Consider the following 72,089-nt stretch of genomic DNA (forward strand, 5'->3'; position numbering starts at 1 on the left):
AGCCATCACCGAAGCCTCTCATCCCGAGGCCTTGGGAACTTAGTGTCGAGGAAAATGCGGCGGCCGTGGCTGCTCAGACATGAGAAATGGAAGGAGGAGTGCAAGAAGAAAAGAGAGGGCGAGCCCAAGCCGAGTATATTCCGACAAGCAAAAGCAATGGGCTAAGTCATTTTTGAACACACCGTCCCAAGCCGCGAAGAATCTGCCGGACGACTATTTACGTGAAATTCGTAGGCAAGCACTCGCGTTCAAGAACAGGAAAGAGTTGGCGGAGAAGAAAGCCTTGGAGGACGAGGCCGAGTCAAAATTAGAAAGGGGGAAAGAAGTTGCCCAGCTCGGGGAACAAAGTAAACAATCGATCGCCCCGCTCATAGTGCAAGCCGCCGATCCGGATGCCCCCGATATCATAGCAGCTGCGGCAGCACATGGATTGACTGTAACGAGTGCCAGAGAACAAGCGGCCGAGTTAGGTATCACTCTTCGTGCACTGCTAGGCCTTGATGAGGCGCCAATGAAGGACGTAGTATTTACATATGTGAAGAATGGCCCTCTCGTCGAGCCTCGCGCAGAAGAGGATCTACCTCGACAAATGCTAGGTCTGCTAAATTGGTACAAGGGTTACATAAAACATAAAAACGCCAAAGAGTATATCTATGCGGAAGTTAGATATGAGCATCACTTCAAACATTACTCGGGTACAAATTCCTCTGAGTGAATTGTTCCAGCTGTTCAATCTGCGCGACCTCGACAAATCTATCATCAGTTGCTACGTTCTGTAAGTGATTTATTAATTTCTACCCCATCTCGTTCATTGCCGGCCTGCACTATATATATATATATATATTGTCCTAACTATCTTGTTGTGTACGCTATATATTATGCAGAATGAAGAAGCGGGAAATGCGAATAAGGAACATCCATGATGTTGGGTTCATTGACCCACACATCGTTAATTCATATGTGTTAGAACACCACCCCGCCGACATGGAGGATGACTCGTGGCGGTTTATTAGAAAACAGCAACGAGAAAAGTGATATTCTATTTCCTTACCATTTTGGGTGAGTGTTTCTGTCTTGAGCACATTCTCTTTTGTTTGCATGGTATGTGGCTAATCGATGAGTTATGCATGATCGTGCATGTATCGTGTCCGCAGGTTCCACTCGGATTCTTATGGTAATTAAAGTTCGGACCTCCTCGGCTCTCGTCCACGACTCTCTGAATATGGATCCGGCGCTTTGGGGCGACATGAGAAAAATGATGCAAAAGTAATTATTTTCATTCATTTGCGCTCTATATCGATCGGCCTATTTCGTTCATCATTTCCTAATATCAAGTAACTAATTAATAACTCTCTTGTTTATTTAATTTTCTTTGCCTCGTAGGGTTTGGAGACGGTTCGTAGATACCAAGGTCGGTGAATTCAAAAAAGAGCTACATTTTAAAATGGCAGTGCGGACGATCGGGGATATTCAGCCACCGGGGACCAATCTATGTGGATACTATGTTTGTGAGAGGATCCGAAGATACCGCAATGAGCGGGACCAGACGTGTGAGAACAACATCCCGAGGAATAACCTCCGGAAGACGCTTAGTCCGAAGCTCGCTTCCGACCACTTCAAGAGGAACTAGCTGGATGGTTGGCGAGGGAAGTCATCGATCCTAGAGGAGAACACTATTACGATGACGTAGAACTTCATATGCACCAGAATTTGTAACTAACTTGTTCAAAATTGTATATGGTCATCCGATATTGAATATATATTGTATATGGTCATCCGATATTGAATATATATTGTATATTCCTCTTGAATTCTTTTTGGTTCTAATTTCAAATTTGTTTGAAATTGTACATTCATATGCATGTATGTATACAAGTACCGTAGAATATGTGAAACTCCTTCAAAATTAAAACCCAAAAGAAATAAAACAATACAAATTAAAAAGAAACCAGATTTAGGGGGAGGGGGGCTAAAACCCTAAACCCTCGCGGAGGCCCTTAGTCGCGGTTGGCCGGAAGAACCGCGACTAAAGGTCCTCCGCCCTGGCGCTCGCCCTGCGGCCCACGTGGACGGGCCTTTAGTCGCGGTTCGTAAGGAACCGCGACTAAAGGGGGGGGCCTTTAGTCGCGCTGCTTTGGTCGCGGTTGCGCCACCGCGACTAATGGCAGTTGCCAACCGCGACCAAAGCCTGTTTTTCCACCAGTGAAACCTTTCTTGGACTATCTGATTGATCAAAAGTTGCCGGATGATGAAGTCCATGCGCGACAAATCGTTAGAAGATCAAAGTCCTACACTGTCATCGATGGAAAGCTATATAAAAGGAGCATATCTGGTGTGTTCCAGAAATGCGTCTCGTGCAAGATGGCATTGAAATTCTGCGAGAAATTCACCAAGGTGATTGCGGGCATCACGCCGCTCCCAGGTCACTCGTAGCAAAAGCATTTCGCGCAGGTTTCTATTGGTTAACCGCAAAAGAAGATGCGGATAAAATAGTCACCAATTGCCACGGATGTCAGTTTTATGCCACACAACCAAATGCTCCGGCTCAGGAGCCCCGAACCATCCCAATAACTTGGCCATTTGCGGTCTGGGGGCTAGATATGGTCGGAAAATTGAAAAAATCATCTCCTGGCGGTTTTGAGTATCTCCTGGTCGCAGTTGACAAGTTCAGCAAATGGATCGAGGCTAAGCCTGTGAGAAAAGCCGACGGTGCTATGGCACTAAAATTTATCGCAAGCCTCGTGTCGAGATACGGCGTCCCGCACAGCATAATCACCGATAATGGCACAAATTTCGCACACTGAGATTTGAAGGAATATTGCCTTGAGCTTGGGATCCGGCTAGACCTTGCTTCTGTGGCGCACCCACAATCAAATGGGCAGGTCGAAAGAGCCAATGGACTCATCATGGCCGGAGTAAAACCACGCTTAGAGGCACCGCTGCGAAGAGCAGCTGGAGCTTGGGCGGACGAGTCAGACTCTGTTTTATGGAGTTTACGTACAACCCCTAACAGATCAACTGGATACACTCCGTTTTTCCTGGTTTATGGAGCAGAAGCAAAGCAGTATTGCCCTCCGATATCATTAATGATTCTCCGCGCGTAGCCAATTACAAGGATAAAAATGCAGATGAGGCACGACAGCTATCAGTGGACTTGCTAGAGGAGGAACGAAATTTAGCTGACCAAAGATCCGCCATATATCAGCAGAAACTCCGACGTTATCATAGCCGGAGAGTTCGCAGTCGCTCTTTCAAAGAGGGCGATCTGGTCCTTCGTCTCCGGCAAGTAAAGGAACACAAGCTATAATCCCCATGGGAAGGACCTTTTGTCATTAGAAAAGCATTGCATAACGGATCTTATTACCTCGTTGACATCCGTGAAACAAAGGATAGAAACAGAAACTTCTGGAGGAAACGAAAGAGGGAAGATTCGGATGACATTTACGACGAAATGAGTCGCCCATGGAACATCGAACATCTACGACCTTTCCACACTTAGCATTATTAGCAAGTCATACATCTTGTAAACACTATTATATATGATCAATGAAATAAAGCATGTGGTTCACTCTATGAGTATTTTACCTCCTTTAGTTTTTCATTTTTAGATCATGTATGCAATTTTTTCCGACTAAAACCACAGAGCTGGATTTTTCCGCCTATGTGTGTATAAAGTTGTGATTTTCAAAAATCGTCCATTAGGACGTGAACTTAAGTTTTCTGGCTTATGCAGTTTTCGTTGTTGATTTGTGGATTCTTAGTAGGGATTTTTCGACACTTAGAAGCTGGGGGCTGGTTACGCGGTTTTTGATGGATGCCATTAGGCTTCATCACTGCGGCAAGCATTTCCGGCTGAAAGTTTTCCGACCCGTGAAAAGTCAAGCAAAGAAACCGGAGAACGCAGACGCTGGCACTTGTTCCAAAATATGAACTTGCTCACAAAACAGTGTTAGCAGGATAAGTTTCCGCCACATTTAAAGTTTCCGCATAGTTCCCTAGCTACTTCGAATAAATTGTCTTATTACAAACCCAATCAGTGGGCCAAAATGATGCATACTGTTTTCTCAAACTGATGCAGGGCATAAGGCTTGGCTTCAAGCTTCCGGAGAAGAAACAGATTTCTCCGATTCAGAAGGCTTCTGGGAACAGCCAGCTTCACCGTCGTCCTTGGCAGGCTGATAATCAGCCGGATAAATAGTGCGTCCTGAGCCTGATCTGGTGTCCTCCTCCGGGTCGCTAGCTATCCTGACTTCATCGTAGAAGCAGCTGTGATCTACACAGCGCTCTAACCTGCGGTCGTAGCCCATGCACTGGACAAGGATTCCATGATCATCAAGGTGCTCTGGCATTCCCCGGGTGACATCGTCAAGATCCATGTCCGAGTACTGCGCCAGGCACATGCCCAGAGCTAAGCGAGCTGCACCACGCGAAGAAGAGGCTTGCTTTTCCTTGATAAGGCCCGGCACCTTCGCCATCTTCTGCGCAAGTCTGGTCGCGCTGCAGTGCTTATAGTGTGGCACCCCTAGGAACTTGCAAGTTTTCCGGCACCCGACCACCAGGCCTTCCACCACTTCTCCGGCTAGAACGAGGACATCGTCGCAAGGAAATTTTTCCCGCTGGATGCGATCGTAGCCAAGATGATCTGCAGGAAAAAATTTCAAGTGTTAGAAGCTAAGTCTGGTGTAGCCGGAAATCGAAGAAATCGGAGGATGTGGAAAATTACCAAGGATCTCTGAATCAACCAGTCCTTCATTTGTGCGCAACTCAGCTAGTTCAGCTTCGAGTGCTTCGAGTTTGCTGGCAGCTGATTCAGACTCCTTCAACTTCTCGTCTTTTCCGGCTAAAGCAGCTTGTGCTTGAGAAAATTTCTCTTTTAGTTCTTCTAACTCCTTGCGGAGCTGCTCGTTGGTGGAAGATAGCTCAGACACAGTTCTGGTCTGCTCCTCCATGTCATTTTGTTTTTGAGTCTCTGCATCTGCACAGTTGAAACAAGTTAAGGATTAAGCAAAACAGGAATAAGGTTAGCCGGAGAAATAAAATTCTTACTCTCAGTTTGCTGGATCTTCTCTTGAAGTTCCACAATGAAGAGGTCCTTCTCCTTATCTGCCTCAAGCAGTTGCTTGATCCTAGCAGTTTGCGCTTTCTGATTCTTGTACAAACTGAGGTGCAAAGCCTCTCTTTCCTGCAAGGAAAAAAGTTTCCGCCTTAAGTGTGAGTCGGAGAAAAGATTTCCGCCACACTTGGGGGCTTGCAATTGCTAAGTAGTTTGGTGCAAAGTTTCGAACTGAAAATAGAAATTCTATTTCCGGCTAGATACTTGGGGGCTACTGGGCAGAGTATTTTACCTTCATCTGTTGGAGTTGCTCATGGAGGAAATCCTCGGTTGCTTGCTTCATTTGATCATATTTGTCATTTGGCTCGTCCCAGATTCTGTTGACGAGCACATTGGCAGCTGCATCCGCGAATTCCCATTTTTCCGCCTCCGACAGGCTCCTGTAAGATTTGAATCTATAGGAGGGAGGTAAAACTACCTCTTTAGACGGATCATTCACGGCATCATTGACCTCAGGATCAACTGAGGGCTCAGCCGTGGGGTTAGATCACCTTCGCCTTCGACTCCGCCACCCCCTCCAGATGGATCTTGAGTTGGACTATGGGGTCCTTCTCCTCCAAGTGGCGCGCCTTCCTGAACGTCAGGTTCAACCGGAGAATTCCGGGAACGCTCGTTCGGAGAGGGACCGCCCGCCGATCTAGTCGGAGAAGCAGGTTCCTCTTGAATGGATGCACTGGCGCCGGGAGTGGGGATCACCGGAGTTTTCGGGGGCACAGCTGGCGAAGCTTTGGGGATCCGGATGGCGCTGACCTTCTTCCTGCTGAAAGAGAAAGAAAGTGAGCACGGAGGATAAAAGGAGTTTAGTAGTGGAAGGAGGAAAAAAGCACTTACGCTTTGGGAACCATGGGTTGCGTACCCAAGCCTTCGTTCCGGAAGCGCTTCGCCACACGCTCAGCGGAGCGTGAGTCAGTTTGGCGGGTGATGCGGACAGTTTTTGGTTTCTTAGCCAGAGAAACTCCGGCATCGCCTCCAGCTTCGCGCTGGCGCTTGGTGCTCCGGGTGACGTAAACTTCCGGCTCTTCTTCTTCTTCTTCTTCTTCTTCTTCTTCTTCTTCTTCTTCGGTGGACTTCTTCGCTTTCCTCTTGGAGGAAGTGTTGCTTGATGCTGTCTTAATCTCCTCCAGAGAACCAAGATCGTCTCCAGCTAAGCTATGAATCTGTGAAAAAAGGAACAAAGTTAGTAACTGATATGAAGCAAGAACTTTGAGCCGAAAAAAAGCTATAAGCTTACCAGTGGCACATTCCCTTGGACACAAATGTCCACGGTGATTTCCGGCATAGATTGTTTCTTGGTGATCTTGAAGAGATTCCCGGCTCTGCTTTCAAGGGCGTCGGAGGGAAGCGGATTCCGGTTCACGCACAAGATATCTCCCATGTCGGAGAATTTGCAGATAAGCTTGGGGCTGAAGCGAAGAGGTTGAATCCTCCGCTTGAACCAGCTCAGGGTAAGTGCGGCTCCGGTTAGCTTTAGCTCACAGAGCTTTCCGATCCGCCTAGCCATCAGCAGCAGATCTTGGTGGCTCTGGATATCAATGCATTCGCTCCAGAAAGGAATTTCCGTAGGAGCACCGTCCCGGAAATCTGGCAGCCCTCTTGGTTGAGCCTCAGTGGTCAAGTTCTTGTGGTAGAACCAGTTCCGGTTCCAGTACCTTACAGACTCGTTGGCTGCCACCGTTGGGTAGTGGCGGCGAGTCCGTAGTACAAATGCGACGCTCCCACAGTTCAGCAGATTCTTCTTCGAGTCCTTCTGCAGTTTAAGCCGGAAATACCATTGAAAGAGTCTCACGTCTGGCTTCACTCCCAGGTGGCCCTCCATCAGCGTCTGGAAGTTTCACAGGATGGTGAAGTTGTTGGGGCAAATGTTGTGGGGTTGGAGCTTGTAGTTCTCCAGGACGTCGAGGAAGAATTCCGACGCCGGGAGAGAAAGTCCTCCCTCCACCCATGCTCTGCACATCACCACGTAGCCTGTAGGAGGAGCCGGAGAAATCTCGCCCTCTGTGAACTCTGAAAGTTGTCCTGGTTGAGAAATCCCTCTTCCACCAGGGTCCTCATATCCTTAGGATCCGGAGAACAGGGGAACCATTGCCCTTTGACGCCATCGCGTTCGACAGCTTTGGAGGCTCTAGCTTTCTTCAGCTCAGCTTCCTTGACTTTTTCCGCCATCCTTCTTATGCCCTCTTGTTCCGCTTCGTATTCCTCTTGAATGCTGGAAAATTGGCGAGGGTAAGAGCCGGAAAAGTACGGGGGGCACATGGCAGCTAGCGGAGCAACTATCAGTGGAACAGTATCCGTTGGGGGCTCATTCTCCGACATCCCCGCGCAAAAAACACCCGGAGGATTTGTGATTGGAGGAATGTGTGTCGGAGAACTTCCGGTAAAAGTTTCCGGCTCAACATTGCTTGAACCGTGAAAATCCGACATATCTACACAGGCAAAGTACGGCTAAGAGGCTAAGGGAAAAAATTCTAAGTCCTATAAAGCTGGAAAAACTGCTAACTACGAAATTGTGTAACTTTTGAAGATCTAAAAAATAGAGCTAAAAGCTAGATTGACTAGTTCAACCTATGTTCATCCATGTCGTTTTCATCTACACATGCATTCTAAATCTACCAAGGGAAGAGCAATGAGTACCTGGTGGAGGAGGAAGCCGCGGAAGAACGGAGCTGAGGAAATGCGCTCGCCGGAGAAGCTTGGAGGATGGCGGAGAGAGCGGCGGTTCCGGTGAGCACTGTAGCTAGGGCTTCTGGCGGCTGGCGCAAGGTAGGAGACGATAGGCGTGGATGGAGGTGAAAAAATGGGAAGGTTCACCGGTCCTGCTATTTATAGGCATCCTCGCCTTGAGATCTGTGCGATACATCTGACGCTTGAATCTGAAAGGGCGCACCGTTAGATAAGTGACACGTGTCTCGAGGTTTGAGGAGGTAAAATGTGCAAGAGGTGACCAAACCGTTGGATTTCCCGAAAATCTCGAGCTGGATCTTTTCCACCCGGATTTTGCGGGATACGCAGTTAAGATCCGCGATTGTGGCGCGGAAATTTCGGAGCTCGCTGTTGGCAAGTTAGTTTTACCGCGCTTCGACATAAGAGATTTTCCGGCACACATTCTTGCTGGAAAAGATTGAAGTTTTTGGAGTTCTGTGAAACTCAGGCAGAGCGTTTCCGGCTTGGTATAGGGAGGCGGAAATGTCGTGGTTGAATGTCAAAGAACTCTGGGGGCTACTTTTGTGGGTATGATTTACGGGTATCCAACAGTAGTGCCAAATATCCGGCAATCCCGGGTGGCCCATAGATGGTGGTGGAGGCATATAGCCCATCGGGCGGCTCAGTTGCTGTTGATCAAGATGGAAGAAGTCCAGCCCAGGAACAAGGAGCCGGATCCGCCAAGCTACCGCAGGGAGCCGGATCCAAGGAGGACTGCGCCAGGAGGACGGATCCGTAGTGAACAAGGCAGGAGGCGGATACTTGGAGTGCAAGACAATGTACTTTCCATAATTAGGAGAACTTGTATACGGGTAGGACTCTCCTTAGAAATCTCGGGTCAGGGCGCCTTTATAAGCCGGATCCTGAGAGCCTTTGAGGCACGGTTTAAAATAGCCACAACTTGTAACTCGCGAATACTTCGCCCAGATAATTCCAGACAAGCAGCAGTAGGCCCTGCCCTCGTGCAGCGTGATCCGAAGCTGGGTAAAGTTTCGTGTCCCCGTCCTCGTTTCCTCCGCCTCATGGCCCCTACTACTTCTCCCCTCCGTGAGGATACCTCCTCCCGGATATTGTCTTCGATGCAACGACAATCATTCCTAAGTAACATAAATACATCGGATTTAGGCAGCATCATATTCTCATGTATATTAGGAAGAGTTCCTAGAAACGAAAGTACCTGGTAATTAAGTTGACGTGCACGAGCTCTTGTGAGAGGTCCTTGTAATGGTGGTGGTACATGAGGATGTGTTGCTGCAGGTGGTACGGTTGTATCAACAGTAGAGATGTCCTCATCATCCTCCCCTTCATGAATTGAAGTCGTCCTCGACGCTTCCTCATCATGCTCGCCAAAGTATGGCTTCAAATCTGCAATGTTAAATGCGGGACTAACCCCACCAAACTCTGCAGGTAACTCAAGTTTATATGCATTATCATTGATGCGCTCTAATACCTTAAAAGGACCAGCAGCACGTGGCATTAACTTAGACTTGCGCAATTCAGGAAAACGATCTTTGCGCAAATGCAACCAAACAAGATCTCCAGCATCAAACACCACATGTTTTCTTCCTATATCTCGAGTAGTTTTATATTTAGCATTCATCCGCTCAATATTATCTCTAGTTGTTTTATGCAATTTTGGAATCAATTCAGCACATTGTGTAGCATCAAAATTTGTTTTCACCGAAGATGGTAACGGCAATAAATCAATTGGTGCGCGAGGAACAAAACCATACACTACTTCAAAAGGGCACAACTTAGTAGTGGAATGCAGTGAACGATTGTAAGCAAATTCAATATGAGGTAAACAATATTTCCACATTTTTAAGTTCTTTTTAAGCACAACCCTAAGCATAGTAGACAAAGTTCTATTGACTACTTCAGTTTGTCCATCAGTTTGGGGATGACATGTAGTACTAAACATCAATTTAGTCCCCAACTTAGCCCATAAACATCTCCAAAAATGGCTAAGAAATTTAGTATCACGATCTAAAACAATTGTGTTTGGCACACCATGCAAGCGAACTTTTCACGAAAGAATAAATCAGCAACAATCGCTGCATCATCAGTTTTATGACATGGAATAAAGTGTGCCATTTTAGAAAATCGATCAACCACAACAAAAATGCTATCTCTCCCGTTTTGTGTACGAGGCAAACCCAACACAAAATCCATAGAAATATCCTCTCACAGAACACTAGGAACAGGAAGATGCATATATAAACCATGTGGGCTGAGGCGAGACTTAGCTTTTTGACATGTAGTGCCGCGTGCAACAAATCTCTCAACATCCCTACGCATGCGCGGCCAGTAGAAGTGTGTAGTAAGGACATCCTCCGTCTTCTTCACTCCAAAATGACCCATCAATCCACCTCCATGCGCCTCCTGCAACAACAAAAGACGAACATAACTGTCTGGGATGCATAGCTTGTTAGCACGGAACAGAAATCCATCATTGAAGACGAATTTGTTCCAAGTTTTACCCTCGGCACAATGTAACAATATATCTTTAAAATCAGCATCATGCACGTAATGTTCTTTGATGGTCTCCAAACCAAAAATCTTATAATCAAGCTGAGACAACATGGTATAGCGGCGTGACAAAGCATCAGCAATAATATTATCTTTACCCTTTTTGTGTTTGATGACATAAGGAAAAGACTCAATGAATTCTACCCACTTGGCATGACGCTTATTTAGTTTAGCTTGACTACGAATATGCTTCAAAGGTTCATGATCAGAATGTATAACAAATTCTTTGGGCCATAAATAATGTTGCCATGTTTGTAATGTCCGAACAAGAGCATATAATTCTTTATCATAAATAGAATAGTTCAGACTAGGCCCACTCAATTTCTCTCTAAAATATGCAACATGTTTACCCTCTTGTAATAACACACCTCCCAAACCAATACCACTAGCATCACATTCAAGCTCAAAAGTCTTATTAAAATCAGGAAGTTGAAGTAATGGAGCGTGTGTTAGCTTATCTTTCAGCAACATGAAGGCGTCTTGTTGTGCATCGCCCCACACAAAGGGCACATCTTTCTTGGTCAACTCATTCAGTGGCGCAGCAATGGATCCAAAATCTTTAACAAAGCGCCTATAAAATCCAGCGAGGCCAAGAAAGCTCCTCACTTGTGTCACCGTTTTGGGCTGCGGCCAACTCGAAATTGCTTCAATCTTGGCGGGATCAACTTCAATGCCATGTGCTGTAACAACATAACCAAGAAAAGCAACTCGATTTTTGCAAAAGGTGCACTTCTCAATATCACCAAACAAACGTGGGTCACGTAAAGCATCAAAAACAGCACGCAAATGAGAGAGATGATCCTCTAATGATTTGCTGTAAATGAGAATATCATCAAAATATACCACCACGAAACGTCCAATGAAAGCACGCAAAACTTCATTCATTAATCTCATGAAAGTACTAGGTGCATTAGTTAAACCAAAAGGCATCACTAACCACTCATATAACCCTAAATGATGTTTTCCATTCATCTCCCAATTTCATACGAATCTGGTGGCAACCACTACGCAAATCAACTTTAGAGAACATGATAGAGCCACTTAATTCATCAAGCATGTCATCTAAACGTGGTATAGGATGACGATAATGTATAGTAATATTATTAATAGCTCTACAATCAGTACACATGCGCCAAGTGCCATCTTTTTTAGGTACTAAAATAATAGGAACAACACAAGGACTAAGAGACTCACGAATGTAACCTTTGCCAACTAATTCCTGTATTTGGTGTTGTATCTCCTTTGTCTCTTCAGGGTTTGTTCTATATGGCGCACGGTTGGGCAGCGAAGCACCAGGAATTAGATCCTAACAATGTTGATCCTAACAATGTTGCGTTAGCTTCATTGGTTGCCCAAGAAGAACATGTTGATGTGAACTTCATTAAAAGTAATAATTTCAACAACAATGCTTATCGGAACAATTCTAGTAACAACTATAGGCCATATCCTTATAATAATGGTAACGGTTATGATAATTCTTATGGGAATTCTTACAATAATAATAGGAATACACCCCCTGGACTTGAAGCCATGCTTAAAGAATTTATTAGTACACAAACTGCTTTTAACAAATCTGTTGAAGAAAAGCTTGGGAAAATTGATATACTTGCTTCTAAAGTTGATAGTCTTGCTGCTGATGTTGATCTTTTGAAATTGAAAGTTATACCTAATAAGGATAATGAAAATAAAATTGTTACTACAGCAGATGCCATCCAAGTTAGAATTAATGAGAATATAAGATTAATGGCTGAATTGCATGCTAGGTGGGAAAGAGAAGAAAATGAAAAACTAGCTAAAGAGAATAATGTAGCTAAAGTTTGGACTATTACCACCACTAGGAATGCTAATGCTACACATGTTTCTGCACCTCCTACTATCAATGGTAAAATAATTGGTGTTGGCAATGTTTCTACTTCTAATGCAAAGCCTGCAAAATTGCCGGAAACTGCTAAAACTGCTGAAACTGCCTGTGATAAAACTGCTGAAATTTTTTCCAACATTGGGGACAATGATCCCATTGCTTTAGATTATAATGGTTTAGATTTTGATGATTGCCACATCTCTGAAGTTATAAAGTTCTTACAAAAACTTTCTAAAAGTCCCAACACTAGTGCTATAAATTTGGCCTTTACAAAACATATTACAAATGCTCTCATAAAAGCTAGAGAAGAGAAACTAAAACTTGAAACTTCTATTCCTAAGAAGTTAGAAGATGGTTGGGAGCCCATCATTAAGATGAAGGTCAATGATTTTGATTGTAATTCTTTATGTGATCTTGGTGCAAGTATTTCTGTTATGCCTAAGAAAATCTATAATATGCTTGACTTGCCACCATTGAAAAATTGTTATTTGGATGTTAATCTTGCTGATAATTTGTTGTCGTCAGAAACCCACCGGCGGGTAGCGACAGGCAACACAGTAGAGCCGGGAACAACTTAGGGCTTCGGCCGGCCCTGGTCCCTCCGAGCGACGGCCCGCAAAGCTTTCTGGTCACACGTCCGATGCTGATGCTAGGGCGTGCCACCTGACCTATACCTGGTCAGGAAGGTGATGGGGATGCCTCGCTTAGTTTCCTGCATGGCATGCATGTAAACATTAAATACGAGCCTCGATCGGCTCTCGGGTTATCCCGTGAATCGGCTCATGGGAGCCGATCCACCCATGATTCGTACGAGGTGCACGAATATATGGTGGTCCCGCTTGATCAAGGTAAAGCTGATAAGATCTACGACGATTTGGGGTTTTCACCGCATAATCGGAACATCCTACTCAGGATTGGGCCTCGCGGCCACGCACGGTGATCGTAAGCCGATCCTAGACAAGGCCTAAAAACCAACACGAGGTTGATTCCCGAACGTCCCGTCTAGGACTTGCGAACGACACCCTACGTGCCGCTGGATCCTCCAGCCCCTTATAAGGCCTAACTATTGCAGATATTAAACTAATCCTTGAAGAATCAAGGAGCAACCGTAACGGATCGAATCTACTATACTATGATCAAGCGGGGTGCCGCCCCTACACCTAAGATAGGTGTAAGGGCGGCTAGACATGCAGGGGTTGCACTACGCAAGCATATGATACGAAGAACTATGCTAACCCTAGCACATCTATGATAACTACGTTGCTCGCCATCAAAAAGGCTTCGATGACGAGCAACGCATGAACAACGTGGAGGTTGGCTGCCTAGATCGCAAGATGCGATCTAGGCAGCATGTCGCTTACCGGTAGAAACCCTCGAGATGAAGGAGTTGGCGATGCGCCGAGATTGATTTGTTGGTTGAACGTTGGTTGTTGTTTATTCCATAAACCCTAGATACATATTTATAGTCCGTAGACTCTCTAATCGTGGGAATAGTCCCAACCGGGCACGGGCCCAACTCTAACTAACCGACACGTATCCTACTATGTTACAGATACAAGGGCAAACTAGCCCAAACTTGCTAAACAAGGCCGATTCACGTATATTCTTCAACATAAAATCTTCAAGTCCATCTTGGTCGCGGCCCACCTCTGACTTGGTCAAAATCTGGTGATAACACATGCCCCCCTGGTTTTGGTAATGATAATTTCAAAACCATCCCATTTTTCCTTCGAAGGGTCATGTCGTGACAGAGCAGAACCGTCGCAGTATCCTCCATCATGATGCCTTGCCTCTTCCACTTCTGCGTGAACTCCCATTTTTGAAGAAGGTTTCGACGAAGGACTAGCCGATGACACCCCAATCGGCTTTTAAAACAGAGCATCTACCAGGCCAGCTGCCCCCCGAGCCTCAGCCAAGGCGAGAATACTGGTGAAGATGCACAGATCAGACCAAAGGCTTGGAACTCAGATAATTCTGAGACAGCCACCCTGCCGATTCAGCCGCTCTTGACCCCATCGATTGCCTCTTCCCCCGTTGAAAGCCGATGTTGTACGCCAAAACTGACTTCTGACAGCACTGTTGTAATCGGCTCATTGCAGCTGAGGAAGCTCTCATCGTTTGCCCCCTCGAGGAAGCAGAGGGCCTCAAGAAATCCGTGTCTTGCACCCCAACCGGTAGATCTTGCATAATTGTACTAGAGTCGATGGTTGTGCATCGGCTGTATGTCATGAAAAATCATCAATGGAAGAACATTGCAAAACCAAATGACATTTGGACTGAAAGGGCAAAAGGTGGCATCTTCTGGATATTATCAACATAAAGTAATATAACAAGTGCAATATGCAAGTATGTAGGAATCAATGCACAGTTAACACAAATGTTTGCTTTTTAGATAGAAGGAAATGGGTAAACTGACTCAACAATAAAAGTAGAAGAAAGGCCCTTCGCAGAGGGAAGCATGGATTGCTATATTTGTGCTAGAGCTTTGATTTTGAAAACATTAAACAATTCTGTCAACGGTAGTAATAAAGCATATGTATCATGTAAATTATATCTTACAAGTTGCAAGCCTCATGCATAGTATACTAATAGTGCCCGCACCTTGTCCTAATTAGCTTGGACTACCGGATCATCGCAATGCACATGTTTTAACCAAGTGTCACAAAGGGGTACCTCTATGCCGCCCGTACAAAGGTCTAAGGAGAAAGCTCGCATTTTGGATTTCTCGCTTTTGATTATTCTCAACTTAGACATCCATACCGGGACAACATAGACAACAGATAATGGACTCCTCTTTTATGCATAAGCATGTAACAACAATTAGTAATTTTCTCATATGAGATTGAGGATATTTGTCCAGAACTGAAACTTTCACCATGGATCATGGCTTTAGTTAGCGGCCCAATGTTCTTCTCTAACAATATGCATGCTTAACCATAAGGTGGTAGATCGCTCTTACTTCAAACAAGACGGACATGCATAGCAACTCACATGATATTCAACAAAGAATAGTTGTCGGCGTCCCCAGAAACATGGTTATCGCACAACAAGCAACTTAATAAGAGATAAAGTGCATAAGTACATATTCAATACCACAATAGTTTTTAAGCTATTTGTCCCATGAGCTATATATTGCAAAGGTGAAGAATGGAATTTTAAAGGTAGCACTCAAGCAATTTACTTTGGAATGATGGAGAAATACATTGTAGTAGGTAGGTATGGTGGACACAAGTGGCATAATATTTGGCTCAAGGATTTTGGATGCATGAGAAGTATTCCCTCTCGATACAAGGTTTAGGCTAGCAAGGTTGTTTAAAGCAAACACAAGTATGAACCGGTACAGCAAAACTCACATAAAAGACATATTGAAAGCATTATAAGACTCTATACCGTCTTCATTATTGTACCTTTTATCATCATATCGAAGCCGATCGCTTGAACCGGCCTCCTCTTTGTCCTTGCCACCAGAGTGACTGCTCTCTTCTTTGTCTTTACCATGGCGGTATACAGAAGCTGCACTGAAGACCGACTTGGTGAAAATCCTCGTCTTGAACACGCAGCGGGTAGATCCTGTGCAATTTTTTTTTTACTGGCTGATTTTTCTATCGGCCCCCAATATTTCACTGCACATGTATCGCACATGTTCATAGCATCTGTCTATCTGATTATGTGCCCCCCGAGCCGATTCTGTCAGGTTACAGCAGATATCGGCTCTGCAGTTATCCACAGAACTATACCTGAACATCGGCTCTGCAGACATGATCAATGCCGATTTCCTCGAGCTCTCAAGCCGATGGTGTCCCACCGGGCGTGCCAGAATGTGTTGTCGTCAGAAACCCACCGGCGGGTAGCGACAGGCAACACAGTAGAGCCGGGAACAACTTAGGGCTTCGGCCGGCCCTGGTCCCTCCGAGCGACGGCCCGCAAAGCTTTCTCGGTCACACGTCCGATGCTGATGCTAGGGCGTGCCACCTGACCTATACCTGGTCAGGAAGGTGATGGGGATGCCTCGCTTAGTTTCCTGCATGGCATGCATGTAAACATTAAATACGAGCCTCGATCGGCTCTCAGGTTATCCTGTGAATCGGCTCATGGGAGCCGATCCACCCATGATTCGTACGAGGTGCACGAATATATGGTGGTCCTGCTTGATCAAGGTAAAGCTGATAAGATCTACGACGATTTGGGGTTTTCACCGCATAATCGGAACATCCTACTCAGGATTGGGCCTCGCGGCCACGCACGGTGATCGTAAGCCGATCCTAGACAAGGCCTAAAAACCAACACGAGGTTGATTCCCGGAACGTCCTGTCTAGGACTTGCGAACGACACCCTACGTGCCGCTGGATCCTCCAGCCCCTTATAAGGCCTAACTATTGCAGATATTAAACTAATCCTTGAAGAATCAAGGAGCAACCGTAACGGATCGAATCTACTATACTATGATCAAGCGGGGTGCCGCCCCTACACCTAAGATAGGTGTAAGGGCGGCTAGACATGCAGGGGTTGCACTACGCAAGCATATGATACGAAAAACTATGCTAACCCTAACACATCTATGATAACTACGTTGCTCGCCATCAAAAAGGCTTCGATACGAGCAACGCATGAACAACGTGGAGCTTGTGCTGCCTAGATCGCAAGATGCGATCTAGGCAGCATGTCGCTCACCGGTAGAAACCCTCGAGATGAAGGAGTTGGCGATGCGCCGAGATTGATTTGTTGGTTGAACGTTGGTTGTTGTTTATTCCATAAACCCTAGATACATATTTATAGTCCGTAGACTCTCTAATCGTGGGAATAGTCCCAATCGGGCACGGGCCCAACTCTAACTAACCGACACGTATCCTACTATGTTACAGATACAAGGGCAAACTAGCCCAAACTTGCTAAACAAGGCCGATTCACGTATATTCTTCAACATAAAATCTTCAAGTCCATCTTGGTCGCGGCCCACCTCTGACTTGGTCAAAATCTGGTGATAACATAATTCTACAAAGAAACCTTTGGGGAGGATTGATAATGTTCGCATTACTGTTAACAATAACCTTGTCGCCGTTGATTTTGTTGTCTTGGATATTGAATGCAATGCATCTTGTCCCATTATATTGGGAAGACCTTTTCTTCGAACTGTTGGTGCTACCATTGATATGAAGGAAGGTAATATTAAATATCAATTTTCTCTCAAGAAAGGTATGGAACACTTCCCTAGAAAGAGAATGAAGTTACCTTTTGATTCTATCATTAGAACAAATTATGATGTTGATGCTTCATCTCTTGATAACACTTGATACACACTTTCTGCGCCTAGCTGAAAGGCGTTAAAGAAAAGCGTTTATGGGAGACAACCCATTATTTTACTACATCACTTTTATTTTATATTTGAGTCTTGGAAGTTGTTACTACTGTAGCAACCTCTCCTTATCTTAGTTTTATTGCATTGTTGTGCCAAGTAAAGTCTTTAATGATAAAGTTCATACTAGATTTGGATTACTGCGCAGAAACAGTTTTCTTGCTGTTACGAAATTGAGTCACTACGTCTGTAGGTAACTCAGAAAAATATGCCAATTTACGTGCGTGATCCTCAGATATGTACGCAACTTTCATTAGTTTTGAGTTTTCTCATCTGAGCAAGTCTGGTGCCCCTGAAAAATTTGTCTTTACGGACTGTTCTGTTTTGACAGATTCTGCCTTTTATTTCACATTGCCTGTTTTGCTATGTTAAATGAATTTCTTTGTTCCATTAACTTTCAGTAGCTTTGTGCAATGTCCAGAAGTGTTAAGAATGATTATGTCACCTCTGAACATGTGAATTTTTGATTATGCACTAACCCTCTAATGAGTTTGTTTCGAGTTTGGTGTGGAGGAAGTTTTTCAAGGATCAAGAGAGGAGGATGATACAATATGATCAAGGAGAGTGAAAGCTCTAAGCTTGGGGATGCCCCGGTGGTTCATCCCTGCATATTTCAAGAAGACTCAAGTGTCTAAGCTTGGGGATGCCCAAGGCATCCCCTTCTTCATCGACAACATTATCAGGTTCCTCTAGTGAAACTATATTTTTATTCCATCACATCTTATGTGCTTTACTTGGAGCGTCTGTATGTTTTTGTTTTTTGTTTTATTTGAATAAAGTTGGATCCTAGCATTCATTGTGTGGGAGAGAGACACGCTCCGCTGTTGCATATGGACAAATATGTCCTTAGGCTTTACTCATAATATTCATGGCAAAGGTTGAATTGCTTCGTTAAATTGTTATATGGTTGGAATGGGAAATGCTACATGTGGTAATTGGTATAATATCTTGAATAATGTGATACATGGAAATTGTTGTGCTCATGTTTAAGCTCTTGCATCATATATCTTGCACCTATTAGTGAAGAAATACATAGAGCTTGCTAAAATTTGGTTTGCATAATTGGTCTTTCTAAGGTTTAGATATTTTCTAGTAAGGGTCGAGCAACAAGGAAGATGGTATAAAGTCTTATAATGCTTTCAATATGTCTTTTATGTGAGTTTTGCTGTACCGGTTCATACTTGTGTTTGCTTTAAACAACCTTGCTAGCCTAAACCTTGTATCGAGAGGGAATACTTCTCATGCATCCAAAATCCTTGAGCCAAACACTATGCCACTTGTGTCCACCATACCTACCTACTACATGGTATTTCTCCGCTATTTCAAAGTAAATTGCTTGAGTGCTACCTTTAAAATTTCTATTCTTTATCTTTGCAATATATATCTCATGGGACAAATAGCCTAAAAACTATTGTGGTATTGAATATGTACTTATGCATCTTATCTCTTATAAGTTGCTTGTTGAGCGATAACCATGTTCCTGGGGACGCCATCAACTATTTCTTTGTTGAATATCATGTGAGTTGCTATGCATGTTCGTCTTGTCTGAAGTAAGGGTGATTTATCATGATCAAATGGTTTGAGTATGCATATTGTTAGAGGAGAACATTGGGCCGCTAACAAAAGCCATGATCCATGGTGAAAGTTTCAGTTTGGACAACAAACCTCAATCTCTCATGAGAATATTATCTGTTGTTGAATGCTTATGCATTAAAGAGGAGTCCATTATCTGTTGTCTATGTTGTCCCGGTATGGATGTCTAAGTTGAGAATAATCAAAAGCGAGCTCCTTAGACCTTTGTACAGGCGGCATAGAGGTACCCCTTTGTGACACTTGGTTGAAACATATGCTATGCTATGATAATCCATGTAAATCCAAGCTAATTAGGACGAGGTGCGGGCACTATTGGTATACTATGCATGAGGCTTGCAACTTGTAGGATATAATTTACATGATACATATGCTTTATTACTACCGTTGACAAAATTATTTCTTGTTTTCAAAATAAAAGCTCTAGCACAAATATAGCAATCCATGCTTCCCTCTGCGAAGAGACTTTCTTCTATTTTTATTGTTGAGTCAGTTTACCCATTTCCTTCTATCTCAAGAAGCAAACACTTGTGTTAACTGTGCATTGATTCCTACATACTTGCATATTGCACTTGTTATATTACTTTATGTTGACAATATCCATGAGATATACATGTTACAAGTTGAAAGCAACCGCTGAAACTTAATCTTCCTTTGTGTTGCTTCAATGCCTTTACTATGAATTTATTGCTTTATGAGTTAACTCTTATGCAAGACTTATTGATGCTTGTCTTGGAAGTACTATTCATGAAAAGTCTTTGCTATATGATTCAATTGTTTACTCATTGTATTTACCATTGCTTCGAATCGCTGCATTCATTACATGTGCTTACAATAGTATTGATCAAGATTATGATAGCATGTCACTTAAGAAATTATCTTTGTTATCGTTTACCTACTCGGGACGAGTAGGAACTAAACTTGGGGATGCTTGATACGTCTCAAACGTATCTATAATTGCTTATGTTCCATGCTACTTTTATGATGATACTCACATGTTTTATACACATTATATGCAATTATTATGCATTTTCCGGCACTAACCTATTAACGAGATGCCGAAGAGCCAGTTGCTGTTTTCTGCTGTTTTTGGTTTCAGAAATCCTAGTAAGGAAATATTCTCAGAATTGGACGAAATCAACGCCCAGGATCCTATTTTTCCACGAAGCTTCCAGAAGTCCGGGGGAGATACGAAGTGGGGCGACGAGGCGACGCCACACTAGGGCGGCGCGGCCCAAGCCCTGGCCGCGCCGGCCTGTTGTGTGGGCCCCTCGCGTCGCCCCTAAACCTACCTCTTCGCCTATAAGAAGCCTTCGTCGATAATAGTTCCAGTACCGAGAGCCACGATACGGAAAACCTTCCAGAGACGTCGCCGCCGCCAATCCCATCTCGAGGGATTCGGGAGATCGCCTCCGGCACCCTGCCGGAGAGGGGAATCATCTCCCAGAGGACTCTTCACCGCCATGGTCGCCACCGGATTGATGTGTGGGTAGTTCACCCCTGGACTATGGGTCCATAGCAGTAGCTAGATGGTCGTCTTCTCCTAATTGTGCTATCATTGTTGGATCTTGTGAGCTGCCTAACATGATCAAGATAATCTATCTGTAATGGTACATGTTGCGTTTGTTGGGATCCGATGAATATGGAATACTATGCTATGTTGATTATCAATCTATCATCTATGTGTTGTTTATGATCTTGCATGCTCTCCGTCGCTAGTAGAGGCCCTGGCCAAGTCGTTACTTGTAACTCCAAGAGGGAATAATTATGCTCGATAGTGGGTTCATGCCTCCATTAAATCTGGGGGAGTGACAGCAACCTCTAAGGTTGTGGATGTGCTGTTGCCACTAGGGAAAAAACATCAATGCTATATCTAAGGATGTATTTGTTGATTACATTACACACCATACTTAATGCAATTGTCTGTTGTTTGCAACTTAATACTGGAGGGGGTTCAGATCATAACCTGAAGGTGGACTTTTTAGGCATAGATGCATGCTGGATAGCGGTCTATGTACTTTGTCGTAATGCCCAATTATATCTCACACTACTCATCATAACATGTATGTGCATTGTTATGCTCTCTTTATTTGTCAATTGCCCAACTGTAATTTGTTCACCCAACATGCTATTTATCTTATGGGAGAGACACCACTAGTGAACTGTGGACCCCGGTCTATTCTTTTACATCAAATACAATCTACTGCAATACTTGTTCTACTGTTTTCTGCAAACAATCATCATCCACACTATACATTTAATTCTTTGTTACAGCAAGCCGGTGAGATTGACAACCTCACTGTCACGTTGGGGCAAAGTAATTTGGTTGTGTTGTGCAGGTTCCACGTTGGCGCCGGAATCCCTGGTGTTGCGCCGCACTACACTCCGCCGCCATCAATCTTCAACGTGCTTCTTGGCTCCTACTGGTTCGATAAACCTTGGTTTCTTACTGAGGGAAACTCACTGCTGTACGCATCACACCTTCCTCTTGGGGTTTCCAACGGACGCGTGTTGAACGGAAAGACATACGTCAACCACGCGCAGCAAGTAGATTTTCTGGCGCCGTTGCCGGGGACCTGAAGAAAAGTTACACCACAAATATCTCTAACTCCCACGTCAACTTTGCGCCAGCAGTTACCAACCGGGACTAAAAGTCTACCCTTTGGTCTCGGCAGGAGCATTAGTCCTGCTTCCCCAGCAGAACCAGGATTAAAGACCCCATTAGTCCCGGGTCAAAGTATTTGGGGACTAATGGGGTGGTATGGAAGCCCTCTTTTCTACTAGTTATGGACCACATCCTCTCCGGCGACAAATACTCCTACTCTCCTGCAACGACGAGCACCTCCGATGCCCTGCTACGCCACCACCGACGCCCTACTCTGGCGACCAGCTCCTCTCCTAGATCTCATCAACGCCACAAAGAGGTGGCATTGACTCGACTGAATTTTTTGGGGGTATAGGGTGTTTTGTGTAAAATAACATGGACAAATGGGAATTGTCCCAGCTTTTTTTAATTGCTAAAAGAACACAGTGGCAGCGGACTTGATCTGCGCACGCTACTGGTATATTAATGGTAGCATGTCCTGAGTGACACACAACTAGTACCTGGACTATCGGTTACGTGCGAGGTGCACTACTAGGAATAACCTTATCGCCGGCGCACAGATTTGGCAATCCCCGGCGTTTTTGTACTCACCGGCAATAACCTCACCGGTGGTAATGGGCTACCCCCGGCGTTTTTGTATTCGCCAGTGGTAAGATGAAAATACCCCCGGTGTTTTGCCCTACTCCACAGTTACTCGCCGGCGGTATCAAATTTGGCAAATAAAAAAAAGCAGCGCTAGGCCGCACGCCACGATCCCGCCGCTGCACGCAGTCGTCCCTGCCATCTTCGGTGCCGAGGAGGCTGAAGTTCTTGTCGAGCAGGAAGTAGATCAGGCATCCGCGGCGGAGGGATCTGACGGGGCGGACTCGGACGGCGCGGTGGTGGTGGTCACGGGATGGGAGGGGCAGGAGACGGAGACGGAGATGGGCGGCGGGGGCGGGAGGTTTACGTCGAGGTCGAGCCCCTTGTCGTCGTCGTCTGGGGACGCGAGATCGGCGGCGGGAGTCGAAGCCCTCGAACTGGGTGGAGGCGGAGAGGGAGAGGTGGAGGGCGAGCAGGATGAGGATGAAGGTGGCGTGCGGCAGCCGGATCCAGCTGGGCGGCGCCATGGATGAGGAGGTGGGAGGAGAGATCCCTCCCCTCTACTGGTAGGTGTGACGGAGAAGACGAGGTTGGGATCAGTGGCACCGTGGGAACGAGGGGTGACAGAGAGAGAGGTTGGGGATTGGGGAGTGCGTGGGGATATGTACGTGGGGGTGGAAGCGATGGTGGCATAGGACCACCAAATACTCCTGGCGTTTTCGGTCCAGCCTCGCTGGCAGTATTAAAATTACCCCCAGCGTTTTCATGCCAATTCGCCGGCGGTAATGGGAGGTTCATCTGGGTGCTCTCGGCCCAATTTACCCCTGGCGGTTTCAGTCCTGATTCGCCGGCGGTAAGGGGCATATCCCCGGCGACCCCAAACCAACTCGCCGGCGGCAACTTACCGCCGACCACCTCGAAACGGACTTGCCGGCGGTAAGAAGTGCGGCTATAAGCCTTTTCCTAGTAGTGGTGGGCACGCGACTGGTAGCGAATACAATTGGTACCAGTTGCGGGGCCTACGACTGGTACCCAATTCAACACGCGAGTGGTAGCCTATTCTATACTAGTGATATGACAAGGATAAATATACTGCTCAATTTTTTGTTTCAACAATTTATTGGTGCCTCGTTGGTACACACATCTAATTTAAATTTGGAGAATGGGAGGACGATCATCTAACGAGGCATAATTGTGTCAAGTTTTGCATTTTTAGCCTTGTTGAGGCGATATATTGAGGCTGGCACTAATACTTGTCATCGCAAGCTGTATTTTAATTTGTCCAATGAAGAATTAAAAAATAAAAAGGAGATATTTTTGGAATTCCTGAAAATAAAACAAATCTACCTCTACATATATGGTATAACGAGGGTCGGTACATAATTTTGCATAACTATATGCACAGGGTGTGACTCATTATCTTTCACATTTTATAAGAAAAGAAAGTTGATCATTATACTCCGTTTTCATATAAAATATTCAAAAGCTGCAAACAGATAATGATCAACTTTCTTTTCTTATAAAATGTGAAAGTTTTTCCTAGTGTTTTTCCTTTCCGCCATGCTAGTGCGATAGCTACGATTACGAGCATGCCTCAACGTCTAAAAATGCTAGGCCCTACGTGTATTGTAGTGGAGGAATATAGTGACGCATAATTGTACCGCCTTTTGCATTTTTACCCTTGGTGTGGTGATTAAGTGAGGCAAGCGCCTAACAATTTTCATGGCATCCTGCATTTTTGACCAATGAAGACATAAGAAACAACAAGGCCCTTTTCAGAAATTCTTGTAAAAGAAAACAATATTTACCTTTATCTATAAGGTATTTTAAAACCGATAAATAATTTAGCAGAATTGCATGCATATAGTGTGACTCTTTATCTTTCACATTTTTTAGGAAAATAAATGTTTCTCTTATACTCCTCTTTCATATAGAATATATAAGAGCTTAACAGTGATACTAAGAAAAGAAATACCAACTAAAATGCTAATTAAATATAATACTAGGTATGGCATGAAATATATTTCAGTAATGCAATCTTATTAGAATAAACAAATTACACATATATTGATTGTCGAAGTGTAAAGTGCCGTCAACTAACTTGTTACATGAGAAGTATATATTGAAAATTTGTGATCTTCTATAAAAGGTACTTCCTTTTTGACAAACATGCTACATGTTGTTAGCGGTATTTTTATTTGGGTGGAAATTGAGCTTTATACATGTGATGTTAACTCGTCTTCTTCATGTTTCCCATGTACTGCAGTTCCTTCTCCTTGACATTGTCTTTCTTCTAGCACCACTGGTGTTATCTTATTTTCCTTTTCCTTGCTTTTCCCCCACAACACGCTGTATAGGCCACCAACGAGTAGAATTCCACCCAAAATACTGCAAAAACAAGGACCAACGAATCAATTTTCCTATCATGCATTATTTATGTCAGAATAATTACATTATTTAAACTCATATTTTCGAGTAATCTTTTTTTATAGTATCATTGAATCTGATATTTAGAGGTTTTGGTACGCTCCCTAAAAAATATGCCACTCTGAATGCCATGTAGTAGACTTTTCGCCTTAGTGAATAGGCAACCTTTAAGGTGCTAAAATAATTCTCTATTTTTCCATTTTACCATAATAAATATTACATACCTATTCAGTTAAACCATTTACTTTCAAAAGATTACGTACCTTCCGAGGTGGACGACTTCTCCAAGGAAGAAAGACGAGCAAATGATCGTGAAAACCAGAGCCAACGGGCTCCACATTGCGACAAACACGGGCCCTTTCATCTCCGCGCACCATGCTTGAAGGTACATCAATGCACCTGTCCCCAAGAAAGCCTGCAACATTTGAACGCGGTGACAGTGAGTCCATCATTTGCACCAACCTTTATTTCAAAATTTGTCCACTCAAATCAAGGTTACAAAACCAGTCATGCATTTACCAAGAGAAAACATATAACAAAAGTAGCTAACTAACCGAGTAGAGGATGGCAAGAAGGCCGATATCCAACCCAATCTTCCATTTGGCGAAGTCCCTCTCAACTACCACAGCCACAACAAAGGACTGAAGTGCACCAAACAAGCACTGCATCGCGGTCGCCATGAGCTTGTTTGGGTATTCTTTAAGCAAAGGAACCTGCATGCATTACACACATATACATTAAGTACACATGCAAATAAATAAATAAGTAAAGCCCAATCAACTACATATGCATGCAAATATGTAAAGAAACGGTGATTAACATATCCATGCATGACAGTTCACAAACATGAGCATATACATGTAATTAAACTGTAAATAATACAGTATTTATGCATGGGCATGTAATTAAAATTAATATATTTAGAGACGCATACAAGATGAATGTGAAATAAACTACTAACTTCATGCATGCTAACCTGCAGGACGATCCAAAGAGACCATGTTGTACATGCTAGGAGAAGAAGAAAGGTGCCTCTGATCCATGCGCTATTACTGACGCTGCGTGGCTTGTGAGCAGAGACGGGGTGGTTGGCGAGGGGACGTATGGAAGGCCCGGCGTAGAAGGCGATGACAAGAACTCCCGCGACGCAGAACGCGACGCCGGCGAGCTTACCTAGCCCAGAGCGGCTCCGGACCTTGACCGCCTCCATCCGTAGCAGCAGCGCAAGGAGGAAGGTGGCCACCGGCATTGAGTTGGTGGCCGCCGACCCCACGGTAGCTGAGGTTTGCTTCAGGCTCACGTTGTACACGTTCAGGGTGAAGGTGTTCCTGCAATGCATGCGTAATATTTTTCAAAAATCAGATCATATCTGGCCAAAATTGCCCAACGAAAATTGCCCGCGACAAATGGCTTGCACGAAAGTTCTGTTTTCCACTAGTGGTGCATACCCGAGCAAGGCATAGAGGAAGAGCTTGAAGAGCAGCCGGCACGACATTGTCGGTTCCGGTGTCGCCGTAGGGGTGGTTGATCGTCTCCGGCAGCTAGAGATGATGAGGGCTAGGGGGAGGAGGAGGGCCGTTGCGGCGGTGAGGCGGTAGAAGATGAAGACGTAGGTGTTGATGCCACTGTCAAATGCCGCCTTGGAGACGACGAAGAGGCCAGTGTAGATGACCTGGATGGCCACAGCGACCACGTACGGCTTCTTGCCCACGTCCCCCATGGCGCGTGCCGGCGAAGTCGATGCAGTATTATTGCCGACCGGAGCTGCTCTGCTGGTGTGATGTGATGTGTGTATGTTGTGTTTCAGCTTCACTTGCAAATAGAAGAAGAACTTATCGGTGGTTCAAATGCGTATGAGCATACACTCGATCTCGATCTCCCAGTGAAGCACTAGCACTGTCCCCGGTAGCATATTTGTATGGGGCTAGCTAGCTAGATGGTATGAATCACGCATAGTGGCCGGAGTTAGTGGAGACTGGCGAGTAAACGCGTACGTGCTGCGTCATGCAAGTGACTGTTAACCTGACGAGTCTGTAGCTAAGCAGAAGTTCCACACCTTTCTTGTCGAGGCATATGGGCATAAAGTACTAGTATTGTACTACTCCCTGCTATATTTTGTTTTTCTAAACGCGGGGACTGACGCGTTGAAGCAGGCGGGGGTGCGTATTCAGACTCCATACAGGCCAAACATAGTGCAAGTGAATCTTTTGTACGCTACTGTATACATAAACATAACGACCATGAAGTTTAATTCCAGTAGCATTTAATGAGTCCAGCAGCTGACTTTGGGGTTTTTTTTTTGTCCTTGTTCTGCTGCGAATCAAGAAATAAAACAAGTCTTCTGGGCAGCAACATAAATATGTTCAACTGAAAAATAAAGCGACATGCGTGGAAACAGGGGTACAAGAAGCATTTAACTCATGAGACGCACCGCAAGGCGTAATTACTTACATAACCGAAAATGACTTAGCAGAAATATGAGTCGTCACTGTCCAGAATAAGTTCCTTGAGGTCAAGGTTGGATTCAGAAGCATTGTTAGGGCATCTACACCGACGCGGTCCAAAATGGCGACCCATTCAGTTTGATTTAATCCATTTAGGTCGCGCCGCGGACAGAAAATATGTATAGCGGTTCGGCCTGTTAGGCCAGTCCACCTAGCAGTGCGACCCATTCGATCCACGATGACCATTCTAATTGGATAGCTGAAGACAACAAACTATGCAAATTAAAATAAAACCTAGAAGCACGTGAAATTTTCAAAAAGTTTCATTCATTCTAATTTACGTAGGAAATATAAAATTACTAAAGCTAACTACGTCTTCTGCCCTACGCGGGCATCGATGGCACCGCCGCCTACTCGTCTTCGCCTTCCTTCAAGAGGTCGATGAACGGAGTGGTGTCCATGGCCCCTGTTGTGCGCACGCATGGTACTCCAGTTCTCCATGTTGCATGGTACTCCAGTACTCCACGCATCTCTGTCTCTAGCGCCGGCCTATAAATTTTAAAGTAGTCTAAAGTTTTATCTTTAGTTTGCAATAAATAAATGTAGTAAAATCTAATTGCATCATCAATCAATCAATATCACGAAATATCTATTTCCACCTTTTTTAACACACATTCATCTCGCATTTTTTCGATAAAGGATGTTTTATTACTTTGAAAAGCAATTACATCCAGCCTCTGCATAACCAGGATGCACACAGCCGTTTATAGGTTTCAAGTGAAATATATGATAAAACAAAACTAGGCGAAATACATATCGAAGCGATGAATTATAAAACGCTTAAGGTGTGGGTGATGGGATTCGTAGCATAGAAAACAAAAAATTTCCTACCGCGAGAACGCAATCCAAACCAAGATGCAATCTAGTAGACGGTAGCAACGAGGGGATGAACGAGACTAACCCTTGAAGATTTCCAAAGCCTACGAGATTAGATCTCGTTGTTGCAGAAGATGATCACTTGCCGCTTTCAAATGCGCGTAGAAGATCTTGACGGTGCCACAATCGGGCAGCACCTCCGTACTCGGTCACACGTTTGGTGTTGATGAAGATGCCGTCCTTCTCCCCGTTCCAGCGGGCAGCGGAAGTAGTAGATCCTCCTTGGAATCCTGGCAGCACGACGGCGTGGTGGCGGTGTCGATGGAGATCTCCGGCGGAGCTTCGCTAAGCGTATGCGGGAGAGGTGGTGGAGGAGGGGCGGCTAGGGTTTGGGAGAGGGGGGCGCCGGCCACTATAGGGGTGCGGCCAACTAGGGCTTGGTCTAGCCGGCCCCCTCCCCTTGCTCCTCATTATATAGGTGGAACCCCCAAGACTTGGTCTACAAGTCTTCGAATAAGACCCCAACCCAAAACCTTCCATGTGTAGGGAAACCTACCCAAGGTGGGATTCCCACTCAAGGTGGGATTCCCACCTTTCCTTGGAGGGGGGTGGCCGGCCACCTTGGTGGAGTCCACCTGGGACTCCACCCCCTTAGGGTTGGCCGGCCATGCTAGGTGGAGTCCCTCCGGGACTCCGCCTTCCATAGTGATTTCTTCCGGACTTTTCTAGAACCTTCCATAAATGCACCGGATCATTTTCAAACTTATAAAATGACTTCCTATATATGAATCTTATTCTCCGGACCATTCCGGAACTCCTCGTGATGTCCTGGATCCCATCCGAGACTCCGAACAAAACTTTGAACTCCATTCCATATTCCATATCTACTAATACGACATCAAACCTTAAGTGTGTCACCCTACGGTTCGCGAACTATGTAGACATGGAAGAGACCTCTCTCCGACCAATAACCAATAGCGGGATCTGGAGATCCATAATGGCTCCCACATATTCAACGATGACTTAGTGATCGAATGAACCATTCACATACGATACCGATTCCCTTTGTCACGCGATATTTTACTTGTCCGAGGTTTGATCATCGGTATCTCTATACCTTGTTCAACCTCGTCTCCTGACAAGTACTCTTTACTCGTACTGTGGTATGTGGTCTCTTATGAACCATTCATACGCTTGCAAGCTAATTAGACGACATTCCACCGAGAGGGCCCAGAGTATATCTATCCGTCATCGGGATGGACAAATCCCACTGTTGATCCATATGCCTCAACTCATACTTTCCGGATACTTAATCCCACCTTTATAACCACCCATTTACGCAGTGGCGTTTGATGTAATCAAAGTACCTTTTCGGTATAAGTGATTTACATGATCTCATGGTCGAAGGACTAGGTAGCTATGTACCGAAAGCTTATAGCAAATAACTTAATGACGTGATCTTATGCTACGCTTAATTGGGTGTGTCCATTACATCATTCATATAATGACATAACCTTGTTATTAATAACATCCAATGTTCATGATCATGAAACTATGATCATCTATTAATCAACAAGCTAGTTATACAAGAGGCTTACTAGGGACTCCTTGTTGTTTACATAACACACATGTATCAATGTTTCGGTTAATACAATTATAGCATGGTATATAAACATTTATCATAAACACAAAGATATATAATAACCGCTTTATTATTGCCTCTTGGGCATATCTCCAACAGTGGGTGGGGCGTCAATTCGTAGACTAGGATGTCACCCATGTAGGGAAAAAGTATACCTCCCCGTAGCCTCCAACCGTGTACAAACCTCCGTAAATAGGTCTCGGTTCTCCACTCTCTGAATAGGTAACCACAAACGGAGAATACATGTAGATCTGTAGATAACCTGCAAAACGGAACAATTTTTATTGTTAAAAATCTTGTCATTTCTACTTAGCCAAAGCGCCCAGATAACTGCTAGCGCCCCCATCCTAAGAAGCAACTTGAACCTTGAATCGACACCATGAAGCCAATTGCCAAAGACATTAGCCACACTAGTCGGGGGATACAGGGTAGACGCTACTTGGATGACTGGCCATATAGATCTCGCAAATTGGCACCGGAAGAAAAGGTGTTTAATCGTTTTGTCCTATTGACAGAAAACACACCGTGTACCTCCATGCCAGTTTCGCTTAACAAGATTGTCATTGGTGAGAATAACTCCTCGACGAAGGTACCATCCAATTTTTTTAATTTTAATGGTATGTTCATCTTCCAAATTTTCTTATCATTATCAACTGGTATGTCAGAATAAAGGATCGCATTGTATAGTGATTTTACGGAGAAAGTGCCATCTGCATTAAGATTTCACCTAAATTCTTCCGGTTCAGGCGATAGTTGTATATGTCCTAGCCGGTGAATCAGGGAATTCCATGCCAACAAGCTTTGCCCAAGTAAAACTCGTCTGAACGTCACATTCGGAGGTGAGGTAGCCATTACCGTGGCAATGGTATCACTTTTGCGACGAACAATACTATACAAGGCAAGATACTATTCACTTAAGGGTGCATTTTCTAACCAAATGTCCTCCCAGAACCGTATTTGTGCTCCATTCTTGATCGAAAAAGTACCATGGCGGAAGAAGCCATTCTTTGCTGCCATGAGACCAGCCCAGAAGTGTGAATCCCCTGGTTTTCAAACCACTTGGGATAACGTCTTCGAGTCCATATACTTTCTCCTAAGAATAGTTTGCCAAATCCCATCCTCACTAAGAAGCTTAAACATCCATTTACCTAGTAGGGATGAATTCTTGACTTCCAGGTCATGAACTCCAAGCCCTCCTTGATCTTTGGGACTACAAACTATATTCCATTTAACCAATCGATATTTCTTTTTCTCGTTGTCCCCTTGCCAAAAGAATCTGGATCGATAATAATCAAGTTTATGCAGAATTCCTTTTGGTACTAGGAAGAAGGATAACATATACAGTATCATATTTGTCAGTACTGAATTAATGAGTACCAGTCTTCCTCCGAGGGACAACAATTTACCCTTCCAACTACTAAGACATTTTTGTAGTCTTTCTTCCACTATTTTCCATTCAGAAGTTGTGAGTCTTCGATAATGAATCGGAATACCCAAATAGCGAATAGGAAACTGGCTTTGCCCGCAACCAAACAACTCTGCATATAGAGTCGTATCATTTTGGGCATCACCGAAGCAAAACCATTCACTTTTTTTGAAATTGATTTTTAATCCCGATAACTACTCAAAAGCCACCAAAATTCATTTTAGATTGCGAGCTTTTTCGAGATCATGATCCATAAATAGAATTGTGTCATCATCACATTGAAGGATAGATAAACCACCATCAACCAGATGTGGAATCACCCCTTCAATCTGACCTTCAGACTTGGCCCGCTCTATCAGGATGGCCAGCATATCCGCTACAATGTTAAACAACATTGGTGACAATGGATCCCCCTGGCGTAAATCTTTTCGTGTCTGGAAATAGTGTCCGGTGTCATCATTAACCCGGATTGCCACACTTCCTCCATACACAAAATCATTGATTAGAGCACGCCACTCAGGAGAAAAACCTTTCATCCTGAGAGTCTGCTGTAGGAAAGACCACTTGACCTTATCATACGCCTTTTCAAAATCTAATTTTAAAATAACCCCATGTAATTTCTTAATTTACATTTCATGTACCGTCTCATGCAAAACCGCCACTCCATCCAAGATATTTTTCCTTGCATGAAAGCGGTTTGTGATGGACGAACAACATGATCTGCGACCGTATTAGGTCTATATTGTTGAATCCTTTCTGCCTCATTAACTTTCGGTAACAAAATTACTTTACCAAAATTTAGACGAAATGGTTCTAGTTGTCCCATGTGCAGAGCAATGAACAGAGCTAGAAGGTCCGGTTTAATAGTATCCCGAAAAGTTTGATAAAACTCAGCTGAGAAACCATCTGGACCCGGTGCTTTATTACATTCCATTTGGAAAATTGCCTTCTGGACCTCTTCCTCTGTATAAGGTGCAGTCAGAAGACCATTTTCTTACGTAGATACTTGGGGTATGTCATCCGTTAAGTCCTCGTTTAAAGAAAATCCACTTTCCTCCGGAGGACCAAACAGATCTTTATAATAATTCGTAATGTAAGATTTGAGTTGCTCATGGCCTTCAATCAGCCCTGGATCTTGTAGCAGAGAGTGAATACGTTTTTTCCGATGTCTCCCATTGGCCACGCCATGGAAATATCACGTATTTGAATCTCCTTCCAATATGAATTGGGCTTTGGAACGCTGATACCATTTGAGTTCCTCTTCTCGAAGAAGACTCGCTATCTGCGCATTGGACTGATTTTTAAGTTCAATCTCTTGCGGGGACAGCGGTCTTACCTCCGCTAAAGCCTCCAGCTCATCAGTCTCAGTTGATAAGCGAGCCTTCTCTTTTTTAAGAATACCAACCATATGGGCAGCCCAACTAGAGAGATGTTTGCGCATAGCCCGCATCTTATTATTCCATCTCAAAATTGGAGTGCTACCCCCTTCCAGTCTCCCCCAAACTGTCTTAACCATCTCATGTAACCAGCCAAGTTCAAACTTGAAAGGCCGTTTACAAACAGGTCGGGGATTCCTAGTATTTAGGAGGATAGGAGCATGGTCATACAATTTTTCAATACGTTCTAGTGCACGGACCGACACCATAGGGTATTTATCTTCCCACTCGTTATCCATCAACACGCGATCTAGTTTTTCGTACGTGGGTTCAGGCAAGCTGTTGGCCCAAGTAAATTGTCGACCGGACATAAACACCTCTCTTAAGTCTAGGCTATCAATGACAACATTAAACAAGAAAGGCCAACATCCATCGAAAAGGTCTTTACATTTCTCGTGAGGAAATCTCAGCAAATTAAAATCCCCTCCGATCAAAATCGGATGGGGGTTATCTTTTGCAAGATTTAACAACTCACGTAAAAAGTCAGCCTTAAAAGCGTCTTCGGCGGCACCATACACAACAATCAGACTCCAAATGAAACCATCAGCTTTGTTCTGAATGTCGAGTTTAATGTGATACTCTCCATAAGAACTAGCTAAGATAGTCATGGTATCTATGCGGACGCCAAGTAAAATGCCCCCCCGACCTACCACGAGGCGGGTGAGAATACCACTGAAAGTTAATCCCGCCTGATAATCGGTCGAGAAAACTTTGTGAGAAATTCCGCATACCCCTCTCTGATATAGCAATGAAATCTAAATCATAATCTCTAAAACAAGCGGCAATATGAAAATGCTTAGCCAAGTCTTCAAGACCTCTGCTATTCCGAAACATGCCATTCATCGTGAAACTATTTTAGATTTAGTACCCTTGCCATACCTACGAGATTTCTTTCCAGCCGAAGATCGAGAACCACTTGCAGACGCTTTTAGATCATAAACTGAAGTAAGCTCTGAGTGTTCTAAATTGACTTCTGTAATATTCCCAACTATAGCCGAGAGAAGCTGACCATATAGGATGACATCATCTTCATCATCGTCTATTATGGTAGTTTCAAGCCCAGTGGAGACATTCAGACCAACCGTTAAACGGTCAAGCTCCGTCTGTCTCAACATGTTAGCCGAAACCGAAATCTCATCAGACCGACTACCCATCGAAACACCTAGACAACTCGAATTTGAAGAAATACGAGAATCTGAAAAAGAAGTAAATGACTTGACTGGTTGCTTAGTACCTGCCGTGTCGAGGTTCTTCTTCGCCTTGCGCCGCATGGCTCTCTGCATGACGTCCTCATCCGTGGCCCCCACCCCATCCTCCGCCAGTGCATACCTCCACTCCTCCTCACCATCGGCTGAACAACGGGTGGGGGCTAGTGGGACGAGGCTGTTGCAAGGTGGACACCGGTGAGGGAGAACTCGAGCGTGGTGAAGACGATGATGAGGTGGGCGCAGAAACTACCGATACAGGGGTAGAAGGCGGTGTAGCCCCCTGCAACGGTCCACACCGTGGCGAAGATGCCCCCCTAGGTGAAGAGGTCGTCGACGATGGGCTGATGGAGCCTCCATCCACCTCAGGTAGGGAAGAGCTCCTCCCCAGCCCGGCGTGAACGTCCGCCTGTGGAGGCGGCACCATCGAGGTCAGCTGCTGTGCCTCCTGCTGCTCGCCGCTGCAAGGGTGCAGCGGTCCCATACCCGTAGTCACCGTCGCCGTGGGCACCGCGGCCGGATGCTGCAGCTGCGTGGGCGCCGTGCCCGGCTTCTGCAGCTACATGGGCGCCGTGACCGGCTGCTGCAGCTGCGTGGGCACCGTGGCCGACTGCTGCAGCCCCGCAGACTTGTCCGCCTCCTCCACACCCATGCGCACCATCGGCTGGTGCTGCACAGGCCCCTGTACCGACGTGACCGGCGATGGAGTCGACGCCGACACAACCGGATGCACCTCCTGCCGTGTCGGAGGCGTAGGGGATGGCTGCGCCATCGGCTACGACGCATCATGTCCATGCACCAATTCCGTCTGTGTCGAAGTAGAAGACGGAATCGGTGTCCCCTGCTGCGTGCTCGGTGAAGCGGGCCATGGAGAAGGCGAGGAAGCTGGTCGAGTGCGTCCTTGCATGAAGGTCCGAACTCTAGACGGAGAAGAAGCCCCAGAAGACATCGGGGGCGAAGCGACCAGGTGAGGTGACACCGACCTAGCACGAGCCACAGTCTCCCGCCCTATGTCCGTCCGTGGTGAGTGGTTGAACGGGGTCAAAGCCACTCGAGCAACTGGCACCGCTGTAGCACCAGAAGAGTGCGTAGGAGGATGTCCATCAACATCCATATTAGCTGCGTCCGACGCAGCGACCGCTATGGCATCATCAAACCTCTCCTCCTCAAAACCGCGAGAGCCATCATCATCGCCTCTGTCCTTCCAGAAAAAAGGACGGAACCGAGGGTCTGACTTATAGCAAACTCCCTCTCGACGAAAACGAAACATGTAGCCATAAAGTTGTAATAGAGCAACCACCTCCATGCAGCCTTTATCTTTCTCCAGAGCTCTAGGGTCGTGCATAGCTACAAGAATATGAATAATCCCCTGGCTCCGAAGGGAAAACAAATCAACATCAAGAGTGGTACCAATAAGAGAACCCACAACCCAGAGACCTAAAAAGTGACGCACGGAGTCAGGTACACCGTCGGCATGCACCCAAACCGGCTCCATCACAAACTCTGGAATAACATCCTGATGTACCCAAGAAGAAACTAGAGCCTATGCATTAATTTTGGGCACACTCATCTGCATGCCATCTATCCTCGACAAATCCTCAGCTGTAGGAATCCCAATAAGAAAAGCATTAACACCATGAGGCACCGCCTCCCACTTCCATGTGGGATTTCCGGGACACATACGGGCCATAAGATTCTGAATATCTGCCGCTATGACAGCCCCCTCCTCTGACACCTGCACAAAGCTGTAGGTGCTCCAGAAGTTATCAACTGAGGCTTAAAAACTGAGTCCGGGAGCTGAAGATCAAGCGTGGCATCATTACCATAACCGACAAAAAAACTCGTGGGTCTCGGCAACTTCAGAATTGGGCACCGAATGGTCGGGTGTGCCCCAGAATCACAAACCAAACAATAATGAATGTCCTTTGTAGCATGAGTATTCACGACGCATTTCCAACATCGTCCCACCTTCTTTTGCTTCACCACGCAGGGCATCAGGAATAGGGACAACCGTAGGCGCCTGCATAGGAATCAGAGTAGCCTCAGAGGTTGCCACAAAAGGTGGCTTTCCCATGGACACCGGCGCGGGCTGCCCCATATACGGGACAGGCTGCCCCAAAGATGACACAAGCTGCCCCACAGCGTTGGCACTCTTCTTCTTCCTTCTCTTCTTCACCTGCCCAGGTTGCGGCAGTGGCAGTTGATGCGTAACTTGCTGCATTTGTGGTTGTACCTGATGCGTGTGGTTGGCACGTCCGTTGGGAACCCCAAGAGGAAGGTGTGATGCGCACAGCGGCAAGTTTCCCTCAGTAAGAAACCAAGGTTTAATCGGACCGAGTAGGAGTCAAGAAGCACGTTGAAGGTTGATGGCGGCGGGATGTAGTGCGGCGCAACACCGGAGATTCCGGCGCCAACGTGGAACCTGCACAACACAACCAAAGTACTTTGCCCCAACGAAACAGGTGAGGTTGTCAATCTCACCGGCTTGCTGTAACAAAGGATTAACCGTATTGTGTGGAAGATGATTGTTTGCGAGAAAACGAGTAGAACAAGTATTGCGGTAGATTGTATTTCAGTAAAGAGAATTGGACCGGGGTCCACAGTTCACTAGAGGTGTCTCTCCCATAAGACGAACAGCATGTTGGGTGAACAAATTACGGTTGGGCAATTGACAAATAAAGAGAGCATGACCATGCACATACATATCATGATGATTATAGTGAGATTTAATTGGGCATTACGACAAAGTACATAGACCGCCATCCAACTGCATCTATGCCTAAAAAGTCCACCTTCGAGGTTATCATCCGAACCCCTTCCGGTATTAAGTTGCAAAGCAACGGACAATTGCATTAAGTATGGTGCGTAATGTAATCAACAACTACATCCTTAGACATAGCATCAATGTTTTATCCCTAGTGGCAACAGACACAACACAACCTTAGAACTTTACATCACTTGTCCCGGTGTCAATGCAGGCATGAACCCACTATCGAGCATAAGTACTCCCTCTTGGAGTTACAAGCATCTACTTGGCCAGAGCATCTACTAGTAACAGAAAGTATGCAAGATCATAAACAACACATAGATATAACTTTGATAATCAACATAACAAGTATTCTCTATTCATCGGATCCCAACAAACGCAACATATAGAATTACAGATAGATGATCTTGATCATGTTAGGCAGCTCACAAGATCCAACAATGATAGCACAATGGGGAGAAGACAACCATCTAGCTACTGCTATGGACCCATAGTCCAGGGGTAGACTACTCACTCATCACTCCGGAGGCGACCATGGCGGTGTAGAGTCCTCCGGGAGATGAATCCCCTCTCCGGCAGGGTGCCAGAGGTGATCTCCAGAATCCCCCGAGATGGGATTGGCGGCGGCGGCGTCTCAGTATGTTTTCTCGTATCGTGGTTTTCTGTCATGGGGGTTTCGTCACGGAGGCTTTAAGTAGGCGGAAGGGTAGGTCAAGAGGCAGCACGAGGGCCCCACACCACAGGGCCGCGCGGCCAAGGGGGGGGCCGCGCCGCCCTAGGGTGTGGCCCCCTCGTGGCCCCTCTTCGTCTCGTCTTCGGACTTCTGGAAGCTTCGTGGAAAAATAGGGACCTGGGCGTTGATTTCGTCCAATTCCGAGAATATTTCGTTACTAGGATTTCTGAAACCAAAAACAGCAGAAACAAGCAATGGCACTTCGGCATCTTGTTAATAGGTTAGTTCCAGAAAATGCACGAATATGACATAAAGTGTGCATAAAACATGTAGATAACATCAATAATGTGGCATGGAACATAAGAAATTATCGATACGTCGGAGACGTATCAGCATCCCCAAGCTTAGTTCTGCTCGTCCCGAGCAGGTAAAACGATAACACGAGATAATTTACGGAGTGACATGCCATCATAATCTTGATCATACTATTTGTAAAGCATATGTAGTGAATGCAGCGATCAAAACAATGTATATGACATGAGTAAACAAGTGAATCATAAAGCAAAGACTTTTCATGAATAGCACTTCAAGACAAGCATCAATAAGTCTTGCATAAGAGTTAACTCATAAAGCAATAATTCAAAGTAAAGCATTGAAGCAACACAAAAGAAGATTAAGTTTCAGCGGTTGCTTTCAACTTGTAACATGTATATCTCATGGATATTGTCAACATAGAGTAATATAATAAGTGCAATAAGCAAGTATGTAGGAATCAATGCATAGTTCACACAAGTGTTTGCTTCTTGAGGTGGAGAGAAATAGGTGAACTGACTCAACATTGAAAAGTAGAAGAATGGTCCTCATAGAGGAAAAGCATCGATTGCTATATTTGTGCTAGAGCTTTGATTTTGAAAACATGAAACAATTTTGTCAACTGTAGTAATAAAGCATATGAGTTATGTAAATTATATCTTATAAGTTGCAAGCCTCATGCATAGTATACTAATAGTGCCCGCACCTTGTCCTAATTAGCTTGGATTACCGGATCATCACAATGCACTGTTTTTACCAAGTGTCACAAAGGGGTACCTCTATGCCGCCTGTACAAAGGTCTAAGGAGAAAGCTCGCATTGGATTTCTCGCTATTGATTATTCTTCAACTTAGACATCCATACCGGGACAACATAGACAACGAGATAATGGACTCCTCTTTTATGCATAAGCATGTAACAACAATTAATAATTTTCTCATTTGAGATTGAGGATATATGTCTAAAACTGAAACTTCCACCATGGATCATGGCTTTAGTTAGCGGCCCAATGTTCTTCTCTAACATATGCATGCTTAACCATAAGGTGGTAGATCGCTCTTACTTGGACAAGACGAACATGCATAGCAACTCACATGAAATTCAACAATGAATAGTTGATGGCGTCCCCAGTAAACATGGTTATCGCACAACAAGCAACTTAATAAGAGATAAAGTGCATAATTACATATTCAATACCACAATAGTTTTTAAGCTATTTGTCCCATGAGCTATATATTGCAAAGGTGAAGAAGGGAATTTTAAAGGTAGCACTCAAGCAATTTACTTTGGAATGGCGGAAAATACCATGTAGTAGGTAGGTATGGTGGACACAAATGGCATAGTGGTTGGCTCAAGTATTTTGGATGCATGAGAAGTATTCCCTCTCGATACAAGGTTTAGGCTAGCAAGGTTTATTTGAAACAAACACAAGGATGAACCGGTGCAGCAAAACTCACATAAAAGACATATTGAAAACATTATAAGAATCTACATCGTCTTCCTTGTTGTTCAAACTCAATACTAGAAATTATCTAGACCTTAGAGAAACCAAATATGCAAACCAAATTTTAGCATGCTCTATGTATTTCTTCATTAATGGGTGCAAAGCATATGATGCAAGAGCTTAAACATGAGCACAACAATTGCCAAGTATCACATTATCCAAGACATTTATAGCAATTACTACATGTATCATTTTTCAATTCCAACCATATAACAATTTAACGAAGGAGAAACTTCGCCATGAATACTATGAGTAGAAACCAAGGACATACTTGTCCATATGCTACAGCGGAGCGTGTCTCTCTCCCATAAAGTGAATGCTAGGATCCATTTTATTCAAACAAAACAAAAAACAAAAACAAACCGACGCTCCAAGAAAAAGCACATAAGATGTGATGGAATAAAAATATAGTTTCAGGGGAGGAACCTGATAATGTTGTCGATGAAGAAGGGGATGTCTTGGGCATCCCCAAGCTTAGACGCTTGAGTCTTCTTAATATATGCAGGGGTGAACCACCGGGGCATCCCCAAGCTTAGAGCTTTCACTCTCCTTGATCATGTTGCATCATACTCCTCTCTTGATCCTTGAAAACTTCCTCCACACCAAACTCGAAACAACTCATTAGAGGGTTAGTGCACAATATAAATTGACATATTCAGAGGTGACACAATCATTCTTAACACTTCTGGACATTGCATAATGCTACTGGACATTAGTGGATCAAAGAAATTCATCCAACATAGCGAAAGAGGCAATGCGAAATAAAAGGCAGAATCTGTCAAAACAGAACAGTTCGTATTGACGAATTTTAAAATGGCACCAGACTTGCTCAAATGAAAATGCTCAAATTGAATGAAAGTTGCGTACATATCTGAGGATTACTCACGTAAATTGGCATAATTTTCTGAGTTACCTACAGAGAGGTGGACCCAGATTCGTGACAGCAAAGAAATCTGGAACTGCGCAGTAATTCAAATCTAGTACTTACTTTTCTATCAACGGCTTAACTTGGCACAACAAAACACAAAACTAAGATAAGGAGAGGTTGCTACAGTAGTAAACAACTTCCAAGACACAAAATAAAAATAAAGTACTGTAGGTAAAAACATGGGTTGTCTCCCATAAGCGCTTTTCTTTAACGCCTTTCAGCTAGGCGCGAAAGTGTGTATCAAGTATTATCAAGAGACGAAGTGTCAACATCATAATTTGTTCTCATAATGGAATCAAAAGGGTACTTCATTCTCTTTCTAGGGAAGTGTTCCATACCTTTCTTGAGAGGAAATTGATATTTTATATTACCTTCCTTCATGTCAATGATAGCACCAACAGTTCGAAGAAAAGGTCTTCCCAATATAATGGGACAAGATGCATTGCATTCAATATCGAAGACAACAAAATCAACGGGAACAAGGTTATTGTTAACGGTAATGCGAACATTATCAACTTTACCCAAAGGTTTCTTTGTAGAATGATCAGCAAGATTAACATCCAAATAACAATTTTTCAGCGGTGGCAAGTCAAGCATATCATATATTTTCTTAGGCATAACAGAAATACTTGCACCAAGATCACATAAAGCATTACAATCAAAATCTTTAACCTTCATCTTAATGATGGGCTCCCAACCATCCTCTAGCTTTTTAGGAATAGAAGCTTCACGCTCTAATTTCTCTTCTCTAGCTTTTATGAGAGCATTTGTAATATGATGTGTGAAAGACAAATTTATAGCACTAGCATTAGGACTTTTAGCAAGTTTTTGCAAGAACTTTATAACTTCAGAGATGTGGCAATCATCAAAATTCAAACCATTATAATCTAAAGCAATGGGATCATCATCCCCAATGTTGGAAAAAATTTCAGCAGACTTTATCACGAGCGGTTTCAGCAGTTTTAGCAGTTTCAGGCAGTTTCTCGCGCTTTGCATTAGAAGTAGAAATATTGCTAACACCAATTCTTTTATTAGTATTAGTAGGAGGTGCAGCAACATGTGTAGCATTAGCATTACTAGTGGTGGTAATAGTCCAAACTTTAGCTATATTCTTCTCTTTAGCTAGTTTTTCATTTTCTTCTCTATCCCACCTAGCACGCAATTCGGCCATTAATCTTATATTCTCATTAATTCTAACTTGGATGGCATTTGCTGTAGTAACAATCTTATTATGATAATTCTCATTAGGCGTAACTTTTGATTTCAAAAGATCAACATCAGCGGCAAGACTATCGACTTTAGAAGCAAGTATATCAATTTTCCCAAGCTTTTCTTCAACAGATTCGTTAAAAGCAGTTTGCGTACTAATAAATTCTTTAAGCATGGCTTCAAGTCCAGGGGGTGAACTCCTATTATTGTTGTAAGAATTCCCATAAGAATTACCATACCCGTTGCCATTATTATAAGGATATGGCCTATAGTTGTTACTAGAATTATTCCGGTAAGCATTGTTGTTGAAATTATTGTTTTTAATGAAGTTCACATCAACATGTTCTTCTTGTGCAACCAATGACGCTAACGGAACATTATTAGGATCAATATTAGTCCTATCATTCACAAGCATAGACATAATAGCATCAATCTTATCACTCAAGGAAGAGGTTTCTTCGACAGAATTTACCTTCTTACCTTGGGGAGCTCTTTCCGTGTGCCATTCAGAGTAGTTGATCATCATATTATCAAGAAGCTTTGTTGCTTCACCAAGAGTGATGGACATAAAGGTACCTCCAGCAGCTGAATCCAATAGGTTCTGCGAAGAAAAATTTAGTCCTGCATAGAAGGTTTGGATGATCATCCAAGTAGTCAGTCCATGAGTTGGGCAATTTTTAACTAGAGATTTAATTCTTTCCCAAGCTTGAGCAACATGTTCAGTATCTAATTGTTTAAACTTCATTATGCTACTCCTCAAAGATATAATTTTAGCAGGGGGATAATATCTACCAATAAAAGCATCCTTGCATTTAGTCCATGAATCAATACTATTCTTAGGCAGAGATAGCAACCAATCTTTAGCTCTTCCTCTTAATGAGAAAGGGAACAATTTTAGTTTAATAATATCACCATCTACATCTTTATATTTTTGCATTTCACATAGTTCAACAAAATTATTAAGATGGGCAGCAGCATCATCGGAACTAACACCAGAAAATTGCTCTCGCATAAAAAGATTCAGTAAAGCAGGTTTAATTTCAAAGAATTCTGCTGTAGTAGCAGGTGGAGCAATAGGTGTGCATAAGAAATCATTATTATTTGTGGTTGTGAAGTCACACAACTTAGTATTTTCAGCGTTGGCCATTTTAGCAACAGTAAATAAAGCAAACTAGATAAAGTAAATGCAAGTAAACTAATTTTTTTGTGTTTTTGATATAGCAAACAAGATAGCAAATAAAGTAAAACTAGCAACTAATTTTTTTGTATTTTGATATAATGCAGCAAACAAAGTAGTAAATAAAACAAGACAAAAACAAAGTAAAGAGATTGAGAAGTGGAGACTCCCCTTGCAGCGTGTCTTGATCTCCCCGGCAACGGCGCCAGAAATTTGCTTGATGCGTGTGGTCGGCACGTCCGTTGGGAACCCGAAGAGGAAGGTGTGATGCGCACAGCGGCAAGTTTCCCTCAGTAAGAAACCAAGGTTTAATCGGACCAGTAGGAGTCAAGAAGCACGTTGAATGTTGTGGGTATACTTCATGGGTGTACCATCGACAGTGCCTAGATCCGGCAAGCCCGGGTGGCCCACAGACGGTGATGAGGCATGTGGCCCATCGGGCGGCCCAGTTGCTGTTGATCATGAAGGAAGAAGTCCAGCCCAGGATCAGCAGGCCGGATCCGTACCGACATAGGAGTAACCCGGATCCATGGAGGCCCATGAGGGACCCGGATCCGGGACGACGTGTATGGAAGGCGGATCCGTGACGTGCACGGCAAGACATTGTACCGTAGCTAGGCTATCTGTAATCCGGCTAGGACTCTCCATGTAAACCCTAGATCCGTGCGCCTTTATAAGCCGGATCCCGGGAGCCCTAGAGGCACGTTCACAACTCATTGTAACAACGCGAAAGCGCCCAGATAATTCCAGACAAGCAGCAGTAGGCCCTGTCATCGTGCAGGTGTTCCGAAGCTGGGTAACTCGCGTACCACCGTCCCGTGTGCACTCCGCCCTATGGCCCCTACTTCTTCTCCCCTCGTGAGGATCCCTCCTCCGAGGTACCGTCGATTAGGCAACGACAGTTGGCGCCCACCGTGGGGCCTGTGGCGTCTGGAGGCCGGAACCGGGAGGGTTCCGCCATGGGAAGCTACGACGACACCATCGCTGTGGGGCGCGTCCTTTACGCTGGGAATCTGCCGATCGTCCCTCCGGATGAGTGCTGGATTCCGGCTAGGACAAACCCCGTCAAGCTCTCCATCGTCCCAATTGGCGGCATTCACATCTTCATCGGGGAAACCGTCGATTCCGACGGAAACCCACTGGTAAGTAACGCAGACGCGACCGCCGCAGAGCTGGACGCTGTCGCGAAGATCCGATCTGAGATGCAGGAGCTTCCCAAGGAAGATTCCGCCTTGGATCTGGAAATTTCAAAGCCCACCCAATCCGCCCCTGAGCAGGAAACAAAGGTGGAAGACCAATGCGGATCCGCCTGGGTCTCCCAGGTGTTAGAAAAGCAGAGGTGCCACTTCATACACTTCTTGGCCCATACCGCCGGAACCGCCCCTCAAGAAGACGGAGCTGGTCCTGAGCAGGTAGAGGCACCGGAAAACGGCGCAGATCCGGATCAGGCTCAGCTTGTCGGAGAAAGCGAAGCTCCGGTTGAAGAGTCGATTTTGGGCAATCTGAGCCCAATTTCCGGAGACACCCCGTCCATGGAATCTGATGACTTCGTCCGCAAGCTAGGGGAGTATGGTTTCGGCGATCAGCCTGAAGTCGACTCCGCCCAGCCTAAGCAGGTTCTCGCAACGGTAGCAGCGCTGGGACAAACCGGATCTGGAGACCAAGTCAGCCAATCCGATCCTCAACCATCCCAACAAGGATCTCCAATGTCTCGGGTGCGACCCCAAAGGGATTCTTCCTCGGAGGAAATCCTGTCAGCAGAGGAGGTGGCCGCGCGAGCAGTTCTTAACACACCTATAACCCCGGGCGACGCCGCAGATCTGGAGGCTCTAGAGACCGCCAGAAAGGAAATGCTGGCCACAGCCAAGAGGCTCGCCGATACCGAAGCTGCGTTAAAGGTAGGAAGGGCAGATCATGCAGCCTGGCTGGAAAACTTCGACAGACAGGACCGCGAGATTACTGCCACACTCGAGCAGGTCAAGAGCATGAGGGCTGAGTGGGAAGTAAAGATGATCTATGCGCAGGCGGAGGCCGATCGTATTGTTAGAGAAGCAATTCCGCCTCGCAGGATACCCTTCAACACGCCCGCAGATCACCAGCCGCTGGAAACTCCAAAGGACAACATGCAGAAAGCAGCGGAATTGCTGAAGAAGAAGGACGAAGAAGTTGATATCAACTATCTCCGCACACTTGTCGCTTCAGCAATGCAGCAACGAAGCAAGGCAGATACTTCGCGCAGGTTGGAATCCAATCCGGATAACTGTGTATCTACCGCGCAGAAGGACGCCCGCGACGATGAATCACACACCGGATCCTCGGAGCGCAGAAGAAGGGCCAGTGAACATCCAAATCCCATCCCCGTTCCGTCAAAGACCCCTCCGTCGGATCCAAGAAAGGGAAAGGATGCGATGTACTCCGGACGAGACAAATACCGCAACCCCTCTCCTCCGCCCAACGGTTACCCGCGACCCCCTCGCCGCCGTAGTCCAGCCGGAAACACCAGGCCCATAGGGCACGGTGCGATTGTTATCCGCGACAACGTGCTGCCAAGAAACAGAAACAGGGAGCGCTCGCCGGAACCTCGCCGGAATCAGAACAATGTTCATGAGCCTGAGCCCAGGAGGAGTCGGAATGAGGACCGCGGTCCAGAACCTCGCCGGAGCCGCGATCCAGAACCTCGCCGGAGCCGGGACCCAGAGCCTCGTCGGAGCCGTGACCCGGAGCCTCGCCGGAACGACCAGGGCAGCCAACGCCAAGGCGAAGGCAGCCACAGGAGCCGGAGCCAGCACCAGGAAGGCCGAGGAGATTCAGATGGCGGAAGCAAGAAGTCAGACCGCCCACCTCGCAGGTCTCCTTCACCACCACCTAGCGGTGGCGGCGGAGGTGGAGGCGGAGGCAATGGCCGGAGATCTCGCTCTCGCTCAAAGTCTCCTCGCCACGGCTCGCGCGACGCGCGGGACCGCCTTAACGAGTACAGAACCGACTACATTGGTCCGAAGTGCTTTGGCAGGATGATTCGAGAGGAACCAAAGCCAAGGATGAACCTCAAGCTACCCGGAAATCTGAAGCATTATGATGGCACCGAAAGGCCGGATACCTGGATTGAGGATTACTACAATGCTGTAACCTTCGCCGGAGGAACCCCTAACATCGCCTGCCGCATGCTCCAGTTGTACCTTGTAGGTCCAGCCCGGATCTGGCTCAGTGACCTCGAGAAGAACTCCATCTTTTGCTGGTTCGACCTGAAGAACGCTTTTGAGAAACACTTCAGGGGCACCTACAAGAGACCTGCCACAACAAGCGACCTACAGGCATGCATCCAGAAGAAGGGCGAAACATCGAGGAACTTCCTCACCCGATGGTTGGCATGCAGAAACGAGTGCGAGAACGTCGACAACCGCACAGCAATGCACGCCTTCATTGGGGGCTTGCAGCGAGGAGGATTGCTGCGACACAAGCTAACTTGCTTGGTCAATGCAAATAAACTGACGTTGGATGACATGATCACCATCGCTAGCGATCACACTGCCGCCGATGACGACGCAGGCGGTGATCTCGCAGCTACAGCAATCCCCCTGCATCAACAAAAGAAGAACCGTGACAACGGCGGCAGCAGCAGCCATAAGCGCAAGAACCCTGATGACCAGAAGAGTGGCGGATCCGAGATGGTCGCCATGGCGTTCCAACGCGGAGGTCCAGGAGGCGGAAGAGGACGCGGACGCGGAGGCGGAGCCGGCAGGGGTCAGCAGCATACCTCCGAGGTCACTGCTGCCGGATCCCGCGCTCCGCAAACCTATGAGGAGTACAGAGACATGCCCTGCCTGGCCCATCTGGATCCGGTTACAGGGAAGTCCACTCATACCAACCGCAACTGCAAGTGGGTCAATGATCTAAAGAACGACCCGGAGGCCGGATACAAGCGCGCCGGAAGCACCGCCCTCGCGGAAAAGGTGGCAAGGGCAAGAACAAAGACAAGGAGGACGATAGTTCCGAGGCGATGGATGAGGATGATAACTCGCCGGATCCCAAGGCAGGAGCCGCAGGTAAATCCAATCCATTCGACAAAAAGAGCGTGGGGGCTTACCACACTTTCCTCGGAACCCCAACAGTACGCGCCTCCAAGTCAGCTACCCGGATCCTGAACGCCATAGTTCCGGCTGTGCCGCAGTACGTCAGGTGGTCGGAAATCCCGTGCACATTTGATCGGAAGGATCATCCCGCAATTGTGCCAAAGGAATGCTACGCCTTGGTTGTAAGTCCCCGCATAGACGGGTATGACTTCTCCAAGTGCCTCATGGATGGCGGAGCCAGCTTGAACATCATGTACCTGGAGACTCTAGAGCGGATGAACCTCACCAAGGAACAGCTCAAACACAGCACCACTGAGTTTCATGGTGTGGTTCCGGGTAAGAAGGCGAACTCCCTCGGCAGCATCACACTTCCCGTGGCTTTTGGCGATGTTCATAATTTCCGCGAAGAGAAGATCACGTTTGAAGTTGTGCCCTTCAAGAGCTCCTACCACGTCATCTTCGGCAGGCCCACCTACCACAAGTTCCACGCAAGAGCGTGCTACATCTACAACAAGCTCAAGATTCCGGGTCCTAAAGGTATGATTACCGTATCCGGAGACTACAAAAAGGCTCATGAGTGCGAGTTAGGCGAAGCCGCCTTCGCAGAGTCTGTGATATCCGGAGAAGAGCTGAAAGGCTACAGAGCCGCGGTGGATCCGACTGAGATGCAGACCACCAAGAAGCAGATCTCCGAGCAGAAAACCTCCTTCAAGCCCGCGATAGAAACCAAGAAGCATGACCTCATCCCAGGTGACTCTTCCAAGCAGGTTTCAGTCGGAGCCAACATGGACCCCAAATAGGAAAGCGCGCTCGTCGAGTTCCTCCGCGCTAACATGGATATCTTCGCATGGCAACCTTCTGACATGTCCGGAGTACCTAGGGAACTCGCCGAGCACTACCTCAACATAAATCCGGGGGCCAAACCGGTGAAGCAAGCTATGCGACGCTTTGGAGATAAGAAGCGCCGCGCCATAGGGATGGAACTAGCAAAGTTACTAGAAGCAGGTTTTGTAATAGAAGTTATCCATACCGATTGGGTCGCGAATCCCGTCCTTGTACCCAAAAAGAACACTGAAATACTAAGAATGTGCATCGATTACTCGGCTTGAACAAACATTGCCCGAAAGATCCGTTCCCCTTGCCGCGCATTGACCAAGTCATTGATTCGACGGCGGGGGCGGAACTTCTGTGTTTTCTTGATGCGTATTCCGGGTATCATCAGATCCGGATGAAGGAATCCGACCAAAAGGCGACTTCATTCATTACCCCGTTCGGTACTTACTGCTATGTTACTATGCCCTTTGGTTTGAAAAATGCAGGTGCTACCTACCAACGTACGATGCAGCGGTGCCTGAAGGACCAAATTGGCCGGAACGTGCACGCTTACGTCGACGACATCGCGGTCATGACCCGGAAAGGATCCGACTTGATCAGCGACCTCACAGAAACCTTCGACAATCTCCGCAGGTACAAGATGATGTTGAATCCGCTGAAGTGCGTCTTTGGCGTGCCAGCCGGAAAACTCCTTGGCTTCATAGTCTCTCACAGAGGCATTGAAGTTAACCCGGAAAAGATCAAGGCAATCCTGTGCATCAAAAGGCCAACTTGTCTCAAAGATGTGCAACGACTAACTGGTTGTGTTGCAGCAATCAGTAGGTTTGTTAGCCGTCTTGGCGAGAAGGCGCTACCTCTGTACAAGCTGCTGAAGAAAACAGACAAATTTGTCTGGGACGACGCAGCCGACGCAGCTCTTCAAGGGTTGAAGGAAATCCTCACCTCCCCGCCTATCCGGACATTGAAGGTTGATGGCGGCGGGATGTAGTGCGGCGTAACACCAGAGATTCCGGCGCCAACGTGGAACCTGCACAACACAACCAAAGTACTTTGCCCCAACGAAACAGTGAGGTTGTCAATCTCACCGGCTTGCTGTAACAAAGGATTAACCGTATTGTGTGGAAGATGATTGTTTGCAAGAAAACAGTAGAACAAGTATTGCAGCAGATTTGTATTTCGAGTAAAGAGAATTGGACCGGGGTCCACAGTTCACTAGAGGTGTCTCTCCCATAAGACGAACAGCATGTTGGGTGAACAAATTACAGTTGGGCAATTGACAAATAAAGAGAGCATGACCATGCACATACATATCATGATGATTATAGTGAGATTTAATTGGGCATTACGACAAAGTACATAGACCGCCATCCAACCGCATCTATGCCTAAAAAGTCCACCTTCGGGTTATCATCCGAACCCCTTCCAGTATTAAGTTGCAAAGCAACAGACAATTGCATTAAGTATGGTGCGTAATATAATCAACAACTACATCCTTAGACATAGCATCAATGTTTTATCCCTAGTGGCAACAGCACAACACAACCTTAGAACTTTTTGTCACTGTCCCAGGTGTCAATGCAGGCATGAACCCACTATCGAGCATAAGTACTCCCTCTTGGAGTTACAAGCATCTACTTGGCCAGAGCATCTACTAGTAACGGAAAGCATGCAAGATCATAAACAACACATAGATATAACTTTGATAATCAACATAACAAGTATTCTCTATTCATCGGATCCCAACAAACGCAACATATAGAATTACGGATAGATGATCTTGATCATGTTAGGCAGCTCACAAGATCCAACAATGATAGCACAATGGGGAGAAGACAACCATCTAGCTACTGCTATGGACCCATAGTCCAGGGGTAGACTACTCACTCATCACTCCGGAGGCGACCATGGCGGTGTAGAGTCCTCCGGGAGATGAATCCCCTCTCCGGCAGGGTGCCGGAGGTGATCTCCTGAATCCCCCGAGATGGGATCGGCGGCGGCGGCGTCTCAGTATGTTTTCTCGTATCGTGGTTTTCTGTTCTGGGGGTTTCGTCACGGAGGCTTTAAGTAGGCGGAAGGGTAGGTCAAGAGGCGGCACGAGGGCCCCACACCACAGGGCCGCGCGGCCAAGGGGGGGACCGCGCCGCCCTAGGGTGTGGCCCCCTCGTGGCCCCTCTTCGTCTCGTCTTTGGACTTCTGGAAGCTTCGTGGAAAAATAGGGACCTGGGCGTTGATTTCGTCCAATTCCGAGAATATTTCGTTACTAGGATTTCGAAACCAAAAACAGCGAAAACAAGCAATCGGCACTTCGGCATCTTGTTAATAGGTTAGTTCCAGAAAATGCACGAATATGACATAAAGTGTGCATAAAACATGTAGATAACATCAATAATGTGGCATGGAACATAAGAAATTATCGATACGTCGGAGACGTATCAGTACCATATTCTGCTGTCCGAGCACAGGATACTGAAAGTGACCTTGGTACTGTTGGTACGGCTGCTGTGGCATGAGCTGCATCCAAGGCACCGGCAAACGAATGGTCGGACGATACCCAGATGTCGGCCTCGAAGGTGGTGCTGCCGGCCTAGGAGCTGGTGCGGGCTGCGACTTTGGCGTCCCCGCCGGCCAGCCTTGGAACCGAGGGGGACCCATGTAAGGACCGGCACCAGCGGCAGTCGCAGCTGTCGGTGGAACCGTCCCTGGAGCGGACGGTGTAGGACCAGGCGCAGCCATCGACGCCCCGGGTGGCGCGGACGGGCATGAAGGCCCGACCATCCCCACCACCGAGCTGATCCCGGCGACAACCTCAACGAAAGAGTGGTGCGGAGCAGGTTCCCTTGATGGCGCGGATGAGAGCGACGATGGGGCGACGCGGTCAACGGTATGTCGTGGACGATCAGCGGCGGTGTTGTTGTTGCAGGGCGAAGCGAAGTTTCAAGTACGATCGTATGTGATCGAATGTGATCGGGGATAGGGTAGCAGCGTTGCGCTCGTTGAAGGCCCATCACCGCCCGACCAAACCCGGCCCACCTCGCCTGCGGCCCAACCGACGATCCCGCCTCGGCGGGTGATACGTCTCCGACGTATCGATAATTTCTTATGTTCCATGCCACATTATTGATGTTATCTACATGTTTTATGCACACTTTATGTCATATTCGTGCATTTTCTGGAACTAACCTATTAACAAGATGCCGAAGTGCCGATTCGTCGTTTTCTGCTGTTTTTGGTTTCAGAAATCCTAGTAACGAAATATTCTCGGAATTGGACGAAATCAACGCCCAGGTCCCTATTTTTCCACGAAGCTTCCAGAAGTCCGAAGACGAGACGAAGAGGGGCCACGAGGGGGCCACACCCCTGTGGTGTGGGGCCCTCGTGCCGCCTCTTGACCTACCCTTCCGCCTACTTAAAGCCTCCGTGACGAAACCCCCAGTACAGAAAACCACGATACGAGAAAACATACTGAGACGCCGCCGCCGCCAATCCCATCTCGGGGGATTCTGGAGATCACCTCCGGCACCCTGCCGGAGAGGGGATTCATCTCCCGGAGGACTCTACACCGCCATGGTCGCCTCCGGAGTGATGAGTGAGTAGTCTACCCCTGGACTATGGGTCCATAGCAGTAGCTAGATGGTTGTCTTCTCCCCATTGTGCTATCAGTGTTGGATCTTGTGAGCTGCCTAACATGATCAAGATCATCTATCTGTAATTCTATATGTTGCGTTTGTTGGGATCCGATGAATAGAGAATACTTGTTATGTTGATTATCAAAGTTATATCTATGTGTTGTTTACGATCTTGCATGCTTTCTGTTACTAGTAGATGCTCTGGCCAAGTAGATGCTTGTAACTCCAAGAGGGAGTACTTATGCTCGATAGTGGGTTCATGCTCGCATTGACACCTGGGACAGTGACAGAAAGTTCTAAGGTTGTGTTGTGCTGTTGCCACTAGGGATAAAACATTGATGCTATGTCTAAGGATGTAGTTGTTGATTACATTATGCACCATACTTAATGCAATTGTCTGTTGCTTTGCAACTTAATACTGGAAGGGGTTCGGATGATAACCTGAAGGTGGACTTTTTAGGCATAGATGCAGTTGGATGGCGGTCTATGTACTTTGTCGTAATGCCCAATTAAATCTCACTATAATCATCATGATATGTATGTGCATGGTCATGCTCTCTTTATTTGTCAATTGCCCAACTGTAATTTGTTCACCCAACATGCTGTTCGTCTTATGGGAGAGACACCTCTAGTGAACTTTGGACCCCGGTCCAATTCTCTTTACTGAAATACAATCTACTGCAATACTTGTTCTACTGTTTTCTGCAAACAATCATCTTCCACACAATACGGTTAATCCTTTGTTACAGCAAGCCGGTGAGATTGACAACCTCACTGTTTCGTTGGGGCAAAGTACTTTGGTTGTGTTGTGCAGGTTCCACGTTGGCGCCGGAATCTCCGGTGTTGCGCCGCACTACATCCCGCCGCCATCAACCTTCAACGTGCTTCTTGACTCCTACTGGTCCGATTAAACCTTGGTTTCTTATCGAGGGAAACTTGCCGCTGTGCGCATCACACCTTCCTCTTGGGGTTCCCAACGGACGTGCCAACCACACGCATCAAGCAAATTTCTGGCGCCGTTGCCGGGAGATCAAGACACGCTGCAAGGGGAGTCTCCACTTCTCAATCTCTTTACTTTGTTTTTGTCTTGCTTTATTTTATTTACTACTTTGTTTGCTGCATTATATCAAAATACAAAAAAATTTGTTGCTAGTTTTACTTTATTCGCTATCTTGTTTGCTATATCAAAAACACAAAAAAATTTAGTTACTTGCACTTACTTTACTTATTTCATCATGTTTCCTTTTAATTTTACCGTTAAAGACATGCCGGTAGGGCGCGGGTCTATAATTGGGAGAAATAATATAGAAGAATTTTTCACTCATGTTAGTATGGCTGATGATTTTGAAGATAGACACTTGGTAGACCTTGCTCCTACTTATGAAATTGCCGCTGCTGTTTTAGTTCGTATGATGGAAACTAAATTTGTTAATCTCAATCCTATAATCCAACACATGTTTCTTACACTCGGTGATATGGAAGAAGGGGAAAAGAAAGATTTTGTTTTAGAAACCCTTCTTAGAGAATTTGGTGGTATAGCAAGAGAGGCTAGAAAGGTCTTTGCTAAATATAATATGCTTGGTTCTTGCACCAATTTTGTTAGTCTCCTTGAAAAGATGGACATGGATAGAATAAGATACACTAATAATATTGATGATGGTGGGGAGATCAAAGCACCAATACCATGTAAACTCTTAGCTATGAATGATGCACTAGAAAATAACTATGCTTGGCTTGTTCCTGAAAATCTGTTTGATGAAAGTAGCACGCCTAAGACTAATGAAAAGGGAGATGCTAAAACTTATGTATCTAATATACTATGCCTGGTTGAGAAAACCCCACACCCTGCTGAGAATGCACCACCCCTCGATAATACTTGATACACACTTTCTGCGCCTAGCTGAAAGGCGTTAAAGAAAAGCGCTTATGGGAGACAACCCATGTTTTTACCTACAGTACTTTATTTTTATTTTGTGTCTTGGAAGTTGTTTACTACTGTAGCAACCTCTTCTTATCTTAGTTTTGTGTTTTGTTGTGCCAAGTTAAGCCGTTGATAGAAAAGTAAGTACTAGATTTGGATTACTGCGCAGTTCCAGATTTCTTTGCTGTCACGAATCTGGGTCCACCTCTCTGTAGGTAACTCAGAAAACTATGCCAATTTACGTGAGTAATCCTCAGATATGTACGCAACTTTCATTCAATTTGAGCATTTTCATTTGAGCAAGTCTGGTGCCATTTTAAAATTCGTCAATACGAACTGTTCTGTTTTGACAGATTCTGCCTTTTATTTCGTATTGCCTCTTTCGCTATGTTGGATGAATTTCTTTGATCCACTAATGTCCAGTAGCATTATGCAATGTCCAGAAGTGTTAAGAATGATTGTGTCACCTCTGAATATGTCAATTTATATTGTGCACTAACCCTCTAATGAGTTGTTTCGAGTTTGGTGTGGAGGAAGTTTTCAAGGATCAAGAGAGGAGTATGATGCAACATGATCAAGGAGACTGAAAGCTCTAAGCTTGGGGATGCCCCGGTGGTTCACCCCTGCATATATTAAGAAGACTCAAGCGTCTAAGCTTGGGGATGCCAAAGGCATCCCCTTCTTCATCGACAACATTATCAGGTTCCTCCCCTGAAACTATATTTTTATTCCATCACATCTTATGTGCTTTTTCTTGGAGCGTCGGTTTGTTTTTGTTTTTTGTTTTGTTTGAATAAAATGGATCCTAGCATTCACTTTATGGGAGAGAGACACGCTCCGCTGTAGCATATGGACAAGTATGTCCTTGGTTTCTACTCATAGTATTCATGGCGAAGTTTCTCCTTCGTTAAATTGTTATATGGTTGGAATTGGAAAATGATACATGTAGTAATTGCTATAAATGTCTTGGATAATGTGATACTTGGCAATTGTTGTGCTCATGATTAAGCTCTTGCATCATATGCTTTGCACCCATTAATGAAGAAATACATAGAGCATGCTAAAATCTGGTTTGCATATTTGGTTTCTCTAAGGTCTAGATAATTTCTAGTATTGAGTTTGAACAACAAGGAAGACGATGTAGATTCTTATAATATTTTCAATATGTCTTTTATGTAAGTTTTGCTGCACCGGTCCATCCTTGTGTTTGTTTCAAATAAACCTTGCTAGCCTAAACCTTGTATCGAGAGGGAATACTTCTCATGCATCCAAAATACTTGAGCCAACCACTATGCCATTTGTGTCCTCCATACCCACCTACTACATGGTATTTTTCCGCCATTCCAAAGTAAATTGCTTGAGTGCTACCTTTAAAATTCCATTCTTCACCTTTGCAATATATAGCTCATGGGACAAATAGCTTAAAAACTATTGTGGTATTGAATATGTAATTATGCACTTTATCTCTTATTAAGTTGCTTGTTGTGCGATAACCATGTTTATCGGGGACGCCATCAACTATTCATTGTTGAATTTCATGTGAGTTGCTATGCATGTTCGTCTTGTCTGAAGTAAGAGCGATCTACCACCTTATGGTTAAGCATGCATATGTTAGAGAAGAACATTGGGCCGCTAACTAAAGCCATGATCCATGGTGGAAGTTTCAGTTTTGGACATATATCCTCAATCTCAAATGAGAAAATTATTAATTGTTGTTACATGCTTATGCATAAAAGAGGAGTCCATTATCTGTTGTCTATGTTGTCCCGGTATGGATGTCTAAGTTGAAGAATAATCAATAGCGAGAAATCTAATGCGAGCTTTCTCCTTAGACCTTTGTACAGAGCGGCATAGAGGTACCCCTTTGTGACACTTGGTAAAAACAGTGCATTGTGATGATCCGGTAATCCAAGCTAATTAGGACAAGGTGCGGGCACTATTAGTATACTATGCATGAGGCTTGCAACTTATAAGATATAATTTACATAACTCATATGCTTTATTACTACCGTTGACAAAATTGTTTCATGTTTTCAAAATCAAAGCTCTAGCACAAATATAGCAATCGATGCTTTTCCTCTATGAGGACCATTCTTCTACTTTTCAATGTTGAGTCAGTTCACCTATTTCTCTCCACCTCAAGAAGCAAACACTTGTGTGAACTATGCATTGATTCCTACATACTTGCTTATTGCACTTATTATATTACTCTATGTTGACAATATCCATGAGATATACATGTTACAAGTTGAAAGCAACCGCTGAAACTTAATCTTCTTTTGTGTTGCTTCAATGCTTTACTTTGAATTATTGCTTTATGAGTTAACTCTTATGCAAGACTTATTGATGCTTGTCTTGAAGTGCTATTCATGAAAAGTCTTTGCTTTATGATTCACTTGTTTACTCATGTCATATACATTGTTTTGATCGCTGCATTCACTACATATGCTTTACAAATAGTATGATCAAGATTATGATGGCATGTCACTCCAGAAATTATCTGTGTTATTGTTTTACCTGCTCGGGACGAGCAGAACTAAGCTTGGGGATGCTGATACGTCTCCGATGTATCGATAATTTCTTATGTTCCATGCCACATTATTGATGTTATCTACATGTTTTATGCACACTTTATGTCATATTCGTGCATTTTCTGGAACTAACCTATTAACAAGATGCCGAAGTGCCAGTTGCTGTTTTCTGCTGTTTTTGGTTTCAGAAATCCTAGTAACGAAATATTCTCGGAATTGGACGAAATCAACGCCCAGGTCCCTATTTTTCCACGAAGCTTCCAGAAGTCCGAAGACGAGACGAAGAGGGGCCACGAGGGGGCCACACCCTAGGCGGCGCGGCCCCCCTTGGCCGCGCGGCCCTGTGGTGTGGGGCCCTCGTGCCGCCTCTTGACCTACCCTTCCGCCTACTTAAAGCCTCCGTGACGAAACCCCCAGAACAGAAAACCACGATACGAGAAAACATACTGAGACGCCGCCGCCGCCGATCCCATCTCGGGGGATTCGGAGATCACCTCCGGCACCCTGCCGGAGAGGGGATTCATCTCCCGGAGGACTCTACACCGCCATGGTCGCCTCCGGAGTGATGAGTGAGTAGTCTACCCCTGGACTATGGGTCCATAGCAGTAGCTAGATGGTTGTCTTCTCCCCATTGTGCTATCATTGTTGGATCTTGTGAGCTGCCTAACATGATCAAGATCATCTATCCGTAATTCTATATGTTGCGTTTGTTGGGATCCGATGAATAGAGAATACTTGTTATGTTGATTATCAAAGTTATATCTATGTGTTGTTTATGATCTTGCATGCTTTCCGTTACTAGTAGATGCTCTGGCCAAGTAGATGCTTGTAACTCCAAGAGGGAGTACTTATGCTCGATAGTGGGTTCATGCCCGCATTGACACCGGGACAGTGACAGAAAGTTCTAAGGTTGTGTTGTGCTGTTGCCACTAGGGATAAAACATTGATGCTATGTCTAAGGATGTAGTTGTTGATTACATTACACACCATACTTAATGCAATTGTCTGTTGCTTTGCAACTTAATACTGGAAGGGGTTCGGATGATAACCTGAAGGTGGACTTTTTAGGCATAGATGCAGTTGGATGGCGGTCTATGTACTTTGTCGTAATGCCCAATTAAATCTCACTATAATCATCATGATATGTATGTGCATGGTCATGCTCTCTTTATTTGTCAATTGCCCAACTGTAATTTGTTCACCCAACATGCTGGTCGTCTTATGGGAGAGACACCTCTAGTGAACTGTGGACCCCGGTCCAATTCTCTTTACTGAAATACAATCTACTGCAATACTTGTTCTACTGTTTTCTGCAAACAATCATCTTCCACACAATACGGTTAATCCTTTGTAACAGCAAGCCGGTGAGATTGACAACCTCACTGTTTCGTTGGGGCAAAGTACTTTGGTTGTGTTGTGCAGGTTCCACGTTGGCGCCGGAATCTCTGGTGTTGCGCCGCACTACATCCCGCCGCCATCAACCTTCAACGTGCTTCTTGACTCCTACTGGTCCGATTAAACCTTGGTTTCTTACTGAGGGAAACTTGCCGCTGTGCGCATCACACCTTCCTCTTGGGGTTCCCAACGGACGTGCCAACCACACGCATCAGCAGGTTTGAAACGCGGACGGATGGCCACTCCATCATAGTCCCGTCATCGGCGCCGGCACCGGCGCCATGGACCTCTCGGCCAGCTGTCTCGGCACCTCGTGGCCACCCACCGCCTCATGAACTGCCGGTCCTCTCTTCGCAATGACGACAAAGTCCGCGAGGATCGCCGGCGGCGTTATCGACCTTGGAGGAAGGGGTCCCTTCCACGCCTTCATCCTCAGCGGAGGTTTGGGCATCCGAAGCCCTGGCGGCGAGGACGACGCCAGCCTCCTACTAACCACGGGTCCCTCCGACCGTGCCGGCGACAAGAATCTAGCCCTCAGGCCACTCGGGACTTCAGCCGGTTCCGCCGCCGCCTTGCGCTCCCAAGACCGCGACTCCGCCGTAGTATATCCGATCTTGGACCAAAAATCTGACAGCAGCTCGCCATTGCTCTGACCATCGCCCCGGCCGAGGGGAAGCACGCGTGGTACATCCTCAAGCCCGCGCCAAGCCACCTCCTCCGCCAAAGAAATCTCGCCATCCTCCTCGGAGACCTCGCCAAGGACGCCGAACCGAGATCCTGATCCAGGGGAAGCCACCACCGGGGTCAGCACCGGGCAGATGGGCGGTAGAACTAGCCTTCGCCGTGGACGACGCGCTGGCGTTCCCCAGATCACCACACTCCCCTCACTCATCTCCACTCCCCTCCTAAAGAGATAACCCCATTAGTGGCGCACCTGTGTACTGTTCACATTCGTCTCGCATATATCAGAATATATGAGTTCTAAACATGCAAGACTTGCATGGTTTCTTTGATTGCACACATAACTATGGCCACCTCTACGAGGCAATCACGCCACCGTGCACTCCCTCCATGGCCCGCCCAGGTACCAACACATTTCGCGCTTCGTCTTTCGATCCGCACTGTGTAACGCACCGTCGACGCCTTCGGAGCCATACGGCACTTGGTACCCGCTGCCCTTGCACCCATCCACGGACTGGCGCTGTGACGCACCACGGGCGGGTCTCGTCGTCGTCGGTCGGGGGAAGCCGCAGCGTCGGCCATGGCCTGTGGGCATGCAAGGAAGGTTCGTGATGTCGGACTTGTCGGCGAGGCGGTACTTACGGACGATCGCGTCCATCTCCTCCAGAGCACGTGGGTTGTACATCGATCATCAGCTCCTATAGATCTTTGGTACCACGTCCTCATCATGTTCACAGCTCCCACACCCATCGGAGGCGCTCGATCGCGAGACGGTACACGATTAGATCGATATATATTGTATAGGAAAACGCGAGTAATACGGGCCCGTGTTTGGATCTCGGTATCTAACACTGGACTAGAAAAATAATTAATGGTAAAAGACAACATTGTCCTTTTGAGTTTGTGGGAGGTACGCACTGAAGCAGGCCTCCAAACAAGAACATGAATTGCTTATAGCCTACATAAACTGATCATCCGTCGGTAGCACCCGAGGTTGTGGCTGCCGCATGCACTTGCAGAGTTCGTATATCCACAGTAGCCATCTCCAAACACGTGGAACACCGCCATATCCAGAAAGTTGCGAGAGCAGGGCTGCACGTCCAGTTTTCATTTCAAATAAATCACTGATAGAACATCATCGATACCCTTTTCGAGGTTCTTGTTTCATCCTTGAGCTTGTTGTTTTCATCCCTGTTGTTCTTGTTCTCGTCCTTCAGCTTCTCGGCATCGTCCTTCATCCTTGTTTGGAGCAACTGAACCAAACCAGTGGTGTACTTCATGATAACATGAGATGCCTGCGGCATGCGCGCCATTGTCCATGGAGGAGCTCGCTTAAGTTTGTTAAGCTTAGAAATCCATACCAAGAAGGAAACAACGACCTTCGAGATCACATCCTTCTGCGATGGACTGCCAGTTAAAGCACACAAGACCTCCGATAGATTGCAAGCCGTGCTAGATACTGGGTTGTCGCAGCTAACAAGTTCGCTGATGCTTGACTTTGCTCGTTTCCAATTCATGGTTATCCCTTGCTCTTCTTTTGGATGGCCTACACAAAGAATGTTAGGTTTCACGGTGTATGCACACACACGAGTGATGCTGAAGCTCTTGATTTATTTCTCTACGTAATAGCTTATCTTACAAGTGATGAGTACATGTCCTTATATAGGACTCAGGAACCGTCTATCCTAGGAACCGTCTATCCTAGAGATGGAGTTCAAATTTGATTTGAACTCTACTACCTTAGCTACTAAGCAACGGCTGAGTTCAAGTTTGTTTTGAACTCTACTACCTTAGCTACTAAGCAACGGCTGAGTTCAAGTTTGTTTTGAACTCTACTACCTTAGCTACTACTACTCTACTAGCAACATGATTAAAACAACAATTCTCCCCCTAATCTAGTTGCGGTAGAGGTTGATGACGCCAATTCTTTCTCGCAGATTTTGAAACTGAACGCGACCAAGTGCCTTGGTCAGAATATCTGCGAGTTGGTCTTCTGTGTCGATGTACTCGACCGTGACAGTTCCATCCTCAATGCAGTCCCTGATGTAGTGGTACCGCGTGTCGATGTGCTTGCTACGGTCATGGTACACTGGATTCTTGCATAGTTGGATCGCAGACTTATTGTCCACGAGTAGATTAGCGACGAGAGGAGCAGATCCCAGCAAGTCGCTGAGCAAACGGCTGAGCCAAACACCTTGACACGCCGTCGTCGCAGCTGCAATGTACTCAGATTCGCAGGACGACAATGCCACCACCCTTTGCTTCTGGCTCTGCCATGACACTGGGCAATTTCCGAAGAAGAAGAGTGTACCTGTAGTACTCTTCCTGTCATCGATATCACCAGCATGATCTGCATCGCTGTAGCCGATCAGGTGTGCACCTTCTGGCGCGGAGGAGAACGAACAGCCGGTGTCGATCGTCCCCGCAATGTAGCGGAGCAGGTGCTTCACAGCACTCAGGTGCTCCGTGGTGGGCGCTTCCATGAAGCGGCTCACCATGCCAACGGCGAAGCTGATGTCCGGCCTCGTGTGCACGAGGTAACGCAGACTGCCGACAATGCTGCGGTACAGCGTGACGTCGATCGGAGGATTCGTGCTCCTCTTCGAGAGCTTCAGCCTTGGTTCCATCGGCACATGAGCTGCGTTGCAGTCAGCCATGCCCGCCTTTTCGAGCACCTTCGCTGCGAAGGCGCTCTGCTTCAGCGTGATGTGGCCAGGAGCCTGACATACCTCGATTCCCAGGTACAGGGTGAGCAAGCCCAGGTCGCTCATCTTGAACTTGCTGCACATCTGCTGCTTGAAGCTTGAGATTGCAGTGGTGCTCCCTCCTGTGACGACGAGATCGTCGACGTAGACGCCGAGCAGGAGTCGTGAGTCACCCTCTCCACGAGTGTACATGGCATGCTCCGAAGCACTCCGCACGAAACCGAGTGACACCAGCACGGCATGGAGCTTGGTGTTCCATGCGCGCGGGGCCTGTCGGAGACCGTAGAGTGCCTTGTGGAGGCGCATCACTTTGCTCGAGTTGTTGCCGTCGACGAATCCTGGCGGCTGAGTCACATACACTTCCTCCCCCAAATCACCGTTGAGGAATGCCGTCTTCACGTCCATGTGGTGGACCTCCCACTTGAATTGGGCAGCGACGGCAATCAGGAGCCTTACAGAGTCCAGTCGCGCAACGGGGGCAAAGACTTCATCGAAGTCAATCCCTAGCCGCTGGACGTATCCCTTCGCGACGAGCCTGGCCTTGTGCTTGAGGACGTGACCGTCGGCGTCACGCTTGAGCTTGAAGATCCACTTCAATCCGATGGGCTTGTGACCCGGCGGCAGATCAGCAAGTGACCATGTCTGGTTCTCCTCGATTGACTGCAGCTCATCGACCATGGCGAGCCGCCAATCTTCGTCTCCTTCGGCCTCGGCGAGCGTTGCTGGCTCGCCTGTGGGAGTGAGGAGGAGGCGCTCCGCCCGCCCTGGATTCTCCTCATCTGGGTTGAGGAAGTCTCGAATGTTGCGGTAGCGAGCGAGACTTGGGTCAACTCCAGCATCCAGATTCTCGATGCCTCCATCTGCTGGTGGAGAGACGAAACGCACGGGCTGGTCTGATGCCGCAGAGATGGGCCGACCCACCAATGGCGGCCCAGTCGGAGCCGATGCTACCTGTGGTGACGGCGAAGGAGAGCTTGATGCAGGTGCCGCTTCAGCTGGTTTCTCCGACGGTGCTGCCGTTGGTTGCGACATCGTCCAACTCTCCACAGCGAGAGTGGCGGCGCCGTCATTGTGCTCTCCCCAATCCCAGCTCGCGGCCTCGTCGAAGATGACGTCGCGGGAGACATGGAGGCACTTCTTCTCCGGGTCATATAGGCGATACGCCTTGCTTCCTTCCTCATACCCAAGCATCACCATCGGGCGGCTGCGGTCCTCAAGCTTCTTCAAGCCTGGTTTCGTCTCCTTCGCGTATGCCTTGCAGCCGAACACGCGAAGAAAGTGAACGCTAGGTTTTCTGCCATACCAGGCTTCAAATGGTGTCTTCCCTTCCAGGCTCCTTGTCAAGGATCTGTTCAGGACGAACACCGCTGTTGCCGCCGCTTCTCCCCAGAACTTAGCTGGGACGGATTTCGCCTTGAGCATGCTCCGGACGGCGCCGACGATCGTCTGGTTCCGCCGTTCCACTACCCCATTCTGTTGTGGAGAATAGGGGGCAGTGAGGTGACGCTGGACGCCATGCTCTGCGCACCACTCGGCGAACTCGTTCGCCGTGAACTCGCCGCCCCGATCAGTGCGGAGCACGCGCAGAGGACGCTGCGTCTCCTTCTCCGTCTCGGCCTGGAAACGCCGAATTGCCGCAGCTGCCTCATCCTTCGACCTGAGCAGGTACAGCCACATGTACCGGCTGTTGTCGTCGACGAGCAAGAGGAAGTACTTCTTCCCTCCCGGTGTTGCTGGCGAGATTGGACCGCAGAGGTCACCGTGCACGAGCTCAAGAGGCGTCGTGGCACGGTACTTGGTTGCTGCAGGAAATGGGGAGCGCCGGTGCTTCCCCGCGATGCAGGCTTCGCAAAGCTGCTCGGCATGGCTGATGGTGGGGAGACCGCGCACCACTCCCTTCCTCGACATCTTCTCGAGGCTATCGAAGCTCTGATGGACGAAGCGTGAGTGCCAGCGCCACGCGTCGTCATTGGCGTGCGCCGCCAGACACACTGGCTGCACGATTTGGAGCTGCGCCACGTAGAGTTTGTTCGTCGTCCTTGGCACCTTGGCGATCAAGACCTTGGCACGATCGCGGACCTCCATGTAGCCGTGCTCGACGTGGGTGGGGTACCCGAGCTCGTCTAGCTGCCCAATGCTGACGATGTTCGACTTGAGCCGTGGGATCCAGTACACGCTGGCCAGCTCGTGATGTCGCTCGTTGTTGATGACGAAGAGGACGGTTCCGCGGCCACAGATGTCGACAACCGATCCGTCGCCGAAGCGCACCTTGCCGGAGACAGTCCTGTCCAGCTCGGCGAAGACGCTGTCGTCGCCGGTCATGTGGTTCGACGCTCCCGTGTCGAGGTACCATGCTGCGTCAGTGTCGTGCGACGTGCGCCTGAACACGACGCGGGCGCGCTCCTCGTTGAGATACACCTGCTCCCCCGTAGGCAGTGCAGGTGGATCAGTCGATGTCGAGGAGGCCTGCACCAGCGGTGCAGGAGATGCGAGCTCGACGATGGTGGCCATGTGCAGCTCCGGGTCTGCTTTTCCGCCATTCTCGTCCTGGATCAGGTGCGCCGCCGCAGCAGCTTCGTCCCGCTGCTTCTTGCGGCAGTCACGCTTCCAGTGCCCCTTCTTGCCACAATAGTGGCAGTTTACGCGGTCAGCGTTGCTGCTGGAGCCTTGCGATAGCGAGGACTTGGGCGGTGGCTTGCCACCCTTTTGTCCACCGCCACCGTTCCTGCCAGAGTCGCCTCCCCGCTGCTTCCTCCTTCTGTCCTCCCACTGCTTCTCTGTCAGCAGCAAGTTGCCACCGGAGGCAGTGGTGCCCTGCTCAGGGTTCAGGCGATCCTCGACGGCCCGAAGGTGTCCGACAACCTCCTCCACGGTGAGTGTGGCCGGGTTCATCATCGTCTCCATCGAGAAAGCGATCTGCACAAACTGTTTTGGGACGACAGAGAGGAATTTCCTTACTATCTTCTCATCATCGCAGGTATCCCCGAGGGAGCGCATGGTGGCGGCGAGGTTCGTGATGCGCAACCCGAACTCATCGATGCGCTCGCCATCCTTGAAGGCGATCGTCTCGAATTCAGTACGGAGCCGCCGCATGCGTGAATCGCGGACACGATCGTTGCCCTGGTGCTGCACCTTGATCGCCTCCCACGCCGCCTTGGCGCTCCCCTTCCCGATCAGCATTGGATGCATCTCGGGTGGAGTGGAGCGGAGCAGTGCCGCCAAGGCCTGCTTGTCCTCTCGCCGAGAGACTGCGGCGTCCTCGATCGCGTCCCAGAGCGATGCCGCTTGCAGGTTCACCTCCATCACCATGGCCCAGTTGGTGTAGTCTCCGCGCTTGAGCATCGGGAAGACGAGGCTCGTACCGCCGCCTCCGCCGCTAGTCATCTCGCGGATCACCTCCCGCTGTACCACGACCTCGCCCCCGCCGTGTCGCACCCTGCTCCGTCCCCGACTTGGCGATCGCCGTCGCTCGTTTGCCGGAGGAGGGGTTGCGGACGCACGCCGCTGCTGGAGAGGTGGTGGTGCCGACATCTCCCAACTTGGCTCTGATACCAATTGTTAGGTTTCACGGTGTATGCACACACACGAGTGATGCTGAAGCTCTTGATTTATTTCTCTACGTAATAGCTTATCTTACAAGTGATGAGTACATGTCCTTACATAGGACTCAGGAACCGTCTATCCTAGGAACCGTCTATCCTAGAGATGGAGTTCAAATTTGATTTGAACTCTACTACCTTAGCTACTAAGCAACGGCTGAGTTCAAGTTTGTTTTGAACTCTACTACCTTAGCTACTAAGCAACGGCTGAGTTCAAGTTTGTTTTGAACTCTACTACCTTAGCTACTACTACTCTACTAGCAACATGATTAAAACAACAAAGAAGGCTGGTGTCAATAGATTTCATCAGCTAAGACATGTGAATAACTAACATTCAGAAACACAGCCCCAAGATAGTTCAGGCCCAGTTTACTTTGTCTCGAACACTATATCAGACAGCTATTCTGACAGTTCAAGTCTGCTGCTTAAGAGAGTAAAACAACACTAGAGGAATGCAACACCGAAGTAAAACATATGGATAACTGGGCAGAATGTAAATCAGCAGGAATAACTACTTCTCTACATACGGATCACATGTAATCATGTAAGGATGGCTCCCTCAGCAGATTTGGCATCGTTATATATGTTTTTTTCCCAAGCGATCCCACTGGATCAAATTTCATTACCATCAGATAGCGAAACACAGCGTCACAGGCTCAAAAGCCAGAAAACCAGAGCAAAAAAGCAGCAGAGAGAGGGGGAAGCGCCGCCCTACTGCTAGCGTTTGAGATGGACTTAGAGGTTTTATACATTTACAGGTCACACCAAAACACCACCGCTATCTAACAGAATTACAGCCCAACTTTTCTCTCCAGAGTTTTTCGCGCACCAGCACTTGTAGCAAAACATCAACCAACTTGTCGAGACAGGTATATCAGGCGGTAGCATCCTCTTGTTCATCCTCTTCCATCGTCCTGGATCCCTCTTCATTTCTCTATGTATCCATCAGACGGAGAGGGCGATGTCGATCAGCCGTCGAAGGATCCCCAACAGTGCTGGTAGTAGCACCAGCAAGTCTCAGCAGTCCATCAGCTCCCGCTCGGATATCCTCTGCATCTTTTCCTTCATGCAAACCCGTCCAATGTTTCATAAACACAGTAGAATAGCTAATTAGTTCAAAAGGATTTTTTATCAGCTTGTGTTCAAAGCAAGTCCTGTTTCTGAGCTTCCAGATAACCCAGCATATAGCAGCCAATCCAGCAATCTGGGTATTTCTGCTGGCAGGAATGAATTAGAGAAACCACCAAAAGAACTGAGTGAAAGAACTAGGTCTTGATGAGGCACCAATTGCTTGTCCAACAGTGCTCCAAACAAATTTAGCAGCAGAACAATTAAAGAATAAATGGGATATAGATTCATCTCCACTACAAAACTGGCAAGTAGAGTTCCCTTGCCAATTGCGTTTCAGCAAGTTATCTTTGGTAACAATAGCATCATGCCAAAATAAACCACAAGCACACTTTTATCTTGAGAGGAATCTTGCTCCTCCACAGGTGTTTGAAAGTTCCGTCCATCCCACAGCCACACAAAGGCTAGTACATAGAATTGACTGTGAATTTGCTATTCTTTGCCCATCTTCAGAAGGGTTTATCTGGTTCTTCATTGAGTATAGTTTCGGACACAATCTAAGCCAGGTCTGGCATCGTTATATATGTGCCCTCTTAATATCCCGAAACCCGTAAACTCGCCGGAAAAATACAGTTCCGGCTGATTTTTCGGTGTCCGTTTGAGTTGCTCTTATGCACGCATTCGAAGATGCCGCAAGCCTGCAGCCGAGGTGGCCGACTTTCACGACGAGGATCGTGTTGTGGTGGTATGCCATGTTTGCTGCCCGTTTGGCCTGTTGGTCCCACTGCTTCCGCCGCGGTTGTTAGCAAACTGAATAACGATCGTTTGGTAATACATGATGTTCTTTGTTTATTAATTGTTGCGTGAAGATGGAACGTGATCATGGATTGCCATTGATTTACGGATGATAATATAGGCGATATGACATGTGGGCACCCAAGGCTACCACCGTGCCGCCCCCACGGTGCAGGTCGCCAGGTCCGTGTATGGTCTTCGCCAAGCCGTCGTTCTCCCTCGCCAACTTCGTGTACAGCCGCCGAGCTTCTACGTCATCCACGCATCTACTCCACCGACGGCACAACCCCATGGACTACATCCGCATCTCTCTAGGCGTCCGGCATGACCACTCATCGTCGCCGCTGGTTTCACCGCCATCTAGATCTTTGTCCGTCACGACTTCGTCGCCAGGGTCATCTCCTCGTCCCAGACTACCACGATCTCGTCTACTACGACAACCGCGGACATCACCGGCATCTCTCTCTTCGCCGCTGTGTGCCTCGCAACCGTCCTGGAGGCCTCCTCTACTAATCTCTCTCAGACATGGCACACACTTCATGATGGTCCCTACCCTCACACGCACAGTATTGGCAACACCGGTACGTGTCTTCGTCCCCGACACGTCCTCGGGCCTGGCAAGCTCGGATCGGTGTCTCGTCTTCATCGGCATCGACAACATCTTCTTCAGCTCGACTCTCCTACAATTGCTTCAATCGCGTCACCGACAAATTCTTCTTTGCATACTCGGTGCTGGCAAAACCGGTGTACGCCTTGTTCCTGACGTGCGCCTGGTTTTGGCACAACTTTGGCCGCACATCGTCCTCGATGGTTTTGACAAGATCGTCTTCAACATCGACACCCTCCTCGAGATTGCTTCGATCACGTCCCCGTCTTCATCACCAGCGCATCCTAGCGCGCACGACTCCATGGCGCTTCCTCGTGCCCGCGGCTTCCTCTGGGGTAACCACAACACCGACATCCCTGACCACAACATCGACCACGGCATCTTCTCGCACGGCTACCTCCACCTCGGCACTGCCCCGCGCTCTCGCCTCCCTTGACATCGGCACAAGGGCTACCACCTCGCATGAGCACTCATCAGCTTCTTCTACAGTCCAAGCATCCATGCCGCGACACCGACCACGACGCTCCCGTTGCTACTGCGGGGGATGTCAGCCCACTAGTTCTACCTCGGTTTCTCTCTAGTATGACCGTCAGCGATGCTCTAGTTGTTTACGATAGCTACCGCTACGACTGCAGGGGATGTTAGAGATATATTCCATGTGCATGTATTTGGTAGTTTAGGATTTGCATTCCGTCTCCTACCTTATCTCTAGGAGAGATATCTTAGTCTTCAAGTCTTGTACCACTCTATATACTCCCCATGAAGCTCAATAATACATCCATCATATTCTGTCAACCTCTCTTCTTCTCTATCGTTCTACACATATCCCTCTTTTCTATTTCGTACCATCACAGGTCTAGGTTGGGGAGAGATGGAGGAAGAAGACAGATATGAGAAGAGCCTACATTCTACATGGGACAGAAGGGGCGTCTAGTTTGCAATATGATTTTTGCACTTTTTTGTCTTGTTTTGTACCAATCATAAAGGTATATGCCAAGTTAGTAATGTACTCTTTCAACTTAAATACAAACAATAACAATAACAAGCTTAAAATACAAACCCACTTACATGTTATAGGAAAATACAAACACAATCAAAGCTCAGAACGATATAGGAGCGAAAAGGGGGAGGGATTCGGACCACACAAACACAAACGTGGGTGCCATCATTCGACTAAGAATTATGTCAATTCTTGGTCTGCCGAACCCTATCAGTGTCCCTTAGTTATTTATTTATGCAACACGCTGCTAGCGTACATGCATGGGTAGCGACATGCATGCCTTGTGTGTAGTGTAATATGGAGTCTGCCCCACCACATTGCCCGGCGGGCTGTAGTCGCATATGACATACACACTAGCGTTGCCATCGCAGACGAGACCTTGGCAGCCTATGGCCGTTGTGTCCCTCCACACCACCTGCTTGTATGCATCGCACGACTGACTGGAAGGCGCGGAGCAGGTGTTGGTGGTGTGGTCGTAGTACTCCTTCTCCGCTACCCACCAGTCCAGGGCGTCCAAATAATTGCATTCGAACCGGTGCCCACGAAGACGTTCTCTCCGTATGGGCGGCCCACTAGAGAGAATTCAAAAAGGCAGTCGGCACGGCATTTCTGCGCGAACGCATCCGTGTACGTCGCCACCGTGTCATCCCACACCACAGGTGGCACACCGATGCTGGCGCGCACCGTGTTGTGGGCGTCCATCATATCCTGCACTGTGTTCTGGGCGGTGACGATCATGGTGGACGCGAGAGCTAAGAGCAGCACTGCAACTAGCTGCTTCGGTGAGTACTTCATCTCAGCCATGCCTTCCTACAAACTCAAGGAAATAAGTATGTGTATGTGTGTGTGTGGTGATGAGATGTGCTGCCACGGTGAGTTGTGTATTTATACTAGTGCACAAGGTAGCTCGATGGGTAGCCTCTATAAGACACTAAGCTTGAACTCATTATACTTGAGTCAATTAGAAAAAATAATATCTCAGCGTACTAGGCAAAATCCAATAGTCCAGAAGTTCAACGCAATAAGTAACTAGGGACCTCATCGTTAGGAAAAAGTAGAGACATAGTTACAAACATCCAACATGCATAGTAGAATTGTGCACACTGTGAAAAAGAAATACATGTTTTTTTATTGGAAAGATGAGAATTAGCTTCCAAGAAAGCAGATTAGTCTGCCAATTCATCATATGTAATGATAATTTAGTACAAGCATTCAACTATTTGCTACTTCCACAAGAATTGCTCAAATGGCATCATCAAAATTTTATGGACCAAGGATGGCCTGCCCAACTGACCATAAACAAGTGTAAGAAGAAAAAAGACTAGGCTTGCCTTAAACTTAGCCTCGTGCCAATTGCGGTCAACTGTTGTTCTATGCACTGTAAAGGCAAAAGAAAATCTAAGCGGGGTTGAATGATCCGCGTGGGCAGGAAGGAAATCCCGCTGGTTACAAGGGAAGCATAATAGACCGTGTCATTAATCTCACCCTTGCTAATTAATTGATAGGATTTGGTTTTGCCTGTAAAAACAGCCTACTCACTTTCCTCAAATCCCTCAACAAGAACATCTGCGGCTTGTTTTGTTTGCACATACAAATCATTAGCGATAAGTTCGTTTTGATGAGTTGCTGGCCGGGCTCCAATAGATTGGAGAGCATCACTCACTCGTCGATCACTAGATCGCTAGAAGAAAATGAAAAAGACGATCGCCTTTTCTCAAATCCAAACAATAACAAAAACAATCACAATAACAAGCTTAAAATACAAACCCAGTTACATGTTATAAGAAAATACAGACACAATCAAAGCTCAAAACGATACAAGAGTGAAAGGGAGGAGGGATTCGGACCACACAAACACAAACGTGGGTGCCATCATTCGACTAAGAATTATGTGAATTCTTGGTCTGCCGAAACCTATCAGTGTCCCTTAGTTATTTATTTATGCAACACGCTGCTAGGGTACGTACATGCATGGGTAGCCACATTCATGCCTTGTGCATAGTCTAATATGGAGTCTGCCCCACCACGTTTCCCGGCGGGCTATAGTCGCATATGACATACACGCCGGCGTTGCCATCGCAGACGAGCCCTTGGCAGCCTATGGCCGTTGTGTCCCTCCACACCACCTGCTTGTATGCATCGCACGACTGACCGGAAGGCGCGGAGCAAGTGTTGGTGGCGTGGTCGTAGTACTGCTTCTCCGCTACCCACCAGTTCAGGGCGTCCAAATAATTCTATTCGGAACCAGTGCCCACGAAGACGTTCTCTCCGTATGGGCGGCCCAGTGGAGAGAATTCAAAAAGGCAGTCGGCACGGCGTTTCTGCGCGAACGCATCCGCGTACGTCGCTACCGTGTCATCCCACACCACAGGTGGCACACCGACGCTGGCGCGCACCGTGTTGTGGGCGTCCAGCATATCCTGCACTGTGTTCTGGGCGGTGACGATCATTCCGGATGCGAGAGCTAAGAGCAGCATTGCAACTAGCTGCTTCGGTGAGTACTTCATCTCGGCCATGTCTTCCTACAAACTCAAGGAAATAAGTATGTGTATGTGTGTGTGTGTGGTGATGGGATGGGTTGCCACAGTGAGTTGTGTATTTATACTGGTGCACAAGGTAGCTCGATCCGTAGCTTCTATAAGACGCTAAGCTTGAAGTCATTATACTTGAGTCAATTAGAAAAAAAAAATATCTCAACGTACTAGGCAAAATCCAATAGTCCAAAAGTTCAACGCAATAAGTAATTAGGGACCTCATCGTTAGGAAAAAGTAACCAGAGACGTAGTTACAAAAATCCAACATGCATACTGAAATTGTGCACACTGTGAAAAGGGAATATATGTTTTTTTATTAGAAATATGAGAATTAGCTTCCAAGAAAGCAGATTAATCTGCCAATTCATCATATGTAATGATAATTTAGTACAAGCATTCAACTACTTGCTACTTCCACTAGAATTGCTCAAATGGAATCATCAAAGTTTTATTGACCGAGGTTGGCCTGCCCAGCTGACCATAAACAAGTGTAAGAAGAAAAATACTAGGCTTGCCTTAAACTTAACCTCGTGCCAATTGCGGTCAACTGTCGTTCGATGCACTATAAAGGCAAAAGAAAATCTAAGCGGCGTTGGATGATCTGCCTGCACGGGAAGGAAACCCCGCTGGTTCCAAGGGAAGCATAATAGACCGTGTCATTAATCTCACCCTTAATAAATTAATTGATAGGATTTGGTTTTGCCTGTAAAAACAACCTACTGCCTTTCCTCAAATCCCTCAACAAGAACATCTGCGGCTTGTTTTGTTTGCACAAACAAATCATTAGCGATAAGTTCGTTTTGATGAGTTGCTGGGCTCCAATAGATTGCAGATCATCACGCACTCGTCGATCACTGGATCGCTAGAAGAAAATGAAAAAGATGATCGCTTTTTCTCAAATCCCTCAATTTGAAAAAGAAGTTCGTTTTTTATGAGTCTTCTCTTCGGTTTACTAGCTAGTACCAAACAAAAACAAGGATGCTTCAACGCTGTATATACATATGAATACGTGTGTATGCTGCCTCCATGACTTGCTTACCAGGTCCTACTAAATCCAATATGTGCCGTGGAGTTGTGCAAACTGTGAAAAAAAATCTATTTATTGGCAAGTTGAGATGAATTATAGCTTACCCAGGAGATTGTCTGCCGATTTACCATGTGTGTCATGGTAGTTTAATTAGTGCATTAATTCAACGGTGAGCATTCAGAGAGTTGCAACTTGTACCACATTGTCTCAAGTGAGGCATCATCAAAATATCATCACGAGGCATCATCAAAGTGCAATTACAGTGTAAGAAGAAAAAGACAAGTTAGAAGTCTACTTTACACTATAGATGACTTGGCTTCCCTTAAAGTTACCTTGTGCCAACTAAGTTAAACTGTCGGCGCAGAAAAAGGCCAAAATAAAATCTAAGCGGCATCATCAAAATGTCATCACGAGGCATCTTCCAAATGTCTCAAGCTTGGAGTCCTTATACTTGAGTCAAATAGAAAAAGGAATATCTCAACGCAATGGGAAAAATCTGCTAGTCCAGAAATTCAACCCAATAAGTAAATTTGGGACCTCATTGTTAGGAAAAAGTAACCCAAGACGTAGTTACAAAAATCCAACATGTGTCGTGGAATTGAGCAAATGGCGAAAAGAAATATATGCTTTTATTAGCACGATGAGAATCAGCATGCCGGGCAGCAGATTAGTATACAACAATTACATCATGTGTAATGATAGTTTAGTACACTTATTCAGCGGTTCCATTTGTTGAGCATTCAACTATTTGCTAGTAGTATAAGAATGGCCCAAATGGCATAATCAAAATTTCATGACGTGGCATTTGCCTGCCCAGCTGACGATAGACCCTGTTGGTACCTACCACATGAGGAAAAAAATCTTTTCGTTTTCCACCGCCAAGGGAAGCCCAACATAACGTGTGATTAGTCGATCCCACCTTGCTAAGTAATTGATAGTATTTGTTCTTTCCTATGAAAACAGCCTATTCTGTGATTAGTGAACGCTCAGACTTCCTATCGCAGTTCCGCACACACTCGTCGATCACTGGATCCTTAGAAGAAAATATAAATAAACGATTGGATTTTCTCAAATCACTCAATTTGAAAAATACGTTTCGTTCTGATGAGTCTTCCCTTGTATCATGGACGGGATCGGAAGGAATCAAAGAAAAAGAAGCATGCTCCATCACTACAGGAACGCGCCGAGACGCCGACGGCCAGCTGCTCTTGGTGTATGCCTCGCAAACCGTCGGAGTAGCATACTCTGAGGGCAGCCCTCGGCGTAGCCCCTGGGGCTAGATGGGCCTCAGCGTAGCCTGGCCGTCGGCGTAGCAGTTGCTACGCCGAGGGAAGCCCT

At 46.5% G+C, this 72,089-nt stretch overlaps 1 protein-coding gene and 2 pseudogenes across 1 annotated transcript; all 3 read right to left on the minus strand.

Annotated features, from left to right (window-relative positions):
- Nucleotides 1–24,549: 24,549 nt before the first annotated feature.
- LOC124705961 (WAT1-related protein At5g64700-like) lies at nucleotides 24,550–26,480 on the minus strand. The gene is made up of 5 exons (XM_047237643.1): nucleotides 26,209–26,480; nucleotides 25,737–26,088; nucleotides 25,315–25,473; nucleotides 25,024–25,175; nucleotides 24,550–24,721 (listed from the first exon to the last, which is right to left on the minus strand). Exons 1-5 carry the CDS (start codon nucleotides 26,478–26,480, stop codon nucleotides 24,550–24,552), a joined length of 1,107 nt encoding a protein of 368 aa, XP_047093599.1.
- A 40,957-nt stretch (nucleotides 26,481–67,437) lies between these two features.
- Nucleotides 67,438–67,985, minus strand: LOC124646945 (annotated as a pseudogene).
- A 1,208-nt stretch (nucleotides 67,986–69,193) lies between these two features.
- Nucleotides 69,194–69,697, minus strand: LOC124705599 (annotated as a pseudogene).
- Nucleotides 69,698–72,089: the final 2,392 nt, after the last annotated feature.

The sequence above is a fragment of the Lolium rigidum genome, chromosome 4, assembly GCF_022539505.1.
Source record: "Lolium rigidum isolate FL_2022 chromosome 4, APGP_CSIRO_Lrig_0.1, whole genome shotgun sequence".
Taxonomy (NCBI): Eukaryota; Viridiplantae; Streptophyta; class Magnoliopsida; order Poales; family Poaceae; genus Lolium; species Lolium rigidum.

What these genes read in the sequence shown, in the direction of transcription:
- LOC124705961 (XM_047237643.1), bottom strand. Translation starts at nt 26,480, where the DNA reads ATGGGGGACGTGGGCAAGAAGCCGTACGTGGTCGCTGTGGCCATCCAG. An exon ending in TTCCTCTATGCCTTGCTCGG is followed by an intron (nt 26,089 to 26,208) that starts GTATGCACCACT and finishes CATGCATTGCAG; the next exon opens with GAACACCTTCACCCTGAACG. An exon ending in TTCTTGCCATCCTCTACTCG is followed by an intron (nt 25,176 to 25,314) that starts GTTAGTTAGCTA and finishes CAAATGTTGCAG; the next exon opens with GCTTTCTTGGGGACAGGTGC.